General features: G+C 43.0%; 1 long non-coding RNA gene across 1 annotated transcript; it reads left to right on the top strand.

Moving 5' to 3' along the window:
* The first annotated feature begins 13333 nt into the window (after nt 1-13333).
* Nucleotides 13334-55234, top strand: LOC113915017. The gene is made up of 4 exons (XR_003517574.1): nt 13334-13514; nt 13611-13699; nt 52203-52756; nt 54792-55234. It is a non-coding gene; the product is annotated as an uncharacterized LOC113915017 (long non-coding RNA).
* Nucleotides 55235-72089: the final 16855 nt, after the last annotated feature.

The raw sequence follows: 72089 nt of genomic DNA, 5'->3' as shown, positions 1-72089 counted from the left end.
CAGTTACTGCAGAGAGACTCAAGATTATTCATTAAGTTATCATCGGAAAACAGTTCTCTTGGGTCTCTTGCATTTCTGCATGTCTGGTGAGTAGAGGCACTGACTGCTCTTATTCTGGATTCTCTTTCCAAGGATGTTTGTACAGCGAACAGCCTTGCTGGGCAGAGATAGTTCCTCCTTCTGGATGGAACCAAGGTCAGGCAAGCTGAGTGTCCCTCATAAAAGACTTGGGTTCCCTAAGCTGAGGGTTGCTCTCCTGTGGCTCGCTCCAGTGGGTATGCAGCTATCATCTGGCCCACTTCATATCACCTCGGAGAACCGGGGCTCAGGGAAACGCACAAATGCGAATCCTCTGTCTACTCTGTTGGAGTCTCTTCTCTTCTAGCAGCATCCGTGCAACAGCGGCAGTGCAACTCCTAACTTGTTAGCTCACAGGTAAGAGAACATCTCAGATCCTTTGCAGTCCTTGGTACTCATTCATTCTTTTATCTAACATTTTAAACATCTTTTATGGAGTTAATTATAAAATTAATACCGATTTGCTGTGAAAATTTTAAATAATACAGAAATGTAAAAAATTTTAAAAAGCAAAAAACTTCTTTTCCCATTCGTCAGTAATTGGTACATATTTTTCCAAGCTCTTGGGCATACATACATAATCTCCTTCTCATATGCATGCCATCTCTTTTCCTCTCTGACTCATGCTCACACTCACTGATTGAATTTGGACTTTTAAATTAAGAAAATGGGCACCAGAAAGGCTGTTATGGGCACTCCTCTATGTCAGCCTGTATAGATCTACCCCCTTCCTTTGAACAATGGCATATTCTTGCACCCTGTGGATCTGCACAGGGAAGTGGTTTCCCTGGACCGAGTTCTTATACAAAGCACTGGAGGGGCACCTGGTGGGTGCAGTCAGTTGAATATCCGACTCTTGGTTTCGGCTCAGGTTACGATCGCAGGGTTATGTGATTGATCCCCATGTCTGGTTCTGTGCCCATCATGGAGTCTGCTTGAGATTCTGCTTGAGATTCCCCTGCCCCTCCCCCCGCTCGTGTGCACTCTCCCCCCTCCCTGTCTCTCAAATAAATAAATAATTAAAATCTTTAAAAAAACAAACAAAGCACTGGAGATACACAAAGTGGAGAATGTTCAAATCTTCCATTTTGATCCAGGCATTTTGAACATAAATATTTAAATCAGAATTATGTAATGATAATAAATTTCTATTGTAAAAATATTTTCCCTCACCAAAGGCCTTAAGCTAATTCAAATTCTTGATTTTTTTTGTAGTTAAACTATTAATTAAATCATCTCTATTTTTTTAGTCTTAATTGTAGATTACTAAAATAATGTTTATTTTTGCTCGCTCCTTTTCCATGAAAACTTCACAAGAGAGATCTAGTATGGATCACTTTTTGATCCATATCAAGTTATCTTGATTACTGGCTTGGGCTTGGTGAATTTTCTTTTCTAAACCTTATTTCTATCGAGTTCAATTTTCCTGGGTCCAACTGTGTATATCTACATGTTACCATTTTTATTTTTATCCATTGTCTGTATTATTTTCTGTTAATTATTTTTACAGATAATATTCATCAAGATTTGGATAAAGACTCCATAATAATTATTTAAAACAAATCCTAGAGAAAGTTGGGAGCAATTCCCCTTGGGCTTCCACACTGTCTTTCTGGCCCTGGCCTGGTCTAGTGTATGGCTAGTCCAAATTGCCTCTCTGTTTCCCATCACTTTGCTTTATGGCATGTTCTTACTGTGCCCTTGTCCAGGCCAGTAGCAAATGGAGGCTGTGACATGTAGATCAAATATCCCTGTGGCCAAAATTGGGGGTCCAAAACATCTTACTTTTGGTACATGTATATAAGACATGGTTCCTGCTCTCTAGGTGTAGAGGACTAAGGATGGATACAAAGAGCAATAAATCACCTGAGCTAAGGGCTAACAGAATTGAACTCAGTGGTCTGGGAACATAGAGGAAGATTCAGCTACTCCTTCAGGAAGCGAAGATGGGGACAACAACCACGTTCACCAGCTCACCCTAATTTGGAAATGCGTGATTTCATAAAGTGTTTCGGGGAAAAAAGCTAAAATGTAGATTGGGTGGGGGGAAGTTTTTTGGTTAACTTTCAGTAAGCTAGAACTTTCCAGTTACCTATAATCCACCCCCCATCCCCTTGCCCTTTCCTGAACACTCTAGTTAATCAAGGTTGAACTGTGCCTCCCAGGGGGTCTCAGAGAAGTGCCCTTGAGCTTACTGAACATTTGGTTTCAGGGACAGGAAGACACTTACACAGTGCTGTGTCTTTCAGACACAACAGGCGAAGTCATCTTTCTTTGTCTCTTTTTCTAAACTGAGTATCTATTAATCCAAACCTCGCCCAGGGCCGGGGCACAGAGGGCTGGGCGGGAAAGCCTGCATGTGCCGCTGAGAAAGCTTTCGAGGCCATTATCTCGTGGGCCACAGCAGGAGCCAAAGTGGTTGTCATTAGAAGCCTCTAAAGGGCTGGTCTGCATCCCCCCCCCTCCCCGAGACATAAAAAAGGGTTAATTACGAAGAGGAGCTGGCTGGACAAAGGACCAAAGACAAGAAATTGTAAATGGTAGAGAAAAAAGGACACAGTGAAGACAAAATAACGTGGGAGCAGACTGTAGTTCCCCCAAGCAATCGATGCAGTGGGAAGTTTCTGGGCCCTTCTGTAATTGTGGGAGCTAGGACAGAAAAGGAGCTTTTAGAACACCAGTAAGATAGGAATCTTCAAACCATGGCTGGCCTTGAATCCTGCAGAGCCAGAGCTGGAAAGAAAGGGGCACCCCTAGACTCCAGGCAGGGCTCTTTCTGTGCCTCCCACAGCCTCCCTTATCTCATTTCATATTTAAGGACAGTACTGTACGTTTTTCATCTTTCAAAATCAGCCAACTCAACAAGAGTAACTGTATTAGCTCTCCTGGCTTGCTTGTATGTGACATTTGTAATTCCTACGACAATTGTAATTCCCATCTTAGCGGCCACTTCGTGATGTGCCTGGGACGGACCAACTGGAGCTGCCGTAGCCTGACCCTGCGGGCTGAGTGAGCTACCAGGACACGGGCCCAGCCTGAGATCGTTACTGGTCCCTGTGCTATAAGCAAATTGAAGGCACAACGAATTCTGCAATCAAAAAAGACTTGGATTTATAGTTCAGCCTTGCTACTTATTACCTGTGAGAATGTGGGTAGTCACTTCACCTCTCAGAGCCCTTGTCTTCTTTGTAAACTGGGCACAATAGGAGCTGCCGCAAGGGCCGGTGGGAGGGTACAGGGAAATGACTCTGAGTCTAAGACTCTTTTCACTGTACCAGGGTCCCGGGCCCACTCACTGCAGCAGGGGTGCTCTTTAAACATGGAGATGATGGTGTCCTCCTGGCAATGGTGATGACCAGGACAGGGGCACAACCTCAAGCTCAGATTTAGCTCCCAAAGCAGGGTATTACATGACTAGGACAATCAGGGTAGATGGACACGCTTCTCAGAATCCATGGGTTTATTAAACCAGGAAGTTTTAGAGTGACACTCAACTGGGGAATGTGGCTCTTTGCATTCATGCTCGTTGTGTATGTAGGTGGACACCTCTCTCTGTGGGATTTCTCAGGGATTGGCCAGATAATTAATTTCATGGCGTATGTCATTTACCAACGCTCCCGAGAAATCTGAAATACAGATAAATGCTTTTATCAGAAGTTATATCAGATTTAATATTTGATTAAGTGGTTAATAGATATCTAACATTACATGGCAAGACTAGAGATAAACCTTGAGGATTTCTGGGTAACTTTGAGTCTGTCAAATTTCTTTGTAATCCATGGCATTTTCTTTCTTTTCCTAGGGGCATTTAAGCACGTAAGACACCTTTACTCTTTCCCCCAACCTGGACATCAGCCACATGCTCTGAGTTTCCCACAGGACAGGGAGCTTGAGGCAGCTGTGCCTGAGGTCAGCCTCTCTTTTCCCCGCCAGCACCCTCCCACCACACCCGCGATGTCCTCAAGTCTGCCCAGTTGCTGATGTAGGGGGTTGAATGGTGGCCCCCAAAGTTATGCCCACCCAGAACCTGCAGATATGAGCTTACTTGGACAAAGGGTCTTTGCAGATGTAGTTAAAAATCTTGAGATAAGATGATCCTGGATTACCTTAGTGGACCCTAAATCCAATGACAAGTGTCCTTATAAGAGACGGAAGAGAAGACATGGCAGAAAAGACAGGGAAGGCATGGGAAGAGGGAGACAGAATTTGGAACGGTGTGGCCACAAGGAATGGGGACAACCACCAGGGCCAGAAGAGGCAAGGAAGGATTCTCCCCTAGAGCCTCTAGAGGGGTGCTGCACCTCCAACACCTTGATTTTGGACTTCAGGCTCAGAATATGAGAATATACATTTCAGTTGTTTCAAGCCACCAGTCAGCAGTAATTCGTTGCTGCAGTCCTAGGACACTAGTACACCAGCCTAGCCTGCTTTCCACCGGGCACTGGTCTCCGAATTCTCTTCCCATAGTGCCCCAGAGAGGCTGACTTATGTGCACTCTGCGGCACTCTGCGGCACTCTGCGGCATCCTGTCTCCTTTCTACTCACTTTCAATTTTCCTGTTTACCTCAGAAAATTGTTCTCGCAATCTCCCATCTGCTAACCTGTTCTCCCAGTCCACTCTTTCCTCTGTGACATCCCTACATTCAGCTTTAGTTTACTTCAGCTTTTAATATTCGGGGTTTCAGACACATGCCTCTCGTCTCCCCCCCCCCCCACCTTTTCAACCTGAAGATACCTGTGATTTGAGGCTACAGTTAACAAGTGACTCCCCCATCCCGGTGCTCATGATAGAGGTCCCCTAGAGCATCCTCTCTCCCTTTTCTCATTTGTCCTCTAGAGCATCTTGGCAGGGGGATTTTCTAGCACCTGTTCACCTGCTTGCACTTATTTATAGATGAGGAGCTCACCAACCCCAGGGCAGCTTGTCTGGTTAGATTCTATCTGCCTGTTAAGACCTTGAATTGGTCAGATACTGAGCCAGACTTGTTTGCCTGTAACTTCACCCTCTGCTCTTCCCGCCTCTGGAGTGACACAGGATAAGCAGGCCTCCAAGATTTGCAAAGAGTTGTCATCATCCCTAAGCCCTCTTGGTGCCACGGTGAACAGCCCTACTTCCTCCAGGTTGTTTGTGCCAGATGGGCTTCCTGGCTCAGTCGGGACACAGTGCACTCTCCTCTGCAGTGTCTTTCTTCTCCAGCCCAGGCTCCTGATGATGATAAATGTTCTCTGGTCCCTCACACCACAACCCTGGTGGAAGGGCTGGTCAACCACTACCCTTTAGCCTGTTTGCCTCTCTTCCTTCTGGGAAGAGTGTATGTCCCACCCCTTGTGATTCTGACGAGGCTGATCAAGAGTCTCAACCTTCTCACCACAGGGAGAGCATGGATCCTGGCAGAGTACGCCATATACCTGGATGAGCTCTTGCCGGGATTCATTTGTGATCACGAGTTGTTGTGATCATGTAAGCCGGAGCCCATCTGTACTACTCCTGGGAAAGACCCAAGGAAAGAATGCTGCCAGCACAATGGAAAATGAGAAAGGTGGAGAAATTGATTCTCTGGTGATACACTTGGAGCATCTGGATTCAACTGTGGTGGATGCTAATCCACCCCTGCATTTTTCAGTTATGCAAACCCCAAAATTCCATCTTTGCTTGAGCTAGTTTGACTTACATTGCTGCTTTTGCAAGCAGGGGTATTGACCCATACATCCAGTGCAACCAGTGTTCCCCTACAGGCCGCTTAGGAAGGACTGGCCAAGTTTGGTCATGGCCATTGCCAAATCTCCTTGCTTCTTTCATCCATGGTCACACAGCTTCCTTCCTTCATGACATCCCAGCCACTGTTTCACATTGGCTACTGGCAGCCCAACCTTCAGTCTGGGAGTCCTATCTTCTCTGCCTCCAATGCTCCATCTCTGGGCTGTGCTCCATTAGTTAGATCTCTTGGGCCAAGGCATGTCCTCATGTCATCACCAATGTCCTGTACTCCTCAAGCCCAGAAGGAGTCCCTTTGGCCTAGTTGATATTTCTGCATTCCTCACATGGAGACTCCAAGAAAGATTGTGCGCATAATCCAATTAACCAGAAGAATAACGGCACTGAAAAACAATCTTTAACATGCTGCAGTGACTTATGCAGCAAATCATAAGCATCACCCCCAAATATGATGTCTACAGGAAATGGCCTTATGCAGCTAATTGTTAACTGGGAAAGTCTTTTCATTAATTCAAACAGGTCACCATTTTAAATGATACTGTCACATAGATGCGGTGTGAAGGTTTACGTGCAGATCACTCGAAGGTATCCTTTTTTTTTGTTGTTGTTGAAACCGACTAATGCCACATTATGTTTTATTGTGCAATAAAATTATGTGCTAAAATTATGCTCATAAATGTACGCAAATGTAAACCAAGCTATTAGTTATGTTTTCACAGATAAAAGTCATTAGCATAGCTATCAAACTCTTCTCCCATTTGAATAACAGAATTATGTCTGGAGTCTCTGGCTGGCTTGCTGGGGCTCAGTCTTTGGCGAGAACAAGCGTAAATCTTGCTGCCTGTCGGGTCTGTGGGAGCAAGTATTCCAACCTGACTTCCGCCCACCGAGGCCAACTCTGTGCTGACTCTGCTGGGGTCACCGGCTGAGGAGGGACCCTTTCAGCATCTCTCAGCATCTTCCATCCCTGGGAAGTCATTCTTAACACCTCCCCACCTACTTCCTGCTAATTAGATTTATCGAAAAACAATTGTAGATCTTTTGAGATTTCAGGAGGCTGACAGCATCTTTTAGCGACAGTCACAGGGAAACAAAGTTTCATGTATAATTCATGAGGTGCATGGTCATCCTGGTGGGAAATTATCTCCTGACAGACTCTGCAGTGGTGGTGTCCTGTCAGAATGGCCTACAGTGTATAATTAAAACCTGAACAGAACAAATTAATGCTGATTACTTTATAAACAGTTTGAAAGCTTGAATTCTGTTCCCTGTCTTGCAAGAAGAAAACAGATATTTCAAAAATGTGTAGATCTCCCCCCACCTCACTAATAGTTCTGCTAATAAAGGACCCTTGAATAGATATTACAGTTCACATTCTTTGTCCTCCAGTTTGCTTCCATGATGCTCAACTGCACTAAGTCGGAGGCACCAAACCAAAAATTTGGCAGGTGCTAAATCTCCATGCTGACAGTGTCTGCCCCTCTTCTGTAAATGCATATTTGTCTGTCTGGGCTGACAAAAGCTCTAGCATTTACAGAGTATGAACCCTGTAAGGACCCTACCAGGTCAGCTAGTCACACGGCTCACCTTAGAGACTGGGGAACTGAGACCATTGAAGGGGAGCGACTGGCCCAGGGTCAGGCAGAGCTATGATGAGATTCCAAGGTTGCCAATCCAGAGCTCCTTCCAGAGCCCTGGATTTGGAGCAATGGCAGCTGCAATATTAAACTAACATTTTTGAATACTAATCAAGCATCAGGGGGACAGTGTGACTGGGTGAAATAAGCACAGGACTGAGCCAAATATGGGTTCAAATTCTAGCCCAGCCTCCTAGCAGTTGGCTGAACTTGGACATGTTACTTTCCATGAGTCTTAGTTTATTCATAGGTAAAGGGTTTGGTTTGACATGGTCCCTCTTGTTTACTTTTGCTTTTGTTGCTTTTCTTTTTGGTGTCAGATTAAGAAAATCATCACCAAGACCAATGTCAAAGAGCTTACTACTTAATGTTTTCTTCTAAGAATGTTATGGTCTCAGGTCTTAGGTTGAAATCTTCAATCCGTTTCGCGTTCGTTTTTATATATGGTGTAAGAAAGTGGGTGCATGTGGCTGTCCTGTTCTTTCAGCATCATTCATCGAAGAGGCTGTCCTTTCCCCATGGTATGTTCTTGCCTTCTCTGCCGTGGATTAATGGGTTTATTTCTGGCCTCTCCGTTCTGTTCTGTTGACTTACATGGGTCTGTTTTTATGCCAGTGCCATACTGTTTTGATGACTATAGCTCTGGAGCATAGTTTGAAACCAGGACATTTGTTTTCACTGTTTTATTCTCTTGCCCTTCAGTATGCACACTTCAGGAAGTGCAGACACGTGGCAGCGGGCCCACTTGCAGTCATCTCCATTTTGCAGAGGTCAATGGCAGTGTGGCCTTGTCTGCCACGGTCAAGGAAGCCTGTGGCTGACTCCAGTCTCAGGGGGAATTCCACTTTGTACTCATGCTTTGGCAAGGGGCTGGGGTCCGGCAAAGGCCAGGCTTGGTTTTTTTGCAGTGTTTTCTGATTGGTGATCTCTGAATCTCGTAGAATATAAGAGGTAGCACCCAGGTGGGCAGAGAAGAACTTGAAGACGAGAAGCACCACGAACGATGTCTCGGAATGAGAGTGTCTTTAGCTCCATTGGTTCCAGAAACACCTGCACAGCTAGACTGAGGGGAATAAGGGTGGCTCACAGGCTGACTTAGACAATTGTTCTGGACGTGTCTTATACAACTCAAGGGTGTGCCATTTATATCCTATTCATTATAAACTTGTATATTTATTTACTTTTCTGGCAGATGGCAGGTGGGCTATCTTAATAAAGGAGTGCCTTTTTTCTAACTTGTGTGAAGCATCCCATAGGCTGGTGATGGTGCTGATCAGATATTGATTCCTTTACCCATCTCCTAACTATAGGATCTATTCCTCACCTCTCCTCCTCGTCTGACATGTGGTTGTTCTTCCCCTCGAAGCAGTGCCTGCCCCTGCTGTACCAGACCTACTGGGCTGGGTTCAGACACTGCTTATGTAGAGCCAACCCCTGCCTGAGGGGAGAGTGGACTCAGGGTCCAAACGGCCTGAGTGAAGTACCCAGCTACATGGTTTCAAAAAACCCCTTTCCCCTGGGACAGTCTGGGGAGTAAATGCCGGATGTCAGTGCCAGTTCATCCCCCAACTTCCCCAAGAGCAAGAGTATCTCACTGTGTGTTCTAAAGTGTGGGGTGTGATATTTATCCCTCCCCTTGGAGCCAGGACTCCTTCTGGAATTCCCATCCTCTGGCTTTGTGGAAAGAGCCCTGACCAGGAAGCTGGCCCCTGACTTCATGTCCATGTCTGGGGTAGCCTTGGAGGTTGCAGGTGGTGTTTGCAGCACAGACAACCTCTCCTCACATTGTGTCTTCTACAATTTTAATTCATGCTGGCATTTTTACATTTCTTGGCACTGAATCCTTACCAGCACTTCAGGTGAAGTCATCTGATATTTTTATTCCTTTTTTTTTTCTTTTAGGGTGTGAGATCTTCGGCACACCAGGATTATTTAGTGCCAACACTGTGTAGTTTTTGAGGACTGTGTGAGCTGGTGCAGTTGTCGGGGATGATGGGAGAGAGCCGCAGAAGGGGCTGGAAGGGAGTCTGTTCTCTGTCTTAGCAAAGAGCAGGCAGAGATAGTCACACACATCAGCCCAGGAATGGAGATTAGACACCAGGGAGAATTTACTAAGAGAAAGGAATGCAGATCCACACAGTCTGTCTGCATGGAATGCCTTCAAGCATTCCTGAATGCCAGCTCCCTGCGAGCCACTGTATTCAGGGACTGTGGATCCAGAGGTGAGCAAGACTCAGAGCCCCTGCCCTCATGGAACTTAACAGTGGAGGTCGGGAGATGGAAGTAAACAGTAATTCTATGTTTCCAACTCTGAGGGAGCAAAAGTCTTTTTAAACCAAGAAATTTAAAAGCCATAGAAGAAAAGACTGATATACTTGAAGACATCAAAAGTTTAAAGTTCTGTATAATGAAAGACACAAATCAAAAGATTGGTAGAAAACAATTATGACATATATCACACACGAAGACTTTTCAAACTGTAATGCACAGAATACCTACCAATCAAAAAACAGAAAATGGGCAAAGGATATGTATTAGTGATCTATTGCTACTTAACAAATTACCCCCCAAATTTAGTGGCTTAAACTTTTATCATCTCACCGCTTGTGTAGGTCAGGAATGCAGGCATGGCCTCATGAGGGCTTCTTGCTCAAGATCTCTCCCAGGCTGCAGTGAAGGTGTTGGCTGGGGCTGAGTCTTCTTCAGCTTGACTGGGGAAGGACCCATTTCCAAGCTCATTCACATGATTGTTGATGAGATTCTGAACCTCCCTGGCTGTTGGCCAGAAACCATGTGGGCTTCTCCAGAAGACAGCTAGATTCATGGCAGCTTGTTTCGCCGGACTGAGGAAGAGCCAGAAAAAGAGAAAAAGAGTGCTACCAAGATGGAAGTCACCGTCTCTGTAACCTAATGTTGGAAGTGACAAACTATCACCTTTGCCATTTCTGCTCATTAGTAGCAAGTCACCGGGCCATTAAGGGAAGGAGATTATATAAGGGCACAAATGCCAAGGGGTGAGGACCACTGGGAGCCACTTAGAAGTATGCCTGCCACAGGGTACAAATGGGCAGTCCACAGACAGAGAAATGACCTCTAAACTTATGAAACGATGTTCAGCATCACTAGTAATGAGGAAAAATGCAAATTCAAGTGGTAAAGAGAAGTCATCCATCCTTTATCCATCACATTAAAGACAATTAAATAGTGATGACATCTGGTTTGGGTAAGGGTTTGGGGAAACAGGTATTATTATGCCATATTGGTGGAAGAGAGGATTGCTATTGGACATGAAGATGCACATAACTCTTTATCCAACAAGGGAACTTCTAAGACTAGTCAAGAAAAATACAGGTGCACAAAGCCTTATATTCAAGAATGCTCATAGAAATAGTGTGTGCGGTAGTGAAAAATGAAACCACAGGCATGCCCACCTGTAAGGATGATTAAGTAAATTATGAGACAGCTAATCTATGGGATTCAAGGCAGAGATAAAAAGAATGAGGTAGATGAAAAGATCCTCAAAACATATTTTTAAGTAAACAAAACAAATTGCAGAAGAGTTAGTGTCATGCCAGGTAAAAACAAAACAAAAGCACACAACAGAGCAAAACCATCATTTTTCTATCTGCACATGTATGTGTGAAGTCACTTATTGAGAGTATGGAAGGACGCAGACCAGAGTGATGCTAGCGGTTACCTCGGGCGTGAGGGGAACAGTCAGAAGGCAGGACTGATGACTAAGGACGGTTTTCCTTTTATCTGTGTAGTCTTAGCTTTCACAATAAGAATGTGTACATGTATTATTTAATTAAAAAGTAACCGAAGAGAATGGATACTTTTGAAACACACAATTACCATCAGTGGAAATAACATAATCAGAGTTATCTTGGGATTGAAAGTCCTTCCTCCAAGGAAAAGAGAACATACCGTTGCCATAATTCTCAACCTGAGCCCTGAATGTCATTGAGGGATATAAACCAGATTGGGTTACAGAGACTTGCAGCCAGACGAGCCTAATATTAAATAGAAGAAAGTCCAACGGGCAAACGAAATTGAAGGGAAATCTGCTCCCCCCCCTTCTCTGACATTATCTCCTCAAGGAGAAATATAAAACAGTTTAGAAATGCCATAGATCCTAAAGGTCCATAGGTACCGTAGCTTGGGATCATCTAGAGCCTCAGTAAATAATGGTGAGATCAGATGTGTATTTAAATCCCTTTCTGGTCTATTAACATCCGCAAGGCTGTCATTTCTGGCCAACTGAGGTTAAAATATTGGAATATTTCCATACTGGTTAGTAAATAGCCACTGTCATGTGGATCAGACGCCTCCCAATCCACCCCCTCCCACCTCACGCTGTTGCCTCCCCCTAGACCTGCACCTCCGCAGGAATCAGCAAGAAAAGGGGAAATGTCTGGCATACCAGGAGCGCCAGGACCTTGCTTGACAGGCCAGCATCAGTCTGATTGGCCAGTGCCAGGCGCCTGCAGTTGGTAAATATATATGTTTATATATATAAAGTTTTAAGTAATTCAGGATGTTTGATGCACGGCATCAGGTGAGAAGGATGCCAACCTATGTAGAACATTAAAAGCAGGTACAGGGTTAGTGTAAATGATAACACCTCTTTCCCTCTCCCTTAGGTCATGATGGTGATGGGAGGAATAGAATTGGAAAGAGATTGGAGAAGTTCATATAATATCGGGGCCTATGAAATTTGGAAAACGTGTCCCCTCTGGCTCGACTTGGCTTAGACATGTCAGGTTATAGATTCCATGCTATTAACAACACATCCTAAGATTTCTTTGCATAGGTCAATATAGATAGAATGCAGTGCAACATAGGAGTGCTGTAGTGAAAGCCTGCATGGGCTTTGAGTACCATGGGAGCCGACACAACAGGATGGATCAGGGAAGGCTTCCTGGAGGAGGTGTTGCCTGCACCTACTTGGCCTTTGGAGGACAAATAAGAATTAACCAGCTGAAGAGAAAGAAGAGTATTTCAGGCAATGAGAAGAAAAATGACGGGGGCGGGGGAAGAAGAAGCAGCCTTAAAAGAGAAGTCTAACAAGGTTGGAGAAAAGAGTGTGGATCGTGGGCTGGGAGGAGGCTGGGCATAGAGGCCAGGGCAGATGCAGGTGGGAGACCTTGGTGACAAAACCAACTCCAGGACAAATGCACCATGCTGGGCCTAAGGCAAAGTTCCACATTCCTCACCTTTTCTATGCTGCCTGAAAGTATCTCTTTATTCTTCTTAATTCTTGATTCTCCTTCTCCAGAATCAAACTCTGTGCCTTGCCACCTCCCGCCCCAGGGGACAGATTGACTTTTGCACAAAAGCACTAGCAGAATGGGAATCTTAAGCAGCAACTGAATTTGAGCTTCTCTGGCAAAGATGTAACCCATGGCTTAAAGATGACCGACCTGGGATCATAGGCTCTTGGTTCTTGACCCCAAGGGGCAGACTGGAGTCACCTGAGACAGATGAATAATCATGGAATATGGAACTCTTAAGTCCAGAAGGGCTGGTCTCAGGGGACCGAGATGGACACCCTGCTCCCACCTCAGAATCAGAGTCTTGGAGGTAACCCCATCCCCTTCAGCATCTTCACCCTCTCCTATTGATGAAGGTGCTGGGATGGGTGAGACTCACCAGGCTCTCAGGAGGCCTGGGGGCGTGGTTCATGTCTTCTAAGCAGAGTTTGGTGGCGAGAATTCTGATCTTGGTCTGTTAGCTACTTGAATGGTTATTGGCGTGGGTACTGTGGACAAGTTGTTTACGTTCTCTGAGCTTCAGATTCCTCATCGGCAATTTGAAGAAAACAGTTGGCGCACAAAGCCCCTTTGTGGTTGTCCTTGGGCCGTGTGTAGCGGGAACAAACTCCTTTTGTAATACCTTCTCATCACCTTTCCGGCGGCTCCTGGGGATAGAGTAATTTTTTTCGGGAAACCTGTGCTGTTAGTCTTAGACAAAACTTTTGATGGCCTTTTGGGTCATATGAAGGGACACCCAGCCCCTGTTCCCAAATAGCGAGTTTTGAGGAGATGAGCAGATAAACTGCTTTGTGCTGGGAATGCCTCTCTGTGCGTGGTTTGCTGGCCTGGTGCCAACATGGGAGCTGGCTGGTGTGGGGCAAATGGTTTATTTTATTTGATTGTTGTTTGTTTCTTTGCTTGCAGGTCCAGGGAGGAAGTTGAGGTGCCCAGGTGAAGCAGCACCCCAGAGGATGACTTGAATACTGATGGTGGTACCAGTGAGGAACCTGGAGGTGAGGAATTTTTTTTCCCTTCTTTATTGAGTCCAAAAAAGTTTTGAGAGGTGTGTTTCAGGATAGAAACACATGGCCAAAGGAGCTCCCTGGTAAGGGGATCCCTGCAATATGGTGGCAGGCAGGGAATGGGGGCTAAGGATGGGGGAACCGCAGGGGCTCCCCGTGAAGGGCATGCCTGGCAGTCTTCAGGAGCTGTGATGCCCGGTATTCAATTGGAGGTTTTTTTCTCTTTTTTCTTTTTCATGTTTTTTATTCTGATTATTCTCAAATCCTCACCAACATTCTGCTAAATGTTTAGTTTTTCCTAGTCTTACAACGAACGTGTAGGAAAATGAAGTCAGAGCCAAAGTCTCCCTGGGGCAGAGAGTCCTGCTGATAATGCAGCGCTAGCAGGCTGAGGCTGGTGCGGGGGAATGGCTGACAACCCCTGGGCCAAGACAGTGGCTGCGAGGCCGAGCAGGAACACGGGAACCTGCTAGAAGAACAGGCTTCCTCCAGTCGCCCAGGGATGGGCCTTGAACTCTGGAGCTGGGAGTTGTTTGTGTTTTTCAGAGCGAATTCGTCACCTCCTCCCCTTTCTGGATTCTGAGAAACAGACACAGGGTCAAGGTGCAGTGTCAGCAGCCCGGCTGACAGGCACCCAACACCAGAATGAGAATCCTAATCCACATTTTAGTCTAGATGTCAGCTGCCTGAGGGGAGAATTGGGTTCCTCAGACAGATCTTTACCCAGCAGCTTGTGTGGAGAATCATAGCGCCCTCACCTGACATAGGAGGGATTCAACAGCCCTAACCAGGGAAGCCACCCATCGCTTTCCTGTTACAAAGGGATGGACCAATGGAAATCACATTCCCACCCACGCCACCAGTCCCCAGGCAGAGAGCTTAGCAGAGGGTGAAGCAAAGAGCAGAAGGTTTCTTCCTAACATCTTGAGGGAGAGAGAGAATGGTCCCCCTTCTAGGTGTTCAGATTAAAGACCATCCTTGAAGGAGGTAGGACCCGGAGACCTATATTTACAATGAATGGTAAATTAGGAGATGCAGATATGGAACTGGTACAAGTGCGCACAGAGGGATCATCCTGGCTCCGCTACTAACTAGCTGTGTGACCTTGGACATGTCGCTTAACATCTCTGAGACTCAGGTTCTCATCTGTAAAAGGAGGGGTGATGATAATATCAACTTAATTTTTGTTGGATTGAATCTGCATTGTTATAAGACTTAAATAAGCTAATACGTGGAAAGCGACCGGATCACTGTTAACGCGGTTGCTTTAACTCTTCTGATACTTACATGCTCTATGCAGACCCTGGCACCCAGCTGGTGGTCAATGGTGGTCGAATCCTCTGTTTTATCTTTGGGGTAAAAATCGTCACTGACAGTGAGTGGGAGTGGTCAGTGGGAGGAACAGTGGTTCTGGGTACTGTCTGCTTTTCAGAGAAAATATAATAGATTGTTGCAATAATAGCATTTGGAGAGAAATTCCTGTCCCAAGTGGAGCCAGTAATTTACTCTCTGGTTATGAGTATATAACGTTACTAATGTAGTGTGTGTGACCCCGGCTCTTCTAAACTTTCAGTGTCTGTGGGTTTTAGCAATCCCTGGCCTCTCCTAAACGTCCGGGGCCGGGGCGTGTGTGTGCGGCTGTCTCCCCTGCCCCCCCTGCAGCCCCTCCCTGCAACGCTCTAATGAAATGGCAGTCCTTGGGTGGAAATTCTGAGCTTTCAGGGCCCTCACCCACGGGAGGCTGGCTCGGCTTGCCCGCTTCTTTACTGAACGCAGGACGAGGCAAGAGGCCAAGGTGATTTCCTCTCTTTTACTGCATCATAAAAAGGCATCTCATTCTGCATGTGACACCTCTCAAGTGCTCATGCCCAGGCCATGATTAGCAGATAATTTCATAAAGGCCTGTGGTCCAGCTGCTAAGACCCACCTGGGGACAAAGTGAAGGCCTACAACAGAGACCCTTTCCTACAGCTTCGAAGACTTGTTTCCTTGAAGTCACTCTTTTCCCATCTGGGGATAATCTAGGCTCTCCTGCTCCTTGCTGGCTTGGCTCCCTGGCTGCCATTTTCCTTTCTCTAAGAGAAGCTTGCTCCCAAGCACTCAGACCCTTCTAAATAGAGGACCTCATTCTCTGACTAAATTACAGAAGTACTGGGCTGGAGACTTTGGGAATTGTCCAGTAGCGAAACGCTTTCATTGTAGTGATGGGGCAAATGAGGCTCAGAGACATCAAGTGACTACCCCGGCGTCACACCCCAAAGGAATGGTAGAAGGGGGCTTGGAATCCAGATCTCCTAATGCTCCTCTGAAGGAGCCAGTGTCTACATTGCTGCTGACCGTAAGTCAGGCCTCTGTCCTGACTGAGGGTTTATTGCGTCAGAGCAGCCCAAGGACTACCTGCTGAGATGGGGCCTGAGCTCCCAGGCTGGCCCTGGAGCCAGCTCAGGAACTAATCAGAGCTGCATTTTGCCTGTTCAGCTCATCAAGGACACCGAGGAGAGGACAAGGGGATTCACGGACTGGCTGGCAGCAGAACCCCCAGAGGGAGCCTGACACTCCACTAGATCTGGGTGACCAGCCCTGGCCACTCCTCTTCCAGCCTGGAAGGAGCACAGAGCAGAGGCAATGGCGTGGGTGTGGGCGTGGGATAGACTTGCGTTCCAGTCCTGACCCTGCCTCTTTCTAGTTGTGTGACATTTGGCCGTACAATTCTCTCGGAGCTACGTGTCAAAAATAAGAGTAAAAATTGCTGGCATCATAGGCTGTTTTGAGGGTTAAAAGGGCTTCTTCACGGATGCATCCAGCATGGAGCCTGACTCAGGGTGTGAGCTCCGTGCACAGTTATTGCCACTATTATTATCTTCCCTCCGACTATACGAAATCAGGCAAATCACACCCTATCTGAGCTTGAAATTTTTCATTATTTTCTCTAAAATAGTGAGATTATTACTACCCCACAAGTCTAACCAAAAGTTTATGGAAAAGCACCTAGTGGGTTCTCCAGTCAGCTTTAATTTCCTTCCTTCCATCTGGCAAGTCCACGAGGGAGTTCTGGTAGACAGAAAGAAGGGCAAGTTAACTAAAGGTTAAGGCTCAAGTTCTGTTATTTCTGCCATGGGTGCTAAACATCTATACTTGCATCTGTATCTGATGTGTTTCTGTGTCTGTCTTTATATCTCTATGTCTATCACCATGACATGTATGCTTCTAGTTTTTCGCTTTTTTTTCTTTTTTTTTTAAGATTTATTTATTTATTTGAGTTAGAGAGCATGCACAGGGCCAGGAGGGACAGAGGGAGAGAGAAACTCAAGCAGCACCGACCCCCGCCCCCCCACATCCTGATGCGGGGCTCTATCCCATGACCCTGAGACCACAACCCAAGCTGAAACCAAGAGTTGGATGCTCAACCGACTGAGCCACCCAGGAGCCCCTCTCTTTCTTAAAACAAAGGCAAACCATTCACTTGTATTTGAAAAGAAATGTTCGTGCTCCTATAAATAATTAATATAATAAAGTTTAGACATGAAAGTAATAAAATAACCCAAATAATACTACTCAGAGATAACTTATATTGAGAATAAATAAACATCATCACTGTTGTCTTTGTATTTGCATACTGAGATAGAAAAATAAATATCTAAGAAAAACTTTAATAAAAATGAAATCATAACTCTAAATACTATTGTAAACTGTGAAGCATTACCTTTTACTTTCCTGGAATTTAACAGAAGAAAAAACACCAATGTAAAATTACAGGCTATTGAATACATGCTTCTTTGCTGTATTTTTTTTTCTTTTGAAACACAAGTATTTCCTGAAAAATCTTTTTAAGGTTGATGGAAGTGATAATAAAAAGCATCAAGAGATGGCACTCATCATGCCTTTTGAAACTCCACATTTCAGTGTTACTAGAAATTGTGTTTGGGCCATGAAAGGTAAGACATTAACACCCTCAAAATTTGGATTTTGTCATATGATTATTTGTACATTGTTCAGACTTTAGCTCTGTCTGCTCCATAACTAGAATAGTTCTGTATTTCTTGCAACCAGCTCCCCTGACTTACTTACCGTGGGGCAGGGGCAGGTAAAAAAACCACAAAAGAGTAAAATACACGATGTATTAGAAAATGATACATGCTCTAGAATGAAAGCAAAAAGTAAAGCAGGGGAAAGGAGGTCCTGCACACCGGAGCGGGGCGAGCACTCTTGCCCTAGTAAAGAAGGCAGTTAGTGTGGGCTTCCCTGCAGACTTTGCTCGTTACCAGTATAGATAGTAACTAGACCTACCACCCACCACTAATGCTCTTTCATGGTGTTTCTGTTCCAAAGTTATTTTTTTTCTTTATTTCTTAATTGCCTGAATTTCATTGTCACATAGTTTTGTTCAAGAAGGGCCCATAGGTGCTGTTTTACTGGTTTCTCAGCTTTGAGAAAGTCTGTTGCTTTTTATATTTCACAGCATTCTTGTGTGGTTGTAACACCTGGGGTGCATTTTCTCTCTTATTGTGAACACTGCCTTTTGGCCTTAAATGTTCTGTGGCGAAAGCTGAGTCCAGCTTGATTTTAACCCTTCATAATGATTTGCTTTTCCTGATTGAATGTTTCAAGTTGTCATTTTTTTAAACTCATATAGATCTATCTTGAGCTGTCTGTATGAAATTTTCCTGGAATGTGGTATATCTTTCAATCTGCATATTCAATTTTTTTATTTATTTAGATAATTTTAAAAATTTTACCTTCTGGTTTGGAAACTTACTTTTTTTTTTAACGTACTGGGCTTTAAAAAAATCTATTAGTTTCCCTGTAGCTGTTTCTAATATCGTTGTTTTAATCCGCATTTACTGTGATTATCTCAAACTCTCATCCATCTAATTTTATTTTTAGTGGAATATACCTGCTCCTTGCTCTAATTTTTGTATTAGTTCTATAATGATGTGGTGTCCTCAATTTGTTTCCTTAGATCCTCCATCTCCTTTGTTTGTTTTCAACCTCATTATCTTGTCTTTCAGCCCTTCTGTTCTTGAATTTATATTCTTATTAAGATGTTCTATAGCCTGAGAGGACTGCAAAGATTTCCTTTTGTTCCTTCAATATGTTTTCTCCCAGGTTGGTTTTCTGTCCCTTTTCCCTTCCTTTCTTCCTCCCTCCCTCCTCATTCCTCCCCTTTCCTCCCTTCCTTCCTCCCCTCCTTGCCTCCCCCCTACCTTCCCCCTCCCTCCCTTCTTTCTTTCCCTCTCCATCCCCCCACCTCACTTTTCTTCTTTCACAATATGTTTGCATAGTTCTTTCATAAATAAGAGAAATTCTTATGATGCTCTTTCAACGCACCAACATAACATTTGTAGAAGCTCATTATAAAGTGGCTGATTCCACTTCCCTGCCTTAAAAAGTACCACCTGGGGAATGCATCTGAATCTGTGTTTGTTGCCTAAGACCCTGGAAGAGACTTGGGGTCTCCATTTCTAACTGTTTCTTGCCTGCATCCAGTATGGACTGAGGCACAGAATTTAGAACAGGGGACGTCACGGGGCATCCTGGCTGGCTGGCGGGCTGGGACGTAGACCGATGGGGCTAATGTTAGGACTAGAGGCTGTAGGAACTAGAAGAAACTGACTCGAGGGAGCCAGAATCCAACTTTTATTATCCAAATTGAAAACTTGGAATTAGTACCTGTGGTGACTGAGAGAGCTTATGTTCTGGAGAGAAACTGGTGTTTAGTCCAGGCTCTGTAACTTAGTGGTTTTATAATCTTGCTCCTCTGCCTTCCCATCTGTACAAGGGTGATGGCGATGGTATCCTTCTCATAGAATTATGGGGGTTAGATGAGGTGATAAAGCAACACCTCAGTGCAGTCAGTTTTGTAAATGCTTGCATTTTCTATCATTATAATTAATGAGACACAAAGTTCTGATAGGCATTGATATCACAGAATATCTGCTCAGAAGGCACTGAGCAGCAGAAATATGTATCAAAAGTGACATGGGGGGCGCCTGGGTGGCTCAGATGGTTAAGCGTCTGCCTTCGGCTCAGGTCATGATCCCAGGATCCTGGGATCGAGTCCCGCATCAGGCTCCCTACTCCTTGGGAGCCTGCTTCTCCCTCTGCCTCTCTCTCTCTCTCTCTCTCTCATAAATAAAAAAAAAAAAAGTGACATGGGGCCCCTGGGTGGCTCAGTCCGTTAATCCTCCGACTCGATTTCAGCTTAGGTCATGATCTCAGGGTCATGGGATTGAGCCCCTTGTGGGTCTCCATACTGGGCATGGAGTCTGCTTAAGATTCTCTCTCTCTCTCTCTCTCCCTCTGCCCCTACCCCCACTTACATGCTCTCTCTCTCTCAGTCTCTTTCTCTTTCTCTCTAAATAAGGGAGGGAGGGAGGGAGGGATGGAGGAAGGAAGGAAGGAAGGAAGGAAGGAAGGAAGGAAGGAAGGAAAAAAAAGTGACACAATGTTCATTTGGTGCCAAGAACAGTATTTAAGGTTGTTGGTTAATTACTCACAGTAGGACCCCAGGCTGTGGCTGGGGGACCATGGGGCTCAAACTCCTTCCTCTATGGTGCTGGTGAGAGGTGAGGGGAAAAGAGAAACCTATGAGAGCCAGACAGGGTGGCTGGCCACAGTCCAGTGGTTTTCAAAATGTGGTCCCCAGAACCCTGGCATCAACATCACCTGGGAATTTGTTACAAATGCTAGTTCTCAGCCCCCACTTCACACCTACTGAATCAGAAACAGAAATTGAGACCTGGACATTTGTGCTTGAACTAGCCCTCCTGGTGATTCAGAGGTACTCTTAGGTTTGAGAACCACTCTGACTTCTCCTTTCCAGCTAGTGTTTGGGAAAGTGAATGGCCAGAATGGGAAGGCAGTAACCCTAGAGTACCGTGGCCAACATCTTGGAAACTTGAAGTAGGCTTGAAGTGATTTTGTGGGCAGAATTAGACTGAGTTGCACTTGTTAATAGTCAGTGAGCATTTTAATAGGCATATAATCAACCTGTAAATTTATTCCTCTAAATGCATGTCTTCTCTGTATCCTGTATCTAGATGTGGATACTGCTATGCTTAACCTGTTTTTTCATGAACTATAATTTTGATTATAAAATGATAAAATGCAGAGAAACATTTGACTCTCGTGGTAAAAATCTGGAGCTTACCCTTAAACCAGAGTATCATCTGCCATCTGGTGGCAGCATACCCCACTGACAGGTTCCACCAGTAATAACTATAAATTGAAGATGTCAGAGAGATAGGAATGGGGGCGCATCTTGGGTCTGAAGAAATTAGGGGAAGATTCACACTCATTTCAGGTTGTTATGGTTCCCTCTCAGAGGAGTGAGGTGGAGTGGGGAAGAATATGGGCATTAGCATCAGACAGAACTAAGGCAGAGCCACTTTTGGAAAGATACTTAACATCTTTGAGCCTCAGTGTCCTCATTTTCAAATGGACATGAGAGTAAAATAATGCTTCAATTTCCAGATTAGGGTGGGGGTCAAATGAGGGAATGGGTTGCAAACAGCTGGACCTGTTTGGAAAACTGTTAAGAGCTACCCAGATGTGAGTTGTTTATTATTTATGTTTGAAACTTGGTCTTTAATTGTGGAATGTAATGTTCTCTGTTGGAGGAATTCTAGATATTAGCAAGCAGGTGGAGAAGGTATTTGGTGTTTGGGTTTGTCTTGAAAAAAACTTTTAAAGAAGTTAGGGGTGAGAGTTTCTGCCCTGAGATTACCCCGACTGTGATTTAAGAAGGAAAGTGGAATGACCAACTCTACACCCCACCAAGGGGTGGGGCAAGAAGACTAAGTGTCCGCGGCCGTGAGCCATTGTGGTGTCTTTTGTCCTTGTGTCATTTGGACTTGGGAGGAAGAAGGATGGAGAGGAAAAGAGAAGGCTGGATGGAAGTTTGAAGAGACAACCGTGGGAATGAGGGAAAGGGGGAGAAAGAAGGAAAGGAAGGAAGGAAGAGAAAAAGAAAAGAAAGAAAGAAAAAGAAAAGAAAGAAAGAAAAAGAAAAGAAAGGAAAACAAAGGAAGAAAGAAAGAAAAAGGAAGGAAGGAAGGAAGAAAGAAAGAAAGGAAAGAAAGAAAGAAGAAGGAAGGAAGGAAGAAAAGAAAGAAAGAAAGAGAAAGGAAGAAAGAAAGACCAGACAGAGGGCAGGAAGGGAGTCAGCAACCAAGAGAATAAGACAGAGAAGGAAGAGTCCTTGGAAGAAACTAGGTTAAAAGAAGCCTCAAAATAAAGGGAAAGAGGAAGGACGTGTGCCCTGGTGCTATTGCCCTAGTGGGTTCCAAGGCCTTTCCAACTGGCAGCCCTTTGTGAGTCCACTTTTTTCTTCAGGGACCTTGTGCTTTTGTACACGTGAAGTGTTTGGATCCAATGTGCTTAGTGAAAGAGAAGAGTCATACGTCGCTGGAAAAAGAGACCAGATGTCTTTGAAATCATCTAAATTGTCTCTATTAAAAAAAAAAAAAAAAAAGTTACTCTTTCCATTGCTACCAGATCTGAAAGTCCAATTTGCCAAGATAATATATCCGGTGTGGATAAAGATTTCCAAACTTGAAGTGTTTGTTACTTAGCAACCTGGAGGCATGAAGGGCCCACTTGGGCTCCACCATTGAACCCTTTGGGAGACCAGGCTTCGCTCAGAAGCAGGGATGGGCTGAGTAGGAACGAGGGCTCACTCAGGCCTTGAGCCCACTGTCTCTGCCCTTGCAGATTCCTTCCCAGGTACTTGAGGCCAATAAAATGTAAACAGAGAAGGAAAGGGAAGCAGAAAGAGGCAAAGAGAAAGGGAGCCGCCTACAGAAGAAAGGTCCCAGGGACGGACAGAATCAAAAAGAAAAACACCAATTGTGCGGATGACCTGATCCTGGGCTTTCAGCACACGTTCTTTAGTGGTGTGGAGCAAGAATATTTTTGTAGTTTCCAAAGGCTATTTTTTAATATTAACTTTAAAGAAAAACTCCAAATATTATTATTATTATTATTATTATTATTGCCATTTTCCCTGTCTCTAGTTTCAATGGAGACTCGCCTACCTACTCATCTGTGCCCCACTGGGGACCAGAAACATGAAGGGTGGGCTTTGTGGTAGTTCCCCCAATATCCCTTCTTTTGGTAATTCCCCCCAGTTGACCCTTCTTTTGGTAATTCTTCTGATGTTCGGTCCAGTTTCATCCTCCTGCCTCTGCACAGTTCTAACAACAGCAAAGAGGTGACACTATACCCAGGGCCTGTGGTTCAGACCAAGGCTGGTGTGCACAATCCCATCTTCGGGCCATAGTCAACTGCTTCAGGGACAGGCCTGTGACTGCATTCTGGCTACTGAGCTACAACAAGAGAAGTTTGCTGGGGGTTCCTAGACGAGCTCTTCCTGGGGTACCTGGAGAAATTTCTGGCGGTGGCCTTGTGTTTTTCTCTCCAGATACTTGCAGCCATTTTTGGGATCATGAGAGGGAGACAGCTTTAATGAAGCTGATTCTGGGAAAGGCAGGATGAAGGGAGAGGAAATAGTGAACAAAGGAACAAATTGTTGGTGGCATAGTCAGGCTACTGAATCAAACTGTTCCTAAAGCCCAGCTTGTTCTTCACTCTCCAGTTATATAACCCAATAATTGTCCTTTATTGTTGAAGCCAGTTTGAATCGGGTTTTCTATTACTTAGAATCCAACATTTTTTACTGATGCAGTAACATTTATTGAGCACCTACTCTGTGCCTGACACTCTATAAAATGCTCTTATGTGTATTATTCTCACCTAATCCCCATGGTAACCTGGCAAGGAAGGCATAACATCCCCACTTTTTCTGCTGAAGAAAACTCCAGTTCTAATACCGCAGTAGTCTGTAGCAGAGCTGGTGTTTTAATCCAAGGTGGTCCGACTCCAGAGCTCAGTCTCATCCCCATGCTCAGATTCTGAGCTGGCAGAGGAGGAGATCTGCTCTGAGCAGAGGCAGGAGGGAGAGCAGAATGAGAAGTCCAGTGTGAGCTCTGAACTGACAGGATCAACAGAGGTCAAGACAAGGGCCTTAAGTAGAATCTGCAGTGGGTTCAGATGACCTGGCTGGTTCAGGGTCCTTATGTGGTAAGCCATCTTCTGACACCATGTGGCCCCCACTCTCTGGCCAGGCCACAGCTTGCTTTACCAGTACCCTGGACACCACGAGGAATAACAACTTAATGACAATTGCTCAGCCCTATAAACATTTGCAAAGGCTTATGAAATATTATTTTATTTAACTCGTTTTTCCCAATTTCATATCTTCCTTTCAGTCTCCCTCTTCCAAGTTAAGACTTATTAGCAGACCCCTAGAATGACAAGACCATGGATGCGGACATGAAGGTACTAGTTAATGTTCACGGAATATTTACTTTGTGCCAGCCACTCTTCTAAGAGCCTTCCATGTGCAGCTTGTATGTTATGGGTTAGTGTATTGTCACCCCTCTACTACAAATGTGGACATGGAGGCTCAGAGAGGTTAAATACCTTCCCAAGGCCACACAGCTACATCCTGTGCTCTCAGCCACTACCCTATTATATTGCCTTTTCATACAGACAGAATGAGCGAAACCTCCCGCCAAGGTTCTTGGCCAACAGGATATAATAGATCAAGTGATAGATGGGGCATGCTTGACTCTAAGCACCAGAATTACCCCATTCAGTATGGAAATGAACGAAGTGTGGCTATAAAGTTGTGAGACTGATTTTTTTTAAAAACACACACACTTTATCATGCATATTACTGCCACACTTTTAAAAGTTCTCCTCCACCTTATACCCTCACTTTTGAAAGAAAGAAACCAGAAAAAAATCATATAAATAGCTTTGAAAAAGAAAAATGATAAGAGACTAGCATTGCCAGATACTCGATATACTACAGAGCAATAATAATTAAAACAGTGTGGTCCTGTGGGTGGAAATAGACAACTAGATCAGTGGAAAAGAATAGGAAACTCCTTCCTACTATTATTTGGTATACAATAGAAGTAGTATTTCATATGTGGAGATGGTACCTAGAGACATGTTGATTTGGATTCTTTCCTCCTACCACATATCACATTAAATTCTGGATAGATTAAAAAATAAGATATAAAAGGTGAGGCCACACAATATCTAAGGGAAAATTTAGGGTCATGATTAGGAACGGCTCTCCTAAATAGTGCATCAACAGCCAAAACCATGAAACAATTTAATAGATTTCACTCTATAAAATTAAATATTTCTGTAGAACAAATATACCATAAAATATACAAAAGACAAAAGGTTGATTGCCTTGACATATAAAGACCTCTTATAAAACCAGTAAGATAAAGTGGAGAACATAGCTGTGTAAAAACAAATGTCAGGGCACTTCCACAAATTGTAAATGGAAGTATAAATTCACACATGATGAAACACAACTGGGCCACATATATCAAAGACCTTAAAAATTTGACCCAGCAGTTCCCCTCCCAAAATCTATCTTAAGAGAATGACTGGACAGGGACGTCTGGGTGGCTCAGTCAGTTAAGTGTCTGACTTTGGCTTAGATCATGATCTCAGGGTCCTGCGATCGAGCCCCACATCGGGCTCCCTGCTCATCCAGGAGTCTGCTTCTCCCTTCCCTCTGCCCCCCTTCCCTGCTTCTGCTCTCTCTCTCTCTCAAATAAATAAAATCTTAAAAAGAGAGAGAGAGAGAGAGAGAGAGTGACTGGACAAATACACAGAGACATTTGTGCAAAGGATAATCATCACAACGTTATTCACGATAATTTTAAAAATTGAAATTAAGCTAGGCGTCTGCAGAGAGAATAGGTTAATAAATGATGGTATCTATCCATCTAAAGAACACTTAACAGTGACTAATAAAGATGGTATGCATACGTGTATGATGACATCAAAACATGTTCTTGATCCGTTGTAAAGTGGAAAAAGGAACTTGTAGGGGCGCCTGGGTGGCTCAGTGGTGGGGCATCTGCCTGCGGCTCAGGTCATGATCTCAGGGTCCTGGGATCGAGCCCCGCATTGGGCTCCCTGCTCAGCGGGAAGCCTGCTTCTCCCTCTCCCACTCCCCCTGCTTGTGTTCCCTCTCTTGCTGTGTCTCTCTCTGTCAAATAAATAAATAAAATCTTAAAGAAGGAACTTGTAAGTACATATCAAAATATGATCATATTTGTGTATAGATATAACCCTCTTCCTCTAAGGATAAAAATGCCTAGCATGCTATTTACCTAAAAATAATTTTATATTTTATATATATAAAAATATATTTTATATTACATTATATATATATATCTGTGCTTTCCAGTATTTTCTAAGATAAATATACATTTCTATTTAATAAACTTAAATACATTAGGAAATTATTTTGTATATATAAAGTACTGTGTAATAAAAAACAAAAACTGGAGATGTGCCTATAAATAACAAGACCATTACTTCCCTTCTTCTTGCCTGAGTGACTTTTGAATTGGCCCATTAGGTTGCAAGGAAAAGCACAGGTTTTGGCAACCCCACTGATGTGGTTTGAAATTTCAGTTGTAAGATTATAGGCACATTTCTTAAACTCCTTGAGACTCAGTATTCTCATCTGCAAAATGAGAATAATATTTACCTTGCGTGATTATTGTGTGGAACACATTAAAATGATAAAGCCCCTAGTTCAGTGACTGGTACTTAGAAGAGTCTTAGTAAATTGCAGCAAATATTATTCTCCTTTAGTTACTACTCAACTTGAATGCCTCTCTGGATATCTTCCCCAACTACATCAGACAGTTGGTTCTTTACTGACAACTTTCTCAGAGCTCTTTATGGACACCTGCTCTTGCCCACTCGGCATTGACCCACTAAGTGTGAGCTCCTGGAAGCCAGGGATCAGATAGGCCCATCTCTGGATCCTAAGTGTTGGGCACATAATAAGGGCACACAAATATTTGTTGAGTGGATAAAGGAATAGATGAATAACAATTAAGATCATTGACAGCAAGGCTGAAAAAGGAAACATTTCCCTAAGAGAACAACTTTTAAGGCCTGCACTCACTGGTATGTATATTATGGTGCGTTTAAAAAAAAAAAAAACTACACGAAGGTCATCTTGGAATGGAATCCCATTTCATAAGAAATGGGACTCCTAAGATAAAAGATATATCAGATATATTATCACAATAGCGATTGCAGATATTTATTGAGTACTTAACTGTGTGCCTCACACTATGCTAGGCACTATTTATTTATTTATTCCTCTCAATAGATAAACAGTGAAGAAACTAATGATCAGAGAGTATAAGTCACTTGTCTCCAGTATCTAGGAGTGGCAGCGCCAGGATTTGAACCCACGTCTTACCGGCTAATTTGGCATCCTATGCTCTTACCCGTGACTCTCCCCAGCTTGGCATTCTAAAGACTTTATCGAGAGGAATGTTGAAAACCCTGGAGCCGCTGGACCAATGGGTCTCAAGGGCACTCTCGAGACACCGAGAGCGGTGGACAGGGAGGAAGAGGAAGGGTGTGATAGGAGGGGGTGGGTAGGGCGAACTGAAGGAAGGGGGTGGGTAGGGAGAAGCACGATGGGGGCGCCAGACAGAGTGGGGAAAAACCCTCCGTTGACCACCATGGCCTGCCATTTTGGGAGGCAGCATTTTTACTCTTTGGGCAAGATTTTGAAGCAGGCAATTCGAATGGTGTAACCAAGGCAGGGACAGCAGTTCTGCAAGTGCAATTTCGTTTTGTTTTACAGTTTTCAAAGATCAGCCGTCATTAAAAGAAGTATATTGATTTGTTGTGTCGAATTAAAGCACATCGACTGTCTAGGAAAATGTTGGCAGTCGGAAGAGGTCTTTTACCTCGCTTCCCACAAGCCCTAACCTTCCCCCCACCCCCCCAGCCTTTTCGGTGTTCTATTTCTGCTAATCCTTGCTAAGAAGTAACGGGTGAGCAAGAGGTTAGCTGGTGGGGTCTCAAGGTGCGACCTTTCCCAGGGGCATTTGCATGTTAATAGAGGATACTGGGAACTCAGGAACAGCCTCCAGGTCCCAAATGAAAGCCGTCCTGAAGGTGGAGGAGAGGCCTGGGCACAGCCCCCAGGGCCCCCACTGTGTAGGCCACATGGATTCGGCCCGTGTGGATGGCCACTGCTCTGGGCTTCTCTCCAGCTGCTCTCACAAAGAAGTGGTTTGGAGAAGAACAAAGCGATTGTGTTTATCCCCAGGCAAGTGCTCCCTTGCCAGGGCTCTGCGCACAGTGCCCAGCTCGGGGTCTGCACCCAGACTCTGCTTTGCTTAATGGTTATTTGTTGGATGAATGAAGAAAGCCCTTTCCTCCTCCCACCTCCCTCCCCCTCACACCTTTAGCCCCGCTGCCCATGAGCCCCTGAAGCCCAAGAGCCCAGGCCCAAGACCTGGGCGACTGCTTTCTCGTGATAAGAACATTGCCAAGGAGAAATTCCTGCCATTTGCATTTTATTAGTTTTCCTCCTTATAACTAGAAAACCTCAAAACTTGTGCTGAATTGCATGACCTCACTGACCACGTTTCATGTTCCTCGTTGAACTGTGGTTACAGCAATCTCCTTCCTAACTACGGCCGAACTGCAGAAAATCCCTACGTGGACACGTTCTCATGCGCAGGCACATTGCAGGGTGCTGGGGAAGGAAGAGGGGCGGGGGAGAGGAGGGAGCAATGAGGACAAGACTACTTTTCTGTTTGGCTGAATTCATCAAAAATGTCCAAACCCCATACCGAACATTCATCGCTAATTAAATCCTAGCACCATAATTCAGAGAAAACAATTACAGCATTTAGAATTTTTAAAGGAACCATTATTGCTGCCTTGGCCCTTTTAAAAATTATGCTCCCCAAAGGACAAAATGTGATCCATTAATATGTATGTATTATTACTTTTTTTGTAAGGGAAGATTGCTGATGCCTGTGAATATGGAAGCATTTATCGGTTGCCGACAGCCGCTGAGTTGACTTGCAGTTTTAAGTGCAGTATTTTCTAGAATCTAAGAGGCTGTAACATTAATTACCTTTCTGCCTTTAGCTGGTGGCCCTGCTAGTCTCTGTCCCGTGTTCTCGTCTCTTACCTTGTCACACTGGCAACCTGCTTATGGAGTGAAGGGGTCAGTCAGACCCAGGAGTCAAAATGATTACTGGGAAAGATCACACAATGATCCGTTCAACTGAGGGCCGTTCCTCCCGTTAATACACCTGGTGCCTGGGTGAGTCCTGGTTCTACATTTTTCAGGTGAGGCCCCGTGTGCGTTGGGTCCTTTGCTCGCCCCTGAGTGAAAGGCATTCTGAATTTCTAAGTCAAGTCCGTGGTTCTTCTATGTCGAGTATGCCCAGCTAAACTGGGATCTGACTTTTTTTCTCTTTCATTTTATCCTTCTTTGTCTTGATAATTGAACAGAGTTATTGAGAGGTAAATTAGTTGAGTGTGGCCCCAAGGATCACACGGTTGGCCTCCGTTAAGGTATACTGCTTACTTGACTTGTGTGTGCGTGCATGTATGTGGGCACGGGGTATACATATGTATGCGTATATGTACGTATGTATATACATATAAAAGCACGACTCAGAAATTTCCATTCGGCTCCCTGATCAGTCTATTGTCACATGCATTTGGCATTCATTATCCATGAGCCTCCGGCGCCTCTGGTCCTGTGCCCTGGCTAACAGTGATTTGGTTTATAGAGATCATATGGCAGGGAAACAGACCTTGAAAGACAGAGTTCTGAGAAGCACACTTGATGAATTTCCTATGATTTGAGTCTGGGTTTATTCTTCCCTGTGGCGGGGCAGATACCCCAGAGCACACACAGCCGGCCTGGGAGCCCAGTGAGGAGTGGAGGCTATGACAATAAGCACACTGTTTTTTTCTTCACACATCTCGGGTTGCATTTCCTATCTGGGAAAAAAAGAAAAGAGAGCCTTGTAAAGGATCCAAAATCTGGGCAGGAAACCACACAGAGTGAAGGTTGCCATTGTCATTAGCAATTAATGTAACCACCAGGGCTGGAAGGAGAAAGCCCTGCCAAGGCAGAGGGAGAGGGGAGGGGGCGCATAGGCTGTTGGAGGGTTGGGGGCTGCTCACCCCATTCACCGGAGGAATGAGCAGGACATCTCCCTAGGCATTCTTGAGAGATAACACAGTACTAGAAATTTTTATTTTAAAACAAGGTGCCCAGGACTTGATAAGTGAGTTATAAAATGTCTCTGCCACCCATTTGCAGTTTCTGTGGCTCCAGGTCCAATTCCTTAGTCCCCTTTATAAGTGATTTTTTTTTTTTTTTCTTCTCTTTCGGTCTGTTGAGACTCATTTCTTTGCCGGTATTTACTGAGTGCCTTCCCTGTGCCAAGTACTTGGGGTACTGGACATGACGCTGATGCTAATCTGCAACATGTGTTGAGTATATGTGTACCAGGCATGGTGCTGGGTATTTTTTAATCATTACCTCATTCGGGCATCGCTACAATTCTGTGAGCCAGGTTTTCTTCTTACCCCAATCTACAGATGGCACAACTGAGGCCCAGGGAAATTCATTTAGTCTCTCCAGGTCATAAAACTGATTCATGGGCTAACTGGGACTGGAGCCCAGGCGAATTTGTCTCTTCAAACCTATGCTCCTAATCCTTGTTTTATGCCCTCGAAGAGCCCACGGTCAGGGGGAAGTTTCCAGCAAGTTACTCAGTGATTAAATGACAAGGCGATGTGGGCTGTGATGAGGATAAGCTTAAGAGTCCTCAGGCATCCAGGGAATAGACACCTAATCTAGCCTGGGGAGACACTCAGGGAAGGCTCCCTGGAGGAGGTGAGTTTGACATTCCTCCTGCCGTCTCTTGTGTCCCAGTAGTATGTTGGCCAAACTAGTCAGTCTGGAAGTGGACGTTAAAGTATTAGTATCTCTGCATAGCTTCCTATATAGGCGTTGGAATGTTCTGCAGATCTGTCTAGTCACCAGAGATGTCTGCTTCTTGTGTCCTACGCAGTGAAATCCCAACTGGGTTGGTAAGAGCTGGGACTGCCAGTATTTCTTCTACACTTGAAATGGATTCCAACCTCTCTCCTATTCCTCCTTCCCCCTCCCTGCTTTGTCTCTCTTCCTCTTCATCCCTCCCCTTTCTGCCCCCACCCTCTTTCTCTTTCTTTCTGGTAGTTTAAATAATGCCACTTTTCATTAATGTGACCAAAATGTCATCAAGTAGTTTAATGCTCTTTAATGTCCTTGTATCGTTTACGTTTTGCGAACAGTGTGGAAATGAATCCCATCTGTGGGTTCAAGAACATCAAAAAAGTTGGACAGGCTATTTAGACGTGCTACTTCACATTGCATTAGAGTGTACAATGTCAGGGGGCTGAGCCAAGCATGGCCTGTCCGGGCCTCAGCCCCCGCCCCTTCCCCAGCCTGGGAGGGACAGATCGCTTACCTCTAAACCCAGAGGCAGTCCTGGGGATGGGTTCTGGAAGGCTGCCCAGAGGCCCCAGGAAAAGTGTGAAGCTTAAATAAAAAATGAGAAATGATTCAGGAAAATCCCTCTCTTCCTTTCTGGTGCCAAGATGCCCCAACAATAGCTTTTTCATCACTTGGGTGAGAGGCTGGTTATAAATCTGTTTGACTTCTTCAAAAGTGATTGTCTAGTCCCTCTGTCTCTGTCTCTGTCTCTCTCTCTCTCTCTTTCTCTCCCCTTCCCACCCCCACTCCAACTCCCCAGGGAGTGAAGTTCTGGGGCCCAAATTAAGCTGACAGTTTGTAAGAAGGTAGCTATAAACCAAAACTGACCCGAGAGCGTCAAGTTCAAGGCCAGCAGAGCTCATAAAAGAGGTGCTCTCTGGATGGCCTTGAGAGGGTCTCAAAACCTCAGTCAACAGGGTGGGGATTCCCAGACGACCCTGTTGCTGTAGCCTCCCAGGGAAGGGTGCTGATGTTGGAGTCACACCTCTTGAATTCTGGCCTCTCTGGCTTTCTAGAAATATGGTCGTGAGCAAGGGAAGCCCTGTGTCTGGTTCCTTTCCCGCAAAATAAGGGTACCAATTGTATCACCCTACTTCGATGAGCTAATTATGCGAAGCGCATCGACTAGTGTCTGGCCATAGTAAGTCCTCCATAAGGAGTAACTATCTGTTGTTAATAGTATGGCTTTGTTATCCTGCTCCTGCCACCTCACCCCACCCACACTGTGCCCCTTCTGGTGTGCTTCCAGGTGGAGGCAGCCCCTTCTTCCCTGCCAACTGAACTCTCAGCCTGAGCACTTAGCTTACCCTCCCCTGCCAGGATGGCAGTGAGGAGGAGGGGCAGGGGACCTTGACTCCCAAATATCCTGGCTTTTCTCCAGCTCTGTGGAAACTCCTCATTTTAATGCATTCCCCGGAAAGAAAGGTGGCTTTTGCTTTCAGAAAAACAAAAAGCAAAAAACCCCCACATCTTCTATTCTGCCCCAGATATGGGGAAGAACATAGAGTGGTTTTTGAACTGTTAATCACTGTAGCCGGATGAATAATGATCCACCCCTCTAAAGGCTCTTGATCCTTAGCCAGTATTCTAAACCACCCCCCTTTATTTTGCATTTGCTCTTATGAATGAATACCCCTTAATTTTAAATACAAACATAAGCAAATAACTTGATTGTTATTTCCCAATTTTCAAGACAGGGTCATTCTGTTTTAACTTCTAAGTTAAACAAACAAACACATTCCTTCAATGCAATTGCCAGAAAAACAATTTGCTTCTAAGTTCTTTATAGGATGTGCTTTATGAGATGTGCGCCCATCAACCTGTTGATTATTTATGCTAGGGCGGCTGGGAGAGTGCCAAGGGGTGTTATATCTGGACTTCCCTGGAGGCTTGTGAACACAGCTTATAGCAGCCGCTGCTCCAGCCTTTGTGTGAAGACTGGTGGGAAGGACCCTGGATTCCAAGAATCAGCAGGCCTAGCTCTAAGACCTGCGTCTTCCCTTCTTGCTGTGTGAACTTGGACAAGTCACACAGTCTCACCCAGCCTGGATTTTTCCGTCAATGCAGAAGGGCGTCTGCCTTGTAGTGAGCTTGGTGTCTTGTCGTGGTGACGTTAAAATGTGCTCATCCTTCAAGCTTCAGTTAAGAAGGTCTTTTCTGACCTCCTGACTGGATTGAATGTGAGAACCTTCCTTTAACCCATCTACTTTCCATCTGAACTCTCATGACACTTTTGTTGGCTGGGGGAGTAACACTATAGCTACTAGCAGAGGTTTGGGAGCCAAGCTACGTGGGTTTGACTTCTGGCTCTGCGGTTTGCTGGCTGGTGACCCTGGATAAGTCACCCAACTTCCAAGACTAAGAAGAGTATCCATCTCAAAGGACTATTGTAAGGATTAACTGGTTTAATATGTGTCAGGCACATAGCCCAGTGCCTGACACATAGTGTTGGTTCTGTATAAGTACATCAGTTTTTATTCTGTCTTCAGTTACTTGCTGTCTCTCTTTAGTCCTTCACGGAGAGTTCTCTGAGGACAAGGACCGTGTCTGCTTCCACTGCCATAGCTCACCCACCACTGAGCATAGTGCTGGGCACCTGGAAGACTCTCAGGATTATTTCTTGATTTGTGTTGAAGTGAAATCATGTAAAAATGCTTTGTAAACCGGGATGCAAGGAATTTTTTTCTTACTAGCTCTGGAAGAAGTTTATTGGATGAAATATCTCCAGGGCGTGCCCTGAATTGCTGCCGCTGTTGAACAGAACAGCATGTGATCAGTTGACTAGTCAGTTTATGAATCACACTTGTCACCAGGCTTCCCTACATTCAGTTCTTGTCTTCCTGGTTTGTGCTGAGGGGGTCCGCCAGAAAAAACGTTTGGGTTCGTGAATACATACGACTCAACCAATGTTTACTGAGTGTTCCTCACAGGGTGGCCCCAGGCTGGGAGAGGCTGCAGACAGGAAGCAGAGTGGGACTCATTTCCAAGCTCATAGTCTAGGAAGGGAGGCAGATGTACGAATCCAGGCTTAGCCGTGCATATTATAATAAATGAACACTCGACTCAACCTGGGCCAAAGCCCTTCCTCAGGATTTTATATATGGTGACTGAGAGATGCAAGCTCTCTCTTTCCTTTGGGGTCAGAGGCTGGTTAAATGTAAGCCTGGACACGTCTGGAGACCATACTTCCTCTTCCCGTGTTGCCTGGGGAGAGCCCATCTGACATAGCAAAGGATGAAGATGACCCACAAAGTGAAATGGGGTGGGGAGTGAGAGAGAGCTTTGGGGATTCTCTGTCATTGAAGCAAAGCCAGCCGACTCAACTAATATAAATGCCATCTTGCCTAAAGGTCTTTCTGTTGCCACATACCATGACCTGAAATTCCCACCCTTTGGTAAGCTTGGGAAATGAGTTAAGGGATTCCAAAGCCATGGGATGTGCAGGAATCTTCAGCAGAGTTCTATTTGTATCTGTCTTGTTGTTGACATCTTAGTCCCTAATGAGGTCATTTGAACATCTGTAGCATATCTGCCAAGAGCCAGTTAACTGGAAATGACATTAGTCACTGTTAGCACAGGGTCTCTTCCCCTTTCTCCCTTGGATCTGTGCCTTGGGGACACTCCGGCACAGCTCAGAGGTTCTTAGGGGCCAGACATCAAAGGGAGGGATATAGTCACCAGGAGACCCCTGTCAAAACATTCAACATTTTGCTTGCTGGCTCCCAACCTTTCTGATAGTGAAGACCTCTTTTACTAATCCTTCTGTCTGGGTGTTGAAAGATCAAGTCTTCAAACATAAATCACTGATTAAATCATAATATATTTATCTGCCCATTTCCTATTAATCTGCCTTCATATATAGTACTGATCAGATCACACTAACAACACAGAATTGATTTAATTTCAGACCAAAGAAATTTTAGTTAGGCTGGGTGGGCTTAACTATGGTAAGAGGAGTGTTTCTGGTAGGTCTCTTACTTTATTTTTAATTTGCTCTCAAAAATGAACAATTATTGTTACACCATTTAAATGAGTGAAACAGCTCAGGAATCCCTACCTTTGAGCACCTTAAAAATATGAGATCTAAAACTGCCTAATCGTCTACCATTAATGCTCACTTTAGCTAATTGGTACCTGTGGGGCATGGGGCCTGAGGTGCAACACGGTTTGCACACTCACTGCCAACCAGGCCTGGGCCTGAAGCTTTAAAGTCTTAAGATCTTTTGCAGTAGAACCACAGGAGTGTCCCAGCAGGGCCAAGCTCTGGGATTCTTAGGGTAGCTCTCACTTAGCTCTTGGGGATGAAGTGTCAAAGGAGGCCAAGAGCCCCAGATACAAGAGCCTTGTGCCCCCTGTGACCAGACTCAGTACTCGGAAGGAAGGTGGTCACAGCTGCTCTGATAGGAGCAGCTTGGTCCCCCTCCCTGGTTGTGTGTATGTGTGTGTTTGCACTGAGGAGTTGGTTTCCTCACAATTTGCTTTCCTAGAGGTTTTCACTATTTCCATCAACACAAGTAACCAGGCAACTCTGCTGTGACTTAATGGAAATGTTGGAAGGGGCCGTAAATCTTCAGCTCAGAGATGAGGAAACCGTAACAGAGAGGCACTCTGAAGTGCCGAAGGTCACACGTCAAGAAGGGGAAAGTCAACATTTCTCTCAGAGCTTCTGGTTCCAAAGCTTGTGTTGGGTCCACAGAGACTAGCTCAATTTTCTCAATGTGCAGATGGGCAAACTGGGGCTCAGAGAGGATATGACCTGATCCAGAGTTATGATCAGTTCATAAAAGAACCAGGGATAAAACCCAGGCCTCTCAATCCTAATTCCAGTGTACCTAAAGAATTTGCATGTCTATTACAGATGAATGGGAACTTGGAAATCCATTCATTTAATCATCCATTCATTCATTCCACCAACCAACCAGCCTTCATGACTCATTAGAAATGAAGATAACCTTTCCCAGAGGCCTCCTTCAGCCATATCTCTTTGGCTAGGATTGCGTCCCATGCTGAAGCTTAACCCATGACTTCATCCTCAGTGCCTAGAACTATGTCCAACACAAAACAGGTGTTCAGTAATGTTTGTTGAATGAATAAATGAGTGATTAAGGAATAGATGATTGGCTTAGACCCATGAGGATCCACCCCTTGTGGATGGGGATGGGCCCGTCTTTTCTAGAGGAGGGTGCATACATGAGCAAAATTGGGTTCTACTAGCTCAGGAGGAAGAGTAAATGGATGTTGCATAGATGACCAGTAGTGTCTATTACATCAGGCTTGTCCAGTTTCTATTATTATGGAGTCACTGAACACTTTTGGATGAGCTCAGCATGTCCCTCTCTGTTTTGTTTAAGCAAAACAACCAGCAGGAGGGTGTGTACTGGCTCGCTGGGGCTGGGGCTTGGCCAGAGTGGGAGCACAAGGTGTCTATTCTCTAGGCCCACAGCAAAGCCAAGAAATGAATGTGACTTCCTGGGCCAGTGGGAACTCAGGGCTGGGCTCCATTTGTTATCTCCCCTGGTGACAGGCTGGTCCCCAATGATGTCATCTGAGCATCTGCAGGCACCTCTGCCAGGAGCCCACTAACTGGAAATGACATCAGCTACCAGCAAAGTGACTCGAGCGCCCGGCAGACACGTCCTGCTGATCCCTTGTCTGGAGCTCATCTCCTGCCTACCTGGAAGTCTTCTGGCTGGCACTTTGGCAAACAAAGAGGCATTTGAGAGGGAATTAAGTTGACTTTAAAAGATAGCCTCAAAGTGTTTCCCAACACATTGATGCTTACATTGAATTATAGGTGCTAATAAAGCTGTCAGAGCCTTGGCTCAAGAACCAAACTCAAGCTGAAGGATCCCTGGGAAATGAGAATTCATTTGGGCCTGGAAAGTCGGTCCCTGGTCCAGCTGGAGGCTCACACACACACCACAAGCCTAAGAAAGGGCTGGAATTATCCATTCCAACTGCTTTGTGGATTGGCCCAAAGGGCTTGCCATAGACTTAAAACAGAAGGCAGCTTTGGGGACTCCTCCATGTCCCATTGCACTCCAGGACTGTCCTGATACCTTCCTTTCTGAAACACTCAGTGTGGCCATCAAGCCTGAGTGACTATCAGACTTTGCAGTCAAAAGGAGCCATGTTTAAAGTGTTGGGGAGACGGGCACACCACAGAGCACTTGTTCTGGGTCTTGCCTAAGATCAAGGACTTTAGTGTCTGTGATTTTGTTCAAAAGACACACAGATAAGTCCTAGATCTATCTCACATACAGCTCTCCCTACTAAGAACTTATTACATAGCAGTTCCTGTGCTAAGCTGTATACATTCATGATGCCTTGAAAGCATCCAGTAGTCCTATGAGCAACTTAACTTTGTATGTGTGCATTCATTTCAACAAATATTTATTGAGAATCTCCAACATGCTAACCCCAGCGCTGGACTCTTGGGATGCCGTAGGGAACAAGACAGACACGTTCCTGTACTCTGTCACTTGGGCTTGGTTGTGTGAGCAACAACCATTAACAATTGTAAATGCAGTGAGTACTGAGGGGAAACCTGGTGTACCGTGTGAGGAAATATTGAGTGAACCTAAGGCTGAGGAGACAAGGGAGCCTGCCTTGAGAAGGTGAGATTGAAGCTAAGAGCCGAAGACTAAGTGGGACTTAAGGAAGAGAAAGGGTGTGCCCGAAGAGCCCGGCTGTGCTAAGGCCACTGTGTGAGTTTCCTATGGCTGTCGTAATAAATTACCACAAATGGGGTGATGTAAAACAGTTCAGATGCATTCTCTTGCAAATTCTGGAGGTCAAAAGTCCAGCATTGGTTTCACTGGGCTAATGCCAAGGTGTTGGCAGGGCTGGTTCCTTCTGGAGGCTCCAGGGAAGAGCCTTCCCTTGCTTCTTTCAGCTTCTGGCGGCAGCTAGCATTCCTTGGCTTGTGGCTGCATTGCTCCGGCCTCCACTCCTGTGCTCCTGTTGCCTTCTCCCCTTCTGTAGTCAGACCTCCCTGGCTTTCCTCTCCTGAAGACTCTTATGATCACATTAGGGCCCACCCAGATAATCTGGGACCATCTCCTCATCTTAAGGAATGTAATCACTTCCACATAGTCCCTTTCTCCATAGAAGGTAACATTCACAGTTTCTGGGGAATAGGACATGAATATAGTTGGGGACCATTATTCAGTCTATCACAGCCCCCCAGTGGGGAAAAGCCAGGGAATGTGTTTAGAGAAGTAGCATAGAATAGTGATTAACATGTGGTCTCTGGAGGCTGACTCCTAGGTCTGTAACCTGGCCATAGTGATTCTTTGCTGTCTGAGGGTGGACAACTTATTTAACCTTTCTGCCTCTCAATTTTTTCCACCTGTAAAGTGGGGCTAACAATAATACTTATTTTTGTAATAAAGAGTAAATGTATTATTTCAAATAAAACATTTAGAGTAGTGCCTGGCATGTTGTATGTGCTTAATAAATGTTAGTTTTTGTTATTATTACTTATTATTAACGATTTTTATTGATACACAGTTGACATAGAACATTGTTAGATAAGTTATATATAATTATATTACATTGTGTTATATATAATTGACATATGTATATACTTATATATGGTGGAATAATTATCATCATAGGGTGGCTAACACCTCTATCGTATCACATAATTACCATTTCTTTTTTGTGCTGAGAACATTTAAGATTTACACTCCTAGAAAATTTTGGGTACATAATACAGTATGAATAGATCCCCAGAGCTTACTCATCTAATAACTGGAAGTTTGTACCCTGACCAACATCTCTCCATTTCCACCATTCTTGTCTCTGTTTCTATGAGTTTGAATTTTTTACATTCCACATAAAGTGATAATCTACACTATCTGTCGTTCTCTGTCTGGCTTATTTTGCTTAACATAATGCCCTAACGTTCTATCCATGTTGTTGTAAATTAATGGACCATATATGCGTGGATTTATTTCTGGATTCTCTGTTTTGTTTCATTGATCTCTGTGTCTGTTTTTATGCCACTGTCACACAGTTTTGATTACTATAGCTTTGTAATATAGTTTGAAATCAGAAAGTGTAAATGCTTTCAGCTTTGTTCTTTCTCAAGATTACTTTGGCTATACAGGATCCTTTGTGGTCCCATATCAATTTTAGGATTGTTTTCTTTTTCTATTTCTATGGAAAATATCATTGGAATTTTGATAGGGGTTGCATTGAATCTGTAGATTGCTTTGGGTAGTATCGACATTTTAAGAATATGTATTCTAATTCATGAGCACAGAATCTCTTTCCATTTCTCCTGTCTTCTTCAATCTCTTTTATCAACGTCTTGTATTTTTCAGTTAGCAGATCTTTCACCTGCTTGGCTACATTTATTCCTAAGTATTTTATTGTTTTTGATGCTATTGTAAATAGGATTATTTTCCTACCTTCTCTTTTGGGTAGTTTGTTTTTGTTGTATAGCAATGGAACTGATTTTTGTATATTGATTTTGTATCCTGTAACTTTACTGAGTTAGTTTATTAGTTCTAACAGTATTCTGATAGAGTCTTTAGGATTTTCTATATACAATATCATGCCACCTACAAATAGAGACAATTTTACTTCCTCCTTTCTGATTTGGATGCCTTTTGTTTCTTTGTCTTGCTCTGGCTAGGACTTCCAGTACTACGTTGAATAAAAGTGGCAAGAGTGGGCATCTTTGTCTTGTTCCTGATCTTAGAGAAAAAGCTTTCAGCTTTTCACCCTTGAGTATGATGTTAGCTGTGGGCTTGCCATATATGGCCTGTATTATTTTGAGGTATATGCCCTCTATACCCAGTTTGTTGAGAGTTTTCTTATCATGGAAAGATGTTTAGTTTTGTCAAATGCTTTTTCTAAATCTCAAATTGAGATGGTCATATGATCTTTATCCTTCATGTTGTTAATGTGCTGTACCACTTTATTATTAACTATTATAATTTTATCACGAACATTTTTTTCAAGAAACTGAGAGAAATAAGGAGGAGAGTATATAAGAGGTCAGAATGGCAAACAGAATTTGTGGATGATGCAGAGAGTTACTTGAAGCCCATTGTATGAATTTGGATCACCGTCCTAATGATGATAGGAATCATGGGAACGTTTTAAGGGGAGTGGGTGACACAATCTGATTTGTCTTTAACAAGATCATTTTGAAAAAAAAAAAAAGAAGATCATTTTGGCTGCATGGTTGAAAATGAGTGGAGACCAATTAGGTCTCTCAAGTGAGAGATGATCGTGGGTATCACCATCCACATTTACTGAGGAGGAAGCTGAGACTCAGAAAGATGAAGTTACTCATTAACATGCCCTTAAGCTAGTTTGAGCCTTTAGTTGTTAAGGTCACTGAGTTAACAAAAAGTGGCAGTTAATAACTTGTGGTAGGATTTGAGACCAAGTGTCTGATTATGAAGCCTGTGCTCTTTACTCCAGGATATGAACACCAATAGCTATGGCCATATGAAAGACTTGCTGCTTCCAGACCCACCAAGGGCAGCTGCCTGAGGACCTGCTGGGAGACCCTTATATGGGGGAAGCCTTTACTTTCCTTGTCTCTTCCAGCTCAGCTCCTCTCACATTGGCAGAGAAATGTTTCTTCAACTGTAATAAACTGGCATGTCCATCTAGCCAATCTTCTACTCTACTCCCAGGCTCACTGTCTGCCTTATCCTCCCAGGTTAGGTTCTCTTGGTCCTTGACAGTTTGGGTCTTGTTCTGAAAGCCTACCCATCAGTGGTTTCAGTGGCCGTCCTGTTAGCCATAGCTAACATCCTCAACTCATTTGGACCAGGGCCCTTATATTATACTGGATTCTTTGAGATGCTAGTGATAGAAATTTAAATCAAACTGGCTTAAGAGTAAAAGGGAACTTTTTTAAACTGATAAAACTAAAAACGTCAGAAGGGGTTGCTTTCAGGTATGGCTGGATCTAGGTGCTCACATGATACTGAGAATTCACCTTATTTTATTTCTCAGCACTACTTTTATTTGTATTAACTTCCTTCCGAGGGTGATTCATTTCATGGCAATACAGCCACTGACTCGAACAGCTTCTAGCTAACATTCTATCCCAGTCTAAGTTTTCTTTTGTAGTAGATCCAACCAAAGTTTCAATATGAGTCTCATTGGATATACTTGAGTCACATGCCCAACCTTAAAGGAATCACTGTGGCAAGGGGAATAAAATACCCTCATTGGCTGAGTTAGGGCCCTATATTTCCTCTGGAGCTAGACAGGGTAGGCTCACTCTTATCCCAACCAGGTAGACCGAGAGTTGGAGTGGGTACTCCCCAAAGATAAATTTAGGTGTTGTTAGCCAAAGAAGGGAAATTGGTGATGGGCCCATGAAAACTAAATAAATATCTTTTTTTTACCAACCCCAAATGCTTTTCAGTCTTTCCACATCAACCTACCTGAGCCCTTCCACCTGAAACATCCTCTCTTGACACTCTACCAGTAGAAATCTTCCTAGGGCCAGACTCAGTTTCTTCTTCTCCCAAGAGAATTTCCTTCATCCCAAGGACAGGCTCCCTCTCTTACTCTCCCCCTAGACCCTTCTATACAGATTTTTCTTTGGGCTAAAGACGCTTTGCATTACAGTTATCTGATCTCTTCCCACCCCTCCTGACTGGGCATGGTCTGGGCAGGGACTGTAACATCTGCCTGAAAGTTTTGCCCCTGGACCAGGCACAGAAGAGATACTCACATGACATTTGCAAAATCAGTAATTGCCTCTGATATAGTCATGATAAAAAATATTGCAAAGACACAATTACTAACAATACTTTAGTAATGAGTCGAAGTAAGGTATTTCGTTATTCCTCACCCCTTCCTCTTGCCTTTCCTGCTCCCCCCACCTCCCTCTCCTGTCCCTACTTCATAGAATTAGAGATTCTTCATGATGAGAGAAGCCTCAGGGAACACTCAATTCAGATTCAGGGCTGGATTAGACCCGAGTCTTCTGATAACTCGTTCACTGATCTTCCCATTCTGACTCATTTTTTCTTTTTTTTTTTTTCTTTTTTGGAGTGTACATTCGTCCTTATAACAATCTTATAAATAAGGTATTCTTTTTTTCTGTTTCATGATGTGGCTAGTGAGGCTCAGAAAGATTAAATGACTTGCCTTCCTCCGGGTTTCATTTTATGATCCTACCTTTTATATTTGCCTCATTCCTCTGGTCTTCTTAATATGTATGCATCCTTTATTTTAATTTTATTTCCTTCTAGTATGTTAAAAGCATTTAGGTGAGCCACTTGGAAACAGTTTTATAAGGAGGTAGTGTATAAGCAAATGCTGATGTAAAGAATAATGCGCCCAAGGACCCACGGGCCAGAGCTGACTCCCTACTGCCAGACTGTCCCCACACACAGGGACTGAGAGTGGAGGTCCCCCGGAGGAGCGCAGGAGGGTAGGGTTACACTTGGAGCCAAGAAACAATATGATTCACTTCCCATCACCCTCAGATGCCTTTTTCTTTCCCCACTAGACATGAGCTCATGGAATTCTGTTTCACGTTCCTTTCGATAGATTTTCCTTTTCCTGGAGTAAGGTTAAATGGAACCGTCATAGGGATGCTTTCATCCAGAGTAGCCATTGGACAGTAAGAGGATAATCGTACCGGTCCTGGTACAACAGAGATGATAACCAGCATTGCCTTAAGAATGTGCAGAGGCCACACTTACGTTTAGGGCAGCCCCTTTGAAAACTTTGGCATAGGTCCCCAGCGCTGTTTTCCTTCCCGCAGTGTGATGTGAGAACACTGTTACAGTGTGTGCCTTGTTTAAGCACAAGCCAGGCACTGTGCGGCCTGGGAGGTGGATTATGTCCCAGATGATGGCGGAAAGCCTTGGCAGGGATGGATTCAGTTCCTCCAGGCTCAGTGTATATATATTATGATAATCTGTGTTGCCCACAAACTCTGTGGTTATCATACCAATGTAAGGAGCAGCTGAATGTGGAAGACTAAGCGAATCTTTTGATTGTTCATAGTCTTGATCTTGACACTCAAGGCCCTCTGTATTTTGGTCCAGTCTTCTTTTCCACTACTACCTTATATATATATATATACATATATATATATATATATATATATATATATACACCTTAAGTCCAGAGGACAGAGAGGTTTCATTCTCTGTACCAACTGCAATTACTTGGGAGTGTTTGCCTGGGACAGCGTTGAGAAGGATTCTGAGGCCAACATGAAGCTCTGTGATTGATTAGTGAGGTCTGCCGTAGGTGAGGGTGGTGAGTTGTGCCACCCCCAGTTCTGTCCAGCACATTCACTTCATTAGATAAGCTACAATTATATACCTCCCTGAATTTTCCCATCTTCCTGTTTGTTAGGAATTGTTTCCTTGTGGATATCTGTTAACATTCTTCAGGGATCATTGCAAACTTTAGCTTTTTGTATAAAGCTATTACTGGACCCCTGGGCAGGCTTCTTCTTCTTTCTTCATCATGCCAGCAGCCTTTGGTAACCCTCTTAGTTAAGTACCACTTTCTGGCTTGAATTAAAGAGCTATGTATATATGTACCTTATTTCTCTTGCAGGACTGTAAACTCTTTGATGGTAGAAATCAAATCTCTTTTATCTTTATAACCCTATGGCCAGTTGCTCAAAGAAAGGCTGGAATCTGAGAATGGATCTTAGCTCCTTTGGTCTAGTGTCCACATTTTACAGATGGGAAGGCTGAGACTTAGGAGCAGTTAGGACAGTTTCCAAAGGTCACACTGAAAGTTAGAAATATTGGTTCTGATGCTGTGAAACTCAGACTCCCGGAATGTTAGAGCTGGAAGGATTCTCTGAGATGCTTGGTTTGGCTTTGACAGCCAGGAAGCTCTGAGTGGAAGAACCTCACACTTCTGCTGGCTATGTCTTTATTCTGGGCTTTGATGGTCTATGTTCATTTTGATCACTCTGTGGTAAACATGAGTTTATTGTGACCCACAACAAATCACTTTTGGAAACAAGCTGGGAGCAAACAGTGAACAAATAAAAATAAATTCTTCTCTTCTATTCATTCATTTCGCCGTGGAAAATTATTGACATTATTCTGTGTCCTAGGGATACAGTAGTACACAAAACAGAAAAAAGCTATGCCCTTTTGAAGTTTAAGTTCTAGGAGTGTGTGTGTGTGTGTGTGTGTGTGTGTGTTTGGTTCTACTTGTATTAACTCATTGAATACAAATTATATGTGATAGTTAATATTATCATCATCCCCATGTTGCAGATGAGGAACAAAAGGCCCAGAGAGGTTAAGTAATTTGCCCAGTGTTGCACAGATAGAAAGTGATGAAGGTAGGATTTGAACTCAAGTGGTCTGGCTATTTACAGACAGAAAACTGAGAGTCAGAGAGGGTAGGCCACTAAGTCAAGGGTACATAGCTGGTTTGGTTTGATTCTCAGATCTGGTTCTTCTCAGGCCACCAGTCTGCCTTTTTTTTCCCAAGCTGTGGGAAGGAACAGGATAGACAGCATCAGTGGGCACGATGGCCTGGTAAGATGTGAGAACACACAATTTCTCTTGCAGGATAGACACGGGCTGTTTGTTTCTTATGCTGGTGAGATGGCGGGAGGGTGGGGGACAGACTTCCAACACACCAAATATTACCCTAATTGGCTCAAAGGCCATGATTGTATCAAGTTCCAGAAATTATGAGTGAACCAGACAGTTAGGCCACCGCAGCTGGTCGGCAAATTATTGGCTCAAGTGTTGTAATTATTAAATGCAGCAGAGAGAGAGAGAGAGAGAGAGAGAGAGAGACCGCGAGCATGCAAGACGCTCAGACACTTTGTCCGGGATAATTGATCCAAAAATTATGGGTTCCAAGAAGGCCAACACTTGCTTAAATTTAGATTTGGACTCAACTCCTGTCACACGCACACAAATGACTACTGTTTCCTGGACACCCACTCAGCACACACAATCGGCCCCTCAGCTCTGCCAGCCCGCAGGAACAAAAGGGATTTTGATTCTGATTATTTTTAAACTTTAATGACAAATCCTTTCCTTCTCCACATTAAAAAGTAAAGGCTGTGCATAGTACCATTAAGGGACTGCTCGCTGCCGCTTGATTCTCGGAGGCACTTACGTTGTTTAAATTTTAATTTCCGGGTTGAAATTTTTATTGAAAACATCACTATCTCTCTATACAACCAAAAAAAAAAAAAAAAAGTTTCTTCTCTTGCCACTGGACTAGCTTTTTCTTTTACCTGCTCACACTTCTCCTCCATGGGAGGTTTTCCTGCCTCTCCAAGGCTCCGCGCCTCCCAGAAGCCTCCCTCCGGCCCGGTGATCCACACTGACTATTCCTGCCCTGGACAAAAGGTTTTTAGTCAGTTTTTTTTTTTCTTTTGTAAATGAGAGTTTTTGTCTTAGGGGCTGGCTGAGGACTTAGGTCTGCAAATCCTTGACCACTGGGACAGTGTCTCTCTCTAAGGGTCATGGTGACTGTGGGGATGGTGGTGAAGTGATGATAATGGTGTGAGGAGACCCCACTAACTGATCACTTCCCGCGTGCCAGGCGCTGTGCTGTATTATCTCCTGTATGCCTCAGCACACTGCAGGGAAGCTGTTCTTACCCTGTCTTATGGAGACAGAGTCTGAGAAATCGCTGCATCATGTGACCCCTTAGCATTCTAGAATAATGTGGGCAGTGACAGATATCCCCAGAAGGTCAGATGGGAAGGACTGAGTGAGATCCAAAGAGGATCACCTTTTAGTAGGTGCTGGGGGAAACCAGGGAGTCTTCATGGCAAAGAGGGCATTTGGGCTAAACGTGGGAAGCAGGGTGGATTTTTGACGTTCAGAGAAAAGGCCAGAAAATGTCCTTATTAAAGACAAAAAAGTGGAGATGTGTTTGGGAATAACTGGTTTGGCCAATTGGGAAAATAAAGAGTGGAGTTAAGGGCAAAAGATTTAAGGATGCAGTGGTCAGTTCTTGGAGGGCCTTGACTAGCAGCCTAACAGTTATGATCTTTTCCCCACGGGCAGAGGAGTCATCCAAGGGTGTCCATCAAGGGAGTGACTACATTGCAATTGCATTTTTGAAAGATCACGGCAGCAAAGGGTGATCAGGACATTAGAAGAGGCTAAGACAGGAGGCAAGGAGGCCAGAAGAATGGCTGTTGAGATAGACTGTTCCCCGCTCTATTTCTGATCTTGACATGCTCTTCCTGGTCGCTGGCTTTGGGTCCCAGCCCCCCACCTTGGACTCCCAGGTTGCCCTCTGGTCCCAGCCTGCCCTCAGATAGCTCTCTGCTGCCCCCACCTGGCCCAGGCAGCCCCGACACAGCTCACTTGCTGGCCTGGCCTGAGGATCCAACTCCTGGGCCAGTGTCCCTATGAATAAATACAACTGCAGCTATACTAGCCAAGACTCAGAACACGTGTGATGTGCCAGGATTATTCATGTCCTTTACAGGTACTAAGTGCTTATCCCTCAAATTCTGTGAAGTGGCTACTATCACTACTTTTGTTTCTCAGGGAAGGAGATTGAGGCGTAGATCTGCCCTACCTTAGAGTTTTCATAGGATACTGCTGGGAAGTCTGAAATTCCCGCATTAGAGTCAGTTCTGTCTAGATCCTGTGGGAGGACCTGGTCAGAGCCCCAGTGAGGGGAGCTGCCCATGGGGTGAAATGAAGTTGTGGCTATTTCAGGGACCTGACCCGGGCTGGAGAGGGCATGAGGAATAGGGGGAGGGGAGAGAGTAATCATGTCCAGGGTCCTAGTGCGGAGAACTGTGACCAGAGGGAGAGACAGAGCTTGAGCTCTCAGGGGCATGGAGGCAGGAGACCTGGAAGATAGAAGCAGAGAAAGCCAGAAAGAAGCATGAGGAATGTCAGAGCAAGGCTTCCGGCCCCTTCCCCGCCCCCACCCCCCCACCCCCCGCCGCCGCGGTTGTGACTGGCATGTGGGTGTCAGGCTGGCTTTGTGTGTTTGTTGGTTTCTTTAAACAGACAAGGTTCTCACTGTCCAAAGTAATCTTTCTGACGTGACAATAATTTGGGGTTCAGGCTCTGACCCTTCGGAGATTCTTGTTAAGGAAAACCCGCTGGCATCTTTCAAGCTGAGAGGGGGCCCCTGAGGAGGCCGGAGGCAGACAGGGCAGTTTTTAATGGGAAGAGGCAAGGCATGGGCCCGGCTGGCAGTCAGCAGGAGGGAGCAGCCGAGGGAGGTGTGTGGGGAGCCAGATGCTAACTTCTCCTACTTCCCAGTTCGGCCTGGGGCCAGCCCTGGGCCAAATGATAGCATTGCTGTAAAACAATTCTCAGGAAGGCTGGCTTGAGAAGGCCAAGCGTACCTTTCCACAGTTAAGTACATCCTGCCAAATTAAAGACCTCTCTGGGATCCACTGAGGTTGTGATCAGGTTTCGAGTGCACACAAAGTATCAGACCACGGGTGGGAGTAAGAGCTGGGAATGTGCAGATGTGCACACATTCTCAATGTCACATCATCCTTGTGTCCAGTAGGACCTCTCACTTCCCCAAACACTTCTTGGCATCTTGTTGCTGGCAAAATGCAGCAGCAGCTGAGCCCTTCCAAGGCAGACTAATGAAAGGATGTGAATCAGAGTGGGAAGGAGACCATTCTGGGAGAGCTACTCAGGTTATTGTTGGCAAGAAACAGACCATCTTCAGACAAGAGAGGTTCAGTGTTAGGATGTGTGAGCTGGAACCTGCGTATGCTTCAGACCAAGAGAGCCTATAAACCCACTTCTCACTTAGTCTCACATGGGCTGTGAGGTCCTGTGTTCATAGCTTCATAGGCCCTGCTTCGGTCTGCTCTAATCAGATCCCTTGGTCAAGTGGACGCATAATTGTGTCTGTATGCTGCAGCCCAAGTTGTGGAGGGAGACCATGTGATTGACTTAGCTAATTACTATTGGTTCCACTGGAGAATGTCCTTTATGACTGCCTCAGGGGGCACAGTTTAGCCAGTGGACAAGATGTCCAACTCTGAGCCAGTTGCTGGTCACATAACACCAAGAACAGCTTATGGCTGCTTCCCACAGCGGTGGTGCAGACAGGTTGGTTTTAGACAAGAGACAGTGTAGAAGTTGGGGGTCAGGCACCACAAAAACATGCTGAGGACAGGAATCCAACTGATTTTGGTCTCTACGTAGGTCATCTTAGGAGTAGGAGAAGGAATGGAGGAAAGAAGAAAACAGAAGGACATGCATGGAACTAAAACTTACTTCCTGGAACCACGAAAGTTGGAGCTGAAACATAGCTTAAAGAGAACCTGATCAAACATCCCTGTGTTACAAACGGGGACACTGAGCATCAGAGAAGGAAACTGACATCAAGATCATCAATGAGTTCTTCCTTTATTTCTGGTTGTCCTCTCTCCTTCAAGCCACCCGTGTAGGAGAAGAGATTTCATAAAGCAGATGATTCAATGGGTCAGCCAATCTCTTTACATATAAAGGACAGGTCTGCGCGGTTTTGGGATTCACTGAGAAACGTTTAAGTAAAGACCTTGTCAAGGAAGAATGCTTGAAGTCCATAGGATTAGGAGTTAAGTGTAAAAAGATCAAACCAGAGAAATGAAAGAAAAATTAAAATTTTGATTAAATATCTGAATCAGAAAGGGTTTTATAATCTTAAAACCAATGCAAATACCGAAAGGAAAGATTGATAGATTTGACTGCAGAAAAACATAATACTTCTGTATGTGAAAATTAACATGAATTAAAGTGGAAGAACTCGGAAAATTGGCACAAATGTCAAAGGATTAACATCCTTAGTATGGAGATTTCATAAAATTTGTAGGAAAAATTTAAGTTCTTAATGGATAATGGGGAGAGGAGATGAACATGCATAAGAAAGAGAAAATACGTGGTCAATAAACATTTGCACAAAGTATCTGCTTTACTGTTGAGAGCAATGAAAATTAAAACAGCAACCAGATGCCCACCCCCCTTCTTCCCACCTAAGTTAGTAGCTCCTACAAACAGTACGTGGTGCTGGTATCAAGACAACAGAATAGCCGTGTCCCCGTACACTGTGGTGAGAAACTGACAACAATATACCCATTTTGGATAATAATTTGGGACTAGGTATCTGGGAATTTATCAGAAGGAAATAATCTAGAATTCAAAAATGTTCATTAAAGTATTATGTCTCACAATGAATAATTAGAAAAGCCTGTTGTTGGTACAACACAGAGGAACATTTAAGTAACACGTGGTTTCTCTAGATGCAAGAATGCACGGCTGTGAGAGCATCTCCACCAACCTGTGGCAATGTTGTTAACATCGTGGTGTTACATCTGTGTGCGTGCAGTGTGACTACAGTCCTGTACAAAACCAGGCACAGCCAGAAAAGCATGCATGCCAGCATGTTTGTTTCCTCTGCTTAATGGACATTCTGGATCAGTCTATTTTTATTTTATTTTTATTCTTTTTTTACTTTTCTCTGCAATCAAAATAAACATGTATTATTCTTATAACATAAACAAAATAAATCAGAAAATAATGGGTGTGGGAATTCATTTGAACTTGAGCGCAGTGAATAAAAGGAATTCAGAGAGTAAGGAAAGAAACACGCCGGGCAGTGTGTTGAGTCGCCCAGGATGTGTCAGCCTTGCAGTTAGAGGAGGGCCAGGTCCCACTCCCAGCTCTGTGGGTGGGCCCTGACGGCTCTATACCCGTCAGTATAACCCTCCTACCCACCTTGCTATAATTTGGTTTGGTTAACCCAGGCTTAAGCCAAAGAGACTGTGGTGGTTGTGCTGGGGTCCCAGGAGAGTGAAGTGAAGCAACTTAAACTGATGTTTGTGGGATCCCTTCTCTCCGAGGAAGCACGTGGCCCCAACTGCTGCTGGTCGCCATCCTGCAAACTTGAGGGAAGCCAGCCTGCAAGCAAAGACGACACCAAAAGGAGGACAGGACCTGGAGGGCTACAGAGGGACAGTGCTGCCCCTCCCCTACCCAGAGCTTTTCTGTTTTTCTTTTTTTAGATAAAAATTCCAAATTTAATACATAATATATTCAATTACCTATATGTACATACATGTTTAATTTAAACACACTGAATACATGCTCTGAATTTTACAAAAATCTTCATTTTTAGCTTTTGTGAGAAAGAAGCTAAAACTTGGAACACTTAGGAAACTTTTAATACTGTGCCCAGATAAAGGCAGTTTATTACATTTTTTTAAATTTTATTTTATTATGTTATGTTAATCACCATACATTACATCATTAGTTTTTGATGTAGTGTTCCATGATTCATTGCTTTTCTATTAAGTGGACTTACAGTGCATTACATTGGTTGGAATTTTTTGGTTTATGTTTAATACTATTATATAGAACCGTAAGACTTTCTGATTCAGGGAGACATCGGACATTATTTCCCATGGACAGATTATACTAGAAATAGAAAGGAATACAGGAAAAGGTGGGGGCATGTGTCTGACCTCACTATTGGGAGAAAGGAGCCTGAGAAAGGGACCTGGAAACCAAGCTAAGTCCTAGAAACATGTGATGTAAGGAAGAGTTAGAAGTGCCCCCCAGGGGAGGCCTTTAAAATGAGGGTCAGCACAGCCCAAACACAGCCTTATCACTTCTCATCTTACTCCACTTTATTGTCCTGATGGTCCTGCCAAATCACCCAGACTGGAGGAAGAAAGAATGATGTTGCCTGAGAGAGATGTTTTTGTTCTGTCTTGACATACTAGCCAGATCCTAAATGGTCTCTGGAAGTTGGGGTGTGCTCGGCTGGTTACTGGGTGAACCTCGATGCCACGAAACACACAGTACCTTCCCTCATGTGCCAATGTCTATGCTCTGCTGGTGACTGATCCACCAAAGAGTGCCCGGTGAGGGATGAAGGCAAGGCAAGCTTTGCAAGCTCTGTGTAGTCCCTGACTTTGGATTTGAAACAGAAAATTCTCAGCTCTGGATTTGAAGAAGAAAATCCTCAGCTCGTCTAAGCAATTCTCACTTTGAAATTAAATACAAGTTGCTGCCCAGATTTTGCTGAAGAGTTGAACACACACACACGCACATGCACAGAAAATGAAAAACAGTGATTTTCCTATTTGATACTAGGGTTTCCAGGAGATCTCTGTGTATCTGGTAGGTCTTCTCATTCTACTCAGTCACCCAGATGAACTCAACCATTCATTTAATCATTTATTCATTTACCAAAGGTTTATTGGGGACCTACTGTGAGCCATACATGGTACTAGGGCTGTGGAAAATAAGAACAAATAAAATAAATAAAACGTATTTATTCAACCCATATTATGTGCCAACATCATAGCAAGCACTTGCTTGTATTATTTGTTGTATTTCATCCACTGAAATAAGCCTATAGCTCAGCACTGTTATTTATTTTAATTTTACAGACAAGGGAAACTAAAAATCCAATAGGTAACTTTCGCCAAGGCCATACAGTGTCCAAAGGATGGAACCAGCATTCCAACCAAGAACTTAAACACACTTAACCTTTATGCCAAAGAGAAGATGGAAGACCCCTAAAAATGAGTTAAATTCCCATGGGATCATATGTATATGGTGCTGGGGAAGCTGGGAAGGTAACTCTTAATTCTGTTGGGGAAGGCTGGAAGAAAAATTCTTTTGAGCTGGATCTTGCCAAATATGGAGAAAAATAGTAAGTACTAGAGAGGAAGTATATTCCAACAGAGAGCAGAGCAAATGTGGAAATGAATGAGCATGGTGTGTGAGTGCCTGGGAACTCTCCAGGTTCAGTGTGACTGGAGAAACTAGTTCAGTGGGGCAGCAGCAGGGAAAAGGATGATGAGAAAGGCTTTATTTGCCAAGCTAAGAAGTTTGAACTTGACTTTGCAGGTAAGGGGAGCCAACAGAGGTTTAACTCCAGCCTGGGGGTAACACGATCAGATTTGTGTTTTAGAAGTTTCTTGTAGGTAGCCAGTGTGCTGGAAGGGGGATTAAATAAAGAGAGACCAGATGTACAGCAACTTGCTGGAGAGGCCTTTGAAAACTCGCAAAAGAAGACCTAAGCCAACCCAGGCCCCACTTCACAATCATTAGAAGCTAGTCCTAATTTAGAGTTCTGTTTTTCTAGAGTTACAGCTACAAATGGAAAGGCAGTATCATATAATAAAGAGAGCTTTGGTGTCAGACATTCCTGCTTTCAAATCCTGACTCTATCTCTTAGCTAGCAGTAGTGTGTGACCCTCATTTTTCTCATGTATATCCTGGCAATAAGACCTAACTCATAAGATATTGAGAGGATAGGATGCAGTAATTTATATAAAGTGCCTAGTGTAAAGAAATTCAACAAATTATAGTTCTGTGCTCTACCCCTTCATACTGGCAAATGACAGCATGGGTGCCCAGGTTAGTTACAAGACCTGCCACACACTGATAATTTCCAAGATAGAATAAAACATTTAGCTTTGCTTTCTGATCTTTTTTTCTACATTGATTTACTAAATTGATTAATTTTAGTACTTTGTCTACCACTCTAGTCAGGATAGACTAGGGTATGCTACAATAACAAATTATCTCTGGAATCTCAATAGCTTAATAACATGAGTTTATTTTTCACTCATTTTAGGTGAACAACACCAATCCCTGGGAGGCTTTACTCCATGTAGTCAACTTAGGGGCCCAAGCTGACAAAGACCCCACGGTCTTTTAACTGTACAGTCTGGAATGCAAAGTCTCTAATGGTCCTGCAGAGAATGAAGAGAGAGATGGAGGACATACACATGTTTTTAACTGCTTTGAATCCGAAGTGACACATGTCACTTCCACTCTTGGTCCTTTGTTCTGAACTAGCTGCATGGCCCAAGCCTAACTGCAAGAGAAGCAGGAAATGGAAAGAGGATGTGAATTTTCAGTGAACTGTAATTGCTCTGTTACACTAGTGATAGCCCTACAAAAACGGTTAAAAAAAAAAAAGATGCATTTTCTTCTAGTTAAAGTCCAACCTCTCCTTGATGAATGAAGTCATTCTTCTTTGTGTTAGTTCTCATGGCAGTCATTGACTTCAGAGTAACTCATCACAGAGAGGTCTCCCACATTCTGAGTCTTCAAATAACAGAGCTGGAGGAATCTCAGAAAGAACTTCCAGGTCAACCTTTACATGGAAATCAGTGCTCTGAATTGGTAAGTGACCCAATAGAACATACATTTATTTTTTCTTTTGACTCTTGCTGCTTTAACAAGACAGTGACAAGAAAGCTTCTATCAGTACTTGGCATGGAGTGGGCTAAAGCGTAGATCATCTGTCTGTTCATGGAAGATATTTCCCCCTCCCCACATAAACTATGAAAGTAAATAGGCTTTTTGGGTGTGTTTCTAAATCACTGTCTTTCAAATTTAGGGACCTAAAACATGCTCTACCAGAGTCATCTGTGGTATCCAAGTCCTACCCTAAATATACTGAATCTGTGAAAAAAGGCTCCGGGATCTTTAACAATGCTTAGTCTTCAACATTAAACCCAAGAAAACTTTACTCTTTTGTGTATCATGGTCCATTCATGAGCACAGATTCTCTGGGGCTGGGCAAGATGAAGGTGGGGTGGCTGTGTGTGATTGCAAAGACTGGCCTTGAGGAACCACCATCTTCAGGATTCACTGAGGAGCAGCCCCTTGGGTCAAGGTGGCCTTGCAGGAGTGGAGTCACCTAGGGTCCTCCCTTCCTTGAAGAATCACATTGACCTGTGCCAGAGATGAGACAAGCCAGACATTATTTGGCATGTACCGGCAATGCCAGGGACAAGGAAAGAGGCCAGTGCTTTATGGTGGTGCCGTGTGGCAGGGAGAAGCTTTGCCAGCAAGTCTGACAGTTGAAGAGCAGATGAGAGCACTTGCTCAAAAGTGGGTGTCTTGCCTGTACCTCTGAAACAGATAATACATTGTATGTTAAAAAAAAAAAAAAGAAGATAGCAGGAAGGGAAAAATGAAGGGGGAGAAATCAGAGGGGGAGACGAACCATGAGAGACTGTGGACTCTGAGAAACAAACTGAGGGTTCTAGAGGGGAGGGGGGTGGGGGGATGGGTCAGCCTGGTGATGGGTATTAAGGAGGGCACGTATTGAATGGAGCACTGGGTGTTATACACAATGAATCATGGAACATTACATCAAACACTAATGATGTAATGTATGGTGATTAACATAACATAATAAAATTAAATTAAAAAAATAAAAAATAAAAATCTTAAAAAAAAGAAACCAAAAAAATTTTTTTTAATTAAAAAAAAAAAACAACAACAAAGTGGGTGTCTTGTAGACCCCTTTTAGACTGTGTGAGCCCTCAAGGTTCTTAGAAAATTGAAGAGTGGAATGCTCAAGAGTATGATGCTGAGTATCTCTTTATCTGGTGGCTAGAGACTGTAGCCTGTTTGAAACTGAGTTTGGAGAAATGAAAGAGATACGAAGGAACCTGGCCCAGGGAGTTGTGGAGAAATTCATACTGATTATAACCAGATGGGAAAGTTGAGATCCATGCAGGCTTACCTAAGCGAAAACATGAAGAGTGGCAGAGCAAGCTTCATATCCAAATCTCCTTACTCCTAGTTCAGTGCTTTTGCTATAGAACCAAGCTGCTCACAGCAAAATTTTGAAGATCTAGAAAATGTCAAGGTTCAGTTCTGGCCTCCTCTTTTCTTCTTCAGTACCCACTTCTTCTGTTTCTTTTCCTACCTTTGTCATTTTTTCTTGCATTTGATTCAAACAGACTACTCTGGACCTGGGCAGGGATAGCCATGGGCAAGACAAGGGTAAAGAAGATACCTTGGGGATTTAGGAAATCTGTAGGACAAAATTGGAGCAATGACATCCAAGATGCCAAATTAGTACAAATGAACTCATTTGGTATATCTGATGCCATTGCTCAAATCTGGCCCCACAGGCTTCCTTAACTCACCAAGGTTAAGTCTTAGTTTAATAGCAACTTTGTTTACATAGTTCATATTCCTTCTTATCAGACATGGAAAAATCATGTACATGAAGTTATATATATGAGAATGATGTGTGAAAATCATTTAACCTCTCTGAGCCTAATTCCACGGTCTGTAAAATGAACATACTCATAACTATCTCATGGGATGAAGTAAGACAATGTAATATTGTGCCTCTTAGAGGGCCTGACATATGGTAGATACTTAAACAATCTTTGATTTCCTTCTTCTTTTTCAGGCTCACTCCTGTTCATGAGGAATGCTGACACAGGAAGAATCTAAGAAACAGAAACCCCAGGACTCTTTTTGCACTCTTGCCAGCCCACCTGGGTACTTGGCAAATGCCTTAACACTTGACATGGCTAATTCTGAAAGTCAGATACTATGATAAAACAGTGTGGGAGGAAAAACTGTTGACCTATTTCCTGGAGAATAGAAAAAATTCTGCCAAAACAAAGATGTTTCCAGAGAGTGGGTTGGTTTTGATAAATAATTAACTTGGTTTGGTTTCATTGTGTCTGGAGGAGTAATTACAAGAGCATGTTCACGCCCCTGGAGTTTTGTTGTCACATTTTCCACAATAAAATCTCCTTTGAAAAAAATGTGTTCAGAAACTTGGCTATAAAATGGCTCTTGTCTGAAGAATGCCATGAAAACTTTCACAGTTTATGGGCAACATTTTTAATTGGATCAAAAGATGCTCTATTGTTTCCAACTGGCCTCAAATAAACCAAGGAAAATGAAATTGTCTTCTCTTGGGAGGCACTCCATGGCCACCGAAGTAGAATATCCCTTCTGTTGACCTATTGAGTATATTTCTCCACTCAACAGTTATTGAGTATGCTGTCACCTTGACATATATCTTTCTCTGTGCCAGGTGCTGAGGGTGGTTGGGAGGTGGATATAGCAGCAGCTTTCATTTGATGTTGAGCTCACAGTTTAACTGAAGAGATAGGGCTCCTGGTATAAAAGAGTGCTGAGATCAAGATACTGATTCAGATTTAAGCTCCTTCACTAACAAAATCTAAGGGTCTCAACTCCACTTTCTGTGAAATGAGATCATTGGATTATATGGCAAATAGATTCGAATTCTTAGGCCAACTCTGGTGGTAGCAACTGCTGTATTGAGTAGCATTCTGAGATCATGTCCATGCTTGGTGGGAAAGAACATTACAAAGGAACAAAAGAATGCTTAAACTATTTATGAGACAATGAGAGGTATGGAGGGAAGGAAGGAGGAAAGAGAGAAGTATGAGGGAGGAACTAAGAAGATGATATGGCAGAAACCATGCAGCGTCTCCCTTCTGGGACCACTTGCATCTACATTTCCCAGCTTCCTCTGTGTGTGGGGCCATGTGACCAAGTTCTGGCCAGTGAAAGTGAGCAGAAATAATGTGTGCCATTTCTCTGCTTGTCCCCTGAAACACCCTGTGTGGTTCTGCATACTCAATTCTCCACACTCATTTCCTTGTCTCTCAATTGGATGCAGAAGATCCAGAGGAGAACTCTGAGATGGAACCACAAGAGGAAAGGAGATTCAGTTCTTGGGTCACTGCATAATACTTCCCTCCACGTAACCAACTGGACTATGATGTGGGTAAGAAACACTTTTTTTTTTTAAGCCACTGAGATACTGAGGTTGTTTGTTATAGCACTTAGCCTACCCTAACACAGACTGTGGGAAACAACATAGAGAGTGGTCAGGGGGTACCCCTAAGGTGGAATGGTAAAGGTGATTTTCCAAAAGAATAGGCATGCCTAATATCTAATTTGAAGTCGTTAACCCAGTCATGATGGGAACCCTCCTTCATCTCAGCCCCACCCCTAAATCACAAGTGCTTGGAGAGAATCCATTTTTAGTGAAATTTCATAAGGAAGATAAATGTCACGTCTGAGCTGATAGAGAAAAGAGATCACATCCACAAAAAGTAGAAGCCCCAAGGCAAATATGACCAAAGTACGTAAGTCCCCTGGGGATTTGCAAGAGACTCACAGAAGATATGAAATGAGCTTTTGACTCATTTTTGTCTAGACTGTAAGGAGGCAGGGAGGGGACTCCAGTTGACCTCAGGGTTACCAGGACATCAGCCTCAAAACAAACAGCCATCCAGCCAGCACCCAAGCACAGGTTCCCCTCCAGCCCCGCCCGACTTCCAGCCTGGCTCTCGTTTTGCCACCTTCTCCTCTGCTTTTCTCTGCTTTTTTGTGACCACTCACACCACAAAAATGCCATGCTCTAAAGAATCTTGTCTGTCAGGAAATCCAAAGGCCCTGCATCCTTCAGTGACAGCGTTAGAGTCTGGCTCCAAATTTTGGATAAGTGAAATAAGATGAGATCTTTGTGGAGCGGAGCAGACTATTTCTCATCTTTGGGGATGGAGCTGCTTATAAAACAGGATTGGGTTCTATAAAATTCTTGGGATAGATATTTGCCTATTTTCTTAAACTATATTTAGATAAGGTTGGCTTGGCTGTGATTAACTCCCAATGAATCTGTGCCAGTGGACAGTGGAATGATTTTTGTTGGATCCAGTTTCTCCACAACTCTCAAATAATACATATTTTTAGATGTGAATTTCAGATTCAGAGTCTTCTCCTTTTGCTACTCTTTCAGGAGACTTGCCAGGTGGATGTGTTAACTTTCCGGGCCAGTGACTGAAATCTGAACCATTGTTTTGGTTTGAGATTATTTGTCAGACTGCTGAAGTCTCAAGATGTATCCCCTGTGCTGTTCACAGTTTGTGTGTTCTCAGATCCAGAATGATTTAGTTACAGATTAGAACCCAACACCTTCCTGCTCTTTCAGCCCCTCCCTGGGCAGTCCAGAAATCAAGGATGATGATAATTCTCAGAAATCCAGGGTTAGGATTTACTATTTCACAGACTTCTGGCACTGTGAGAGCACCCAATGCAACTAGTTACTTAGCCACTGGACAAAATAATGCCCAGAGAGGTGAAGTGATATGAAGAAGCTTATACAGTGAGTCTTAAGTCACAAACAGAAAGTGAAAAAATGATCATATGTTTCTGAGTACAATCTCATTTTATTTAAGTGTGATGTAAAACAATGCAGATTGAACTGAGGAAGAAAGAAAGAAAGGTTTTGGAATTAGAGTGTAAAAGACATCAGTGAAAGATGTTCCTGAAACCTCCTTCTTCCCAAATGAACAAGAAGGAAAACAAATTGAAGCACATCACCAAAGATTAAGCTATTAACCCAAACCAGAGAAGTATTCCAATATCATATTCTGAATGTTATGAAAAGCGGTGTTCAGATGTAGAACAATCTGGACGGAATTGAAAGACAGTGCCTGGCACGAAGGAAGAATGGCTGTTTCAGATTTGGAGAGATTAGGATTGAAATGCATGTTGTTCCATGGAAAACCTGGGGAATACCCCCTGGGAGGAAGCTTTTTCCCACTGTTGATTAAAAACAAAAAGCACTACAAATCCTGGTCTGGAATTGCAGCCTGCCTTTCCTTTGATCTCTGGCAGGGCTGAAGGTATGAGAGGCATGGAAGAGTCATTTCTTACGATTCCTGTTTTGGGCTGTACCAGCGACAGCAAACATAAGCTCATTAGAGTGTAGAAATCAACACACGGCAAACCCAAGTCAAAAGCATGTGAGAAATAAGGACAGAAACAAGGACAACACTTTTGTATAGCCAGTCACCCTGAGAGAAGAGCCAGCCCAAGTCCACAAAGCTCACCTCCCCCCATTCCTCCACAAGACAGAGGAATTGAGTCACCAATATGGTGGTGCTAGCCTCAGTTATTTCCAAAGCATTATAGAAAAAAAAGAGCAGAGACAAAATTCTCTAATTGTGGTTACACAAAGCCCCAGCTCCTTGTCCACACCCTTTGGGCACTTGTGTGGCTAGAGGGAAAAAAAACAAAAACAAAAATAAAAAACATCCAGTGTCCCAGCTCATATTCCAAAGAAAAGATTCATACACTGCTCAGGGCAAAAGGAAATCCACACTAACTTGGGAAAGGAGCAGCTTCAGATACAATGACTCTGTTCAAAGATGAGTGAAAAGAAACCCCTGCAATAGGAAACCACAATAAGAATTTGCAAAAATAAATCCATGAATAAATGGAACATAACGTGAAAAATACAAATGGAGTACATTTTGAAAGAAGATGTATTCAAGGAAATAGAAGAACATTTTAATTGCAACCACTTCATACTCTCAAGTAAAACATAGACTTTATGGAATGAGAGATATATTGATAATTATGCAGCTTATTAAAAGAGAAAGGAAGCTGATACAGATAAAGAAAGGAATTTTTCTTTTTTTAATATAAAGCATTAACTTGCAAGGACCAAAACTAATATCTAAAAATATTAAGTCGATGGTGTGGAGACAGCACTGAGAAAATACTAGGATGAAGTATAAGTCAGAAAAGATGAACATATTCACCAATATAATAACATTATTCAGACTGCAGAACTTGCAGAGCAAAACATGGTATTTGAAGAAAAGAAGCACTGTAAATGGAATAGAAATGTGATTCTAAGACCTAAGAGAAGAAAACTTGAGATTTGAAGGAATAACTGACTTTCTCATTTGTTTTTTTTTTTTCTTTTCTGATTTTCACCCTGTTGCAGGAAATTTAACAGAGAACAAAAATCCCTCAAATAGAGTCTAGTGAAGCTATTAGGTTTCCAAGAAAACTAGAAATATCTTTTTTAAACACTAAGATAAGTCACCAAAGGGGAAAAACAAATTAGGTTGAGTTCAGGATGCCAGAACATAATTGTGCAAGAAACAAAAATCCTATAACTATTTAAGTTGCCACCATGTATAAAACCAACGGAAAAGTATTCTCAAATATAAGAAGTTAGAGAAAATATTTTAGCCATGTACTCTTACTGAGAAGTCTACTTAAAGATAAAACTTAGACAGCCAGGAGATTTTTTTTTTTAATTTTTTTATTGTTATGTTAATCACCATATATTACATCATTAGTTTTTGGTGCAGTGTTCCATGATTCATTGTTTGTTCATAACACCCAGTGCTCCATGCAGAACATGCCCTCCTCAATACCCATCACCAGGCTAACCCATCCCCCTACCCCCCTCCCCTCTAGAACCCTCAGTTTGTTTTTCAGAGTCCATCATCTCTCATGGTTCGTCTCCCCCTCTGACATACTCTTTTCTTCCTCTCCTGTTATCTTCTTCTTTTTCTTTTTTCTTAAAATATGTTGCGTTATTTGTTTCAGAAGTACAGAACTGTGATTCAACAGTCTTGCACAATTCACAGCGCTCACCGTAGCACATACCCTCCCTAATGTCTATCACCCAGCCACCCCATCCCTCCCACCCCCAACCACTCCAGTAACACTCAGTTTCTTTCCTGAGATTAAGAATTCCTCATATCAGTGAGGTCATGTGATACATGTCTTTCTCTGATTGACTTATTTCACTCAGCATAACACCCTCCAGTTCCATCCACGTCGTTGCAAATAGCAAGATCTCATTCCTTTTGATGGCTGCATAATATTCCATTGTGTATATATACCACATCTTCTTTATCCATTCATCTGTCGATGGGCATCTTGGCTCTTTCCACAGTTTGGCTATGGTGGACATTGCTGCTATAAACATTGGGGTACACGTACCCCTTCGGGTCCCTACATTTGTATCTTTGTGGTAAATACCCAGTAGTGCAATTGCTGGATCGAACGGTAGCTCTAATTTCAACTGTTTGAGGAACCTCTATACTGTTTTCCAGAGGGGTTGCACCAGCTTGCACTCCCACCAACAGTGTAGGAGGGTTCCCCTTTCTCCACATCCCCGCCAACATCTGTCGTTCCCTGACTTGTTAATTTTAGCCATTCTGACGGGTGTGAGGTGGTATCTCATTGAGGTTTTGATTTGGATTTCCCTGATGCCGAGCGATGTTGAGCACTTTTTCATGTGCCTGTTGGCCATTTGGATGTCTTCTTTGGAGAAATGTCTGTTCATGTCTTCTGCCCATTTCTTGATTGGATTATTTGTTCTTTGGGTGTTGAGTTTGATAAGTTCTTTATAGATTTTGGATACTAGCCCTTTATCTGATATGTCATTTGCAAATCTTTTCTCCCATTCTGTCGGTTGTCTTTTGGTTTTGTGGACTGTTTCTTTTGCTGTGCAAAAGCTTTTTATCTTGATGAAATCCCAATAGTTCATTTTTGCCCTGACTTCCCGTGCCTTTGGCGATGTTTCTAGGAAGAAGTTGCTGCGGCTAAGGTCGAAAAGGTTGCTACCTGTGTTCTCCTTTAGGATTTGGATGGACTCCTGTCTCACGTTTAGGTCTTTCAACCATTTGGAGTCTATTTTTGTGTGTGGTGTAAGGAAATGGTCCAGTTTCATTCTTCTGCATGTGGCTGTCCAATTTTCCCAACACCATTTGTTGAAGAGACTGTCTTTTTTCCATTGGACATTCTTTCCTGCTTTGTCAAAGATGAGTTGACCATAGAGTTGAGGGTCCATTTCTGGGCTCTCGATTCTGTTCCATTGATCTATGTGTCTGTTTTTGTGCCAGTACCATACTGTCTTGATGATGACAGCTTTGTAATAGAGCTGGAAGTCCGGAATTGTGATGCCGCCAGCTTTGCTTTTCTTTTTCAGTATTCCTCTGGCTATTCTGGGTCTCTTCTGGTTCCATACAAATTTTAGGATTATTTGTTCCATTTCTTTGAAAAAAGTGGATGGTATTTTGATGCGGATTGCATTGAATGTGTAGATTGCTCTAGGTAGCATTGACATCTTCACAATGTTGATTCTCCCAATCCATGAGCATGGAACGTTTTTCCATTTCTTTGTGTCTTCTTCAATTTCTTTCATGAGTATTTTATAGTTTTCTGAGTACAGATCCTTTGCCTCTTTGGTTAGATTTATTCCTAGGTATCTAATGGTTTTGGGTGCAATTGTAAATGGGATCGACTCCTTGATTTGTCTCTCTTCTGTCTTGTTGTTGGTGTATAGGAATGCCACTGACTTCTGTGCATTGATTTTATAGCCTGCTACTTTACTGAATTCCTGTATGAGTTCTAGCAGTTTTGGGGTAGAGTTTTTTGGGTTTTCCACATACAGTATCATATCATCTGCAAAGAGTGAGAGTTTGACTTCCTCTTTGCCGATTTGGATGCCTTTGATTTCTTTTTGTTGTCTGATTGCTGTGGCTAGGACTTCTAATACTATGTTGAATAGCAGTGGTGAGAGTGGACATCCCTGCCGCGTTCCTGACCTTAGGGGAAAAGCTCTCATCCTTTCCCCATTGAGAATGATATTCGCTGTAGGTTTTTCGTAGATGGCTTTTATGATATTGAGGTATGTACCCTCTAGCCCTATACTCTGAAGAGTTTTGATCAAGAAAGGATGTTGTACTTTGTCAAATGCTTTTTCTGCATCTATTGAGAGGATCATATGATTCTTGCTCTTTCTTTTGTTAATGTATTGTATCACGTTGATTGATTTGCGGATGTTGAACCAGACTTGCAGCCCAGGAATAAATCCCACTTGGTCCTGGTGAATAATCCTTTTAATGTACTGTTGGATCCTATTGGCTAGTATTTTGGTGAGAATTTTTGCATCCATGTTCATCAAGGATATTGGTCTGTAATTCTCCTTTTTGATGGGGTCTTTGTCTGGTTTTGGGATCAAGGTAATGCTGGCCTCATAAAATGAGTTTGGAAGTTTCCCTTCCATTTCTATTTTTTGGAACAGTTTCAGAAGAATAGGTATTAATTCTTCTTGAAATGTCTGATAGAATTCCCCTGGGAAGCCATCTGGCCCTGGGCTTTTGTTTCTTGGGAGATTTTTGATGACTGTTTCAATTTCCTTAGTGGTTATAGGTCTGTTCAGGTTTTCTATTTCTTCCTGGTTCAATTTTGGTGGTTGATACATCTCTAGGAATGCACCCATTTCTTCTAGGTTATCTAATTTGCTGGCATAGAGTTGCTCATAATATGTTCTTAGAATTGTTTGTATTTCTTTGGTGTTGGTTGTGATCTCTCCTCTTTCATTCATGATTTTGTTGATTTTGGGTCATTTCTCTTTTCTTTTTGATCAGTCTGGCCAGGGGTTTATCAATCTTGTTAATTCTTTCAAAGAACCAGCTCCTAGTTTCGTTGATCAGTTCTACTGTTCTTTTGGTTTCTAGTTCATTGATTTCTGCTCTGATCTTTATGATTTCTCTTCTCCTGCTGGGTTTAGGCTTTATTTGCTGTTCTTTCTCCAGCTCCTTTAGGTGTAGGGTTAGGTTGTGTATTTGAGACCTTTCTTGTTTCTTGAGAAAGTCTTGTATTGCTATATACTTTCCTCTCAGGACTGCCTTTGCTGTATCCCAAAGATTTTGAACAGTTGTGTTTTCATTTTCATTGGTTTCCATGAATTTTTTAAATTCTTCTTTAATTTCTTGGTTGACCCATTCATTCTTTAGTAGGATGCTCTTTAGCCTCCATGTATTTGAGTTCTTTCCGACTTTCCTCTTGTGGTTGAGTTCTAGTTTCAAAGCATTGTGGTCTGAAAATATGCAGGGACTAATCCCAATCTTTTGGTACCGATTAAGACCTGATTTGTGACCTAGGATGTGATCAATTCTGGAGAATGCAGCCAGGAGATTTTTAAGAATAGTAAAAGAGCTCAAGAATGGGGAAATCTGAGTATAAAAAGGTTGAATTGAGCATTAAGTATGATAAACATATAATTATACCTGAAGAATTGTGGTAATTATAGTTGGAAATGGTTGGTAAATGCTATAATTTAAAAAAATGTTAAAATTAAAAACTTAAAAAAAATGATAGTAACAGCATATTAAAAATAACATTATAATAGATTGGGTAGAAAATCCCAGAGTAATTACATTTCCTTATTTTATCATGAGTGTGGGGGGTCGAATTGATGACTATTAATATATTTGGTTATGAAAAATATAGTTTGATCTTATTTGTAAATATGGATGTAAAAACCCAAAACAAATTAAACATTACCAATTCAATTACATTAATTGATCAAAGACTTATTGAGCTATCATGTTCATGTTCTAGGACTATAACAGTGACTATTCAGATAAAATTCCTATCTCTCATCGATCTTACATTCTATACAATGGTGAAGAATGAATGATTTGTCTCTTGTGTATCTTTATTTAATTTTAAATTTTCCACAATGAAGGTGCACTTGCTATCTTTGTAAGCAAAAAAACAAACAAAAAACTACATCAAATTTAAAACAGAGTTGGTGGACATTTAAAAAAGAAAAAAAAACTTCAGATGCCTCATTGCAAAGCAATGATTCTGTTAAAATCATTTTGTGAACAAAACATTTCATTTACTTGGAACTATCTTAGCAGGAAAAATGTTTAATTTGCTCCTAACAGAGTTCCTGTTATGCAAAGATTTTAAAGTAGAAACAATTGTTCAAGTTATGAGTTATACAAAGAATTGTGCTTTGCACTGGTAAGACTATTATATGATTTAGAGTCATCTTTTCTCCCCACCCTCCTGAAGATTTCCACTGGTATCATGGTGGAGAGGCCACCTTCTGGTGGTTCAAATGTAATCGCAACATGGACTACTAGATTTAGTGATAAAAGGAGTCAAAATATTACTGAGGTGAAGCAAAACATATTTCCATTAACGTCATTTTATAGTTAAGCACAATCTTGCTCAGAAGTGATGTGACTTGAGCAAGTCAACGACAGCCCTGAGGCTTGTTCTGAAGCCATGATTTGCAAGTGGCTCTCTCTTCATGTTCTAGAACTATAACATGAGTGTCTTTGGAGTTGCCTAAGGGGCCGCATGGGTAAGGAGGGCTCCGGGTAGATGGGATTCAACCAGAGAAGCTCTGCCTTAGACTATTTTATATATCGGGCTTCCAGCCAAGTCTGAAAATCAATCTGCTAGGTCACACTATTCCTTCTCAGCAGTTTGCCCTTTGAATATAAACCAACGCACCAGTGATCCAGCCCAAGGCACTTTCAGACTGAGACTTATTTTCATCATATGTCCACAACCTGATTTCCTCAGAATCCAGCCTAAAGTCTTGGGCTTGCTGGCCAAGGCCTTCTGATTGAATATCTCTTTTTTCTTAGTCTTTTCAAATTATTGGGGTCAGCGGGAGATCTGCCCCTGGATATACCATAGCTCATAGATCTTTAGGGAACATGTCTTGTGTGGGAACGTGTCTTGTGTGTGCACATGGGTTTCATACATAGGTGAATGCTTCTATCCAAGGTAGCTGAGAGCAGAATGAGTGTAGGCAACCGACCCTGTCCAGGGTTACTGTTCCGGCTGACATTTCAGTTGAAGTCATAAATAATCATATCCTTCCTACGCGCCGCCCCCCCGCCATGAAATCAGCATTTTGAAAGGGACTGTGAGAGGTAGATAAAGTGCCTACTGTGTGCCAGGCAGGGTGTCATCAGAGTGTTAACTGGAATGCATGTCTTGTAATTCTCCATTCATTTGTAGAACAGAAAATATCAGACCCAACACATTTTGGATGAAGCTTAAAAAGAAGCAAAGTAGGAAATGTACACACTCTTTGGTTGGAAGTGCTGGAAAATCAGAGAGTCTTAGAGATAGCAGAGTCTTTAATGCATGGCAGCTCTTAAAGTTGCTATTTAAGGTCATTGTTCAAAGGTAGAGCATGTCATTTCTGTTTCCATTTAAGGCAAGGGTCCACAAACTGTGACATGTGCCCTTGGCCTGTTTTTGTAAATAAAAATTTATTGGAAGGAAGCCACAGCCATTCATTTGCATATTGTTTATGTCTGCTTTTGAGCTACAATGTCAGAGTTTAATAATTGTGACAGAAATGTATGGTCTACAAAGCCTAAAATATTTACTATCTGTAATATTTGCTATCTGTAAGACTTTATAGAAAAAGTTTGCTGACCCCTAGTTTATTATATTTTTCAGCTCACTTCAGCACTTTTTAATTGAAATTTCCCACTTTCCCAAAGCCCAGGAATGAATATTAATTCTATTGCTGTTTTTTTTAAACTTTTGGCAAGGAGGTTATTTGTACACGTAAATATTCTGGCACAGTTTCTAGCACACGTGAGCCCCTATGTATATATACCATAGTGATGGAATGATTTCTTGGGTTTCACACCCTTTTTATAAGGTTTGCCTGTGGCTGTGGGGGAGGGGTGGTGTCAGGCTCTCTCTGCGAATTCCAGTTCAGGGGAGAAAGGATAGCTGTGTGGTCCAGGGGTCTGCTACCTTGGCTGTTACCAATCGTGGACTCATTAAGGACTAGTTAGAGCTGGAAAGCAGGTGCCCAGACAAGAATGAATCTTTGACTTTATTGTGTAGAAGCTCTGAGGTCTGAAAATACTAGGTTAAAGCAGAAGTCTTAGGTGTATTTCCAGGGTTACAAAAAGTCCAACATGAGGTCCCCTTTTGATAGTGAAAACCAAAGAATTGATTTTGTTTCCATTTTTGCCCAGTGTTGCAAGATAGTCTTGGTGAAATAAGATGCCTTTTCATGGTACTCATGGTGATCCTAATGATTGCATATTTACAGTTTTCTTTCTCTTGGTCATGATTTTTCATTTATACTTACGTTTCCCTATTTTTTCATTTCACTTTATTTTTATTTCAGTGTTTGCATTTATGCTATAGAGAGTCATTTCAGACTTAGTGGTAAGAAATGGGGCATAAGTGCATACAAACAAATATTCAGATAAATAAATAAGCCTAGTGGAAAGTGTACACTTGTCCAAAATAAGGTCAGGCAGCCTACAAATATGTTCAGTTTCTGCACTTTGGGATAGAATTTCTTTGACTCTGTCTGGTAATTCTGGATATCTCGTGTGAATCAGAAGTTCTAATTATCTCTTGCTGCCATTGTAGGACTTCCTGAGGTCTTTAGGGGAAATCATGAAAAGTAGTTCTTAACAATAAAAAGCTTGAGCACCACTATATTAAAACACATCTTTCAGCCCCTGACCATGGCCACATTGTGGATGTATTTTCCTTGGCACGGTCCATGAACAGCTACTTTGCAAATGCATGCAGGCGAGTGATGGAATTCCTTGGAGCAGTGAGCCAAAGCTCATGGAGGATATTAGAGAGCTGAAAGGTGCTATTTAAGATTTGAGGAAGAAGAGCATGAATCTAAAACTTATACATGGAACTGGCTTTGGGAAACAGGTGTGATGTTCACAAAGATTGTGCCCAAGTGCTCCTCCACCCTTAGCCCTTTGCCCACCTTTGTCTTCTGGGTTGCTGTCACGCCTCAACCTAAATTGACACCTTGTACATTTGGCATGTCCCTCCTTCTGCCCCCTCATGAAAACCCTTCTGTCCCTTAGAATTTTGCTCTTTGTTTGGCCTAATCTGATGAGCACATCTGTGCAAGTCATAAAGAAATGGGTCCTATTCATATTAAGCCAAATCCTCTTACAGGGATTCACTCAGATATAACTCTTTGGGACATTTAGTCATTCTGACAACCAAAATAAATTTGGGGTGGAGTGAAAGTAAGAGTGCAGAACCAGCCATCACAAGACCTGGGTCTTGTTCCAGTTCATCCATTGATTATTTGAGTTAGTCATCAAAACTCTTCAAGTATCAGGTTGCAAATCTGTAATATGGGTTAGGAAACCTAAATGGATGGAGTTGCTATAAGCAACAGATGGCTTGCTTATGCATGCCAAAGTATGTTATAAACCCAGAAAACCCACATAAATATAGCATTGTTATTATAATTATATCTTTAATTTCATACATTGTGGTAGACTATACAAGGCCAAAAAAAGTGAAAGACAATTAAAAATGATGTTTCAAGGGGTGCCTGGGTGGCTCCGTCAGTAAGTGTTCGACTCTTGATTTCAACTCAGGTCATGATCTCAGGATTGTGAGATCAAGCTCCACATCAGGTTCCACACTGGGCTGAGCCTGCTTAAGATTCTCTCTCTGCCCCTTCCCCTACCCTCTCTCCCTCTCTAAAAAACGTGATATTTCAAGTGCAACTCTGAAGGGTGTCCTATATTTTGGGAGACTGAGCAGGACTACCATAGGCAGTGCAGACTTTCTACAAGGCTTTTGGCTAAATATGGGATTGATTGTTGTATAGTTTCAATGGTTCCCAGCTATTTGAACAATTTTTCCCAAGTAGGAAGTGGAGCTCATATTAAAGTGCACTGTCTATATTACATTTTTCAAGGCATTATCTTAAAATTATTTAATTCTCATAATGATCCTGAAAAGGAGAAATGAAAAGTCACGACATGAGGAAATTAAGACTTGGATATGCTAATTAACATTTTCTCTCCAGAGCTCTTTCCAGCAGGTTCAGAATCACCTGGGTTAGCTTATAGGCCAGTCCCTCCATGTGGTGAGTCTTCTGGCCCATCTTAGGCTTGTTAATTCATGAAAATCACATTGACAAATGATGCAAAGCTCAGAGTAATCACTAAGGGCCAGATGGTAGGACCAGGAGTCAGAATAATATTAGAAGGCCAAATATTAGGTCCAAAGTACAAGATGCAATGTGACAAGATGAATGCCATGTCTTTTATTTAGCTTTGAAAAATCAATTATTCAATCATAAGATTGAAAAAACTTGTTAACTTGTGTGTGTGTTGGGGGAAAGCCTAAGAACTTAGTTGACAAAGTCAATAGAAACCACAGGTGTGTTGTGATTGCTAAAAAAGTTAAAAGGCTGAATTTATAGAAATAGATTGCTCAAAGTAAAGGAGGTGAAACTGTGCTGTTATCTGTATTGCACAAACTCATACTAGTTGTACTTTTATTCAGATCTAAACTACTATTACGTACTGCTGCTAGGCTAGAGATCATCATCAAAGAATCAGAAATTGTATGAAGTGAGGAGCAGTTCAGGTGGTTACATTTAGAAAGAGCAGAAGCAAGAAAACACTTGTTACTTTAGGGTATACTGATTATCACAAAGAAGAATGACACTCATTGATCAAATGGTAGAATAAAAGCCCATGAGAGAAAATGTTACAGATGTAGAATTTAGCTCATATAAGAAATAATTTTCTTTTCCAATTTTTAAGATACTGAAGTTTACTTTTACTGAAATTAAATAATATTTGCTCATAACAGAATTTTTATAACCTACAAAAACAAAACTATAAAAAAGAATTTAAAAATCAGCCATGACCCAGCATCTAGAGACAATTGCTGTTATAACACCAGGATTTACTTGGTAAGAAGATCCATGAAAAGCTGAAGACTTATTCTTGGGGGTTATGGTAGCTTAAAGAAATAGAATAGGAAACATCTGAGTGCCTGCTCTAAGTGTTAAGATCCCATTCTTTATGATTCTATATAAAACAAGTTCAGGTTAATGCATGCCTCCAAGAAAGCTTATTTGCATCATTTCCATAAGGACTTTCCATTGGTTGACCCAGGGTCAAGACAAGTGTTGAACATTCTAGACCCTAGGTTGTGACCAGTACTGGGAGAAGAGGGGAGGAGAGGGCAATTTTGTGTCTTTCAAATCACACATAGTGATAGCTAGCATCTGTCAACCTGATTATATTATACAACACCCAAGTTTAGAATCCTACAGCATCTTGGCTTAAGCAAAAATTGCTCCCCTCCATCTTAGCATTGAAAGACTGGGAATTCCATGATGTCCTAGCCTGACTGGAGTGACAGCTGTGTGTGGGTCCTGAAGTCCAATCAGGCAAATGTTATGACCTCCCAGGAGGGACTGGGAGGCATCGGAAGAAGCTAGAATGGATGGACAACTTAACGGCCTGGACAGTGAATACCAGAGTGAGCATTTGAGTGAGAGCAAGGGTGAAAAGCTTCAGGAGCTGAAGCAGGAGCAAAAAACAATTACTCGAGGAAGATATCGGGGCAGGCCAGTGAGATCCCATAGGATGTGTTTTGCTAACATGAGACTCATTTCCCCGCTCCCTCCCAGTAATAGAGCTTTCTATGAGGATTCCAAATTCTAGTACTAATCTGTAAATAGCAGATATAAAATGGGGAAATGTGATTTAGAGAGAGGATTGAAGAAAGGAGTCCTTGTAAGTGGAATTGGTTTCATATGGCATTCTAATGACACAGGAAAGTATGTGCATGGCCCTTTGGCTTGTGTACCAAACAAGAGTCCGGCCTTTGATTAACTGAAGTTAACCCAGGTGCTGGGAAGTGGTGGGCACTGAGCAGTTCCCCCCCCCCCCCGCCCCGCCACCTCAAGGCACACCAGCATCAACATCAAAACAGCAACACAATCTCGCTCTTCCCAATGCACACTTTTCAAGCAGTAATTCAGCTGACCAAGCTCGAAAAGAAAAATAAAAGGAAATAAATTAGGAGCAGGGAAAATTTAGTCTATATCTGAATTTTTTCTTCCAAGGCTTACATAGAAATGCCAACTCTGAAACTTTTTAGAGTTTCCACGGCCTACTCATGGCTTTGTTAGTGTTATTGTTGCTGCTTACTTATAAGCAACTTGGAGTCAGAAGTCCTAATAAGTGCTTCTCATTTTATCTGTCATTTTCCCAGTCACTGGCAGGATCAATAATTAGATGCCTACTTAGAAGGGAAGGTGGTATTTACCCTGGTTCTCTGCTTCATCATGATCCATGGCTCCTTTGGAAGGCTAGGAGTGCATGCAGTGGCCTGTGATGGTGTCGGAGACACAGATGGGCAGAGAATCAGAAAAGCTTGGAGTCACTGACTCAGAGGAGCTTTTAGAATCGCGAAGTCCTGGCATCTCAGATTGGGAAGGGGCATTGAAGGTCATGCAGTATCCTCCCAGAGCTCCTCGCGTGAAAAGGATTATGGTAGAAAAGAGAGGGACGAGGAGTCTAGCCAAATTGCAGTAGCTCTACCAACAGAGATTTAATCCATTTCACTTAAATTTAATTTATGACTACTTTGGATTGGTAGCATTGTTGGTAATGAAAACCTAAAATATGACTTAGTCTCCGATTCCAAATAATATCAGGTTTCTTCATCTCGCAGAGTGGTGGGTTTATATTTTGTTGTTGAGCTTTGTTTTAAGGGCTAAATCAAAACATAGCCAATCTGGGTTTTTTTTTTTTTTTAATACGTATCAGCTGAGGCTTCAGAACACTTCCAAGAGACTATAATAATGAAGAGAAGCATTTAGTAAGGTAGACTACTTAGCAAGGCACTGGAAGCCACATGCCATTATAAAGAAGCACGTCTGGTTTGGCCGAAATCCTGCCTTTGTCTCCAGAGCTATTTTGCTGTAAATTTAGAACAGAAATACCCTTTCTGGAATAAAAATGTAGCTTTGTTGGCTACAAGTGCATGTTTGCTGCCTCACAATTTTAGAATTAGACGATAGACTTATTTAGTAGACATCGGAGGGCAAAAAGCAAAAGCCCGTAATTTAAAACATTCCACTCCACCACAGTCCAAGAAAAACATGGACCGGTGAACAAAACCAGCAGTATTGTAATAAGAAAACAACTAGGTGCATTTTTTCCAAAACCTAAAAACCAGGAATCTAAATGTATGAGTTACTGGCTAAAAATTCCATTTTCATGTCTCAGTTTTGAGCTGGAAAAACAACCTAGACACCGTTTTAAAAAATGCACAAGTTCTCCTGCAGCCTGAGGTGTGGACAGCAGCCCCGCATCCATCTTTATACACTCAAGGGCACTTTCTGTTGCTTGGAGGAATCCTATGCTAAAAGGCTCTTACTTTGCAGAGATTCATAAGCTTGCAGTCAGGCCTGCAGTGACTTCTGAGGCTCCCTCCCCACGAGTTACGTGGCAATGCCGTCAAGGTATTTTATTTTACCCCTAAACACTTTGGATATCTGTTCGAGGTCTGCAGAGTTTTCCGGGGCAAATGATGTGGTAACTTTTAGTACTGCAGGTGGGCTCGCCCAGGCTGAGAGACAGGAGGGATTGGTGTTTCTTCAGGAAGAGGGCCGAGGCTGACATATGGGCCTCTGTTTGGAGACAATTATAAGCATGAGTCAACCAACCCGTGGCACCAATGGTGTTAGTATTTAAGTGTGTATGTGTGTGTGTGTGACAGAGAGCAGGCACAAATTTCTGAAATTGGCTAAAAGTGACTCTAAAACTACCAACAACACATATAAAAGTTGACTGAGAAAAGTCAATCTACCTGAGAGCTGAGACTTGATTATACAGCTGGTCTGGGAGCTGCAGACAAGGCTGCAGTCAGTGAAGACAGAGTTCCGGCTCTGTTACAACACAAGACATGGTAACGTAAAATGATGAGAAGAGTAAAAGTTTTGTGAGGCAGGAGAAAGAAGAAAAGAGCTTTATGAGAAGAGGAACTTTTCAGGAGAACTTGTCCTCATCAGCGCTCGGTCACCCACCTATGGGTGCCTCAGGGAGAATCGAGCAGGTAACCGGTATGACACCTGAGTGAGCGTGTCTATCACGTGAGCATCTGTGATGTCAGAGTAAGTACATGTGGTCTCTGAAGGAGTAGGCGTAGGGAGTGTGAGTCTATACAGCTAAAAATCAGGATAGCATAACAATCATAATTTATAGCACATCCACCAAAGGAAACCTCCTGCTTAAGAGTTTTGACAGAAGGAATGTGT

Source organism: Zalophus californianus, chromosome 11, assembly GCF_009762305.2.
Source record: "Zalophus californianus isolate mZalCal1 chromosome 11, mZalCal1.pri.v2, whole genome shotgun sequence".
In the NCBI taxonomy this organism is placed as follows: Eukaryota; Metazoa; Chordata; class Mammalia; order Carnivora; family Otariidae; genus Zalophus; species Zalophus californianus.
Note: the sequence above shows the minus strand (reverse complement) of the source record. Positions and strands in the feature narration are given on the sequence as shown.